Raw genomic sequence first — 69,555 nt, 5'->3', positions numbered from 1 at the left:
GTCTTTATTAAAGAACACATTAAATGGAATTTAGAGCATTAACACAGGTATAAATATGATAAGTGTAAATCTAAATTGTACTCACCGAGACGTAGTTTCTCTCGTCTGATGAATTCCTTGTTGTCTGCAATACATTGTCACTGTGCACACATTCACTCCAGAGTTCATCAAAGCTCATACTGCAGGTTCACGTGAAAGATTACAGGAGTTTTCCTTCTTCCTTACTCCAATGTTGCTTGACTGACCTGAAATACTCAACATTCTTTAATACCAGAGGTTTCTAGCCACAGTTCACAATCCAATACCTTTTTGTGCCTCAAGATTTAAAAAAAAAAAAAAAAAAACATATTTTAAAAAAGAAATAGTAAAACAATGATCATATTTATAATAGCAGCAGCAGCAGCAGCAGCAGCAGCAGCAGCAGCAGCAGCAGCAGCAGCAGCAGCAGCAGCAACACACACACACACACACACACACACACACACACACACACACACACACACACACACACACACACACACACACACACACACACACACACACACACACACACACACACACACACACACACACACACACACACACACACACACACACACACACACACACACACATTTCATTAAAAACAAGTATAAAAAAACAGGACCATTACATTATATCAAGAGATGATTCACATGATCTAAAGTTTTGTCCAGTTTTGACTCTAAGACACCTCATCTTATTAAAAGTCCATATATGTACTGTATGAGTTGGTTGTAGGTGCTTTTATAAATGCTCTTTATAAAATATGTTTAAACTCAACTTAATTGACAACTTCCTGTCAGACTCAAATGTGGGGTTCTTTTTTTTATGAAGAAAACAAGAAAATACTTTGAATATATATATATATATTTGAATATATTATGTGTGGAGCTTTAGAGTTCTAGATTTACATGAGTCATGGTACGAGATATAATGTAAAATCTTACATCTGTGACTTTTCACTTTGACATTTGCACCACTGCGATCCAGGCCCTCGCCACTTCTTTGTGTTCAGTGAACAATTCCCTCATGCAGCATCTGAAGACACCTGGTGTCGAAGTGCTTAGTGTGCACTTTGATATTACTATTGAAAATTTAGCATTTATGACATCTGAGCTGGTGAGTAATTAAGGAGAACATTCCCCTGCCTGTTTTAAGCCACTGACGACCGCAGTTGTTCTGATCGGAAGAGGGATTATACGTCACCTTAAGCAAAACTTTGACCCTGTTGCCTTAACCACGGTCTTGCCATGTTTACTTTATCAAAGAATCTGAGTACTTCTTCCACTGCTGACAAGGAGTCTGTGTTGCTGCTTGTTGACATTTCTAGCAGATGCTGCACGAACCGCTGGTGCACTTGAGACCAACGTTGAAAAATAATTGTGAACTTTACAAGTCACAATAAAACCATGATGAAATGTACCAACGAGGAACGCTGGTTGACCAAGGCGGCGCGGGAATAATTAAGTTGACCCTCACTTACACTGATGGAAAGAAATGTACACATTTGAATTTACGTTCAGCAGTTCACCAAGATTTTCCCCCTTTGGACCCAAAACTGTACGTTTGTGGTGGTCTTCAGCATTTCTAATACGTACCCGAGTCAGTTGATTGGGCCATCGCAATACTTTACCTGTGGAACTGGAGCAGTCGGAGAGAGACTCACTTTGAGACGCCATGCCCCACAGCTCCAGGAAACGTTGAATCCCGGCCGCGGCAGCGTGGGGACACCTGGTGCTGCAGCGACGCTCCTCGGGTCCCGTCAGTTTGCAGATGAAGCAAAGACGGGCGGCAGCAGCGCCGTCTTGTTGAGATACATCCTGCAGTAGATTCTCACTCAGTGACCGCAGGACAGTCTTCACTGTGGTTTCATATGCAGTTTTGGCACAGAAAAAAAAATGTAACCCAGATCAACATGTCAACTAAAGATTAGGATTCCCTGTACGAGAATCGTTTCTCTTCTGTCGTGCTTTTGTCTTTCCTTTTAACGGCCAATAAAGCAGATGCCGTCTCACCGTCTCAACCTCTTCCTCCGACAGAGTCTGGAACTACAGCACGGAGATCTTCTTCAAAAACTCCGATGCCAGAACAATTAGCGACTAAACAAATAAAACTTCCCTCTCGAGCCGGAGCAGACGCTGCAGCGATACTCTTGCCCGAGCCAGATGAGAAAGACGATCAGGGACCTTCAAGCCCTGCGGCGCCTCCGCTGGGATGCGCTCTGCTGGAGACGGCCACGGTGACTCTGGCATAAGTCGAGTGACACGGCAGATGGATGAGCAGCCACACCACAGGACAAACAGGCCAGAGGTGACGGAGGAACATCTGCAGAGACACCGTGACTCTACTGAGGAGAGTATTCTAGCGCGGGCCCGATTTCACACGAAAAGAAGCTCTTCACAATGTGGTCAGTCAACAAATGACCATGAAAACACAGAACTGAGAAGCGGTCTTCACGTGATTCTCGCACTTCCTTCTCCTCTCTGCTGGAAGGCTCCCGCTGTCAAAGTGATAAAGCCTTTAGAGTTTGGATAGACAATTCCAAGAACAGAAACGGTCACAAAAGCTGTCTTCCGAGGCACGAGTGTTTCCCACGAAAGAGTAAATTTATTGAGACAAAATCTATCAAGTGCGTGTTGCACTTTGGGTTTTTTCTCTCTCTCTCTGACAGTTAGGTATATTTCTTAGGCCCATGAGCATTGATGTTCTCCATTTCTCTTTCTTCAGATATCCTGAGTATACAGCACAAATCATTTCTCAAATCAAAGCATGGAAAACAAATCACGAACAGTCCTTTCAGTGATGAAGGCCACCGCGGAGCGGCCTCCTCTCCCTCCCATGTTGCCTCCAGAGGTGTGAGTCCACTCCACTTATTGACCACTGATCAGCTGTTAGAAATGTGCATGGCATATACATAGAACTCTTCATTTATAGGTTACAACATCTTCTTCTTCTTTTTTTAACAGTACATGCTTTGTTGGGGTAGCATTTGTAATTAGTGGATTTTAACATAAGAGAACAAGAATTAAAATCAATCAATAACTGTTCAACCAAATTGAATGTTATGCCAATATACCAATACGATAAAGGGGAGGACACAAGACAAATGAACCCTGTATTAATATAATACCATTAAAAATAAGGAACGTGTAGCGAAGATTGTGATGTGTAATTTTGTTAAGACTAACGCAAGTTTCTTCAAATCATGATAAAAAAAGAGCTGAATAGATAAGTAGATGCATCATCTGAATTAAGGTGGTTTCTTTGTTTGAGGTAAAAACATTTTTTAAGTTGCTCTTTTGTGAATGTGTCGTTTTTCTTCTACTAACGTTAATCACAAAGAGTTTTCACAGGAAAACTAGGACTAAATGAATACATAAGTTTGAAGACAACACACGATTTATAGACCAAACAAATCAATTGTGGAAAATGTGACGCCTTTTGGATATTGAAAATAATCATTGAAGTCCTAAGTAACATGTATATGTTGTACAATATAATGCAGTCCAATATGACAAGTCTAAACCAAACGGAGCAGAAAGCTCTACCCTCTGTCATTAAAAAAAATAATTAAAAAATGAACAAGCTTTAGAAAAACATGATTGTCAGAAAGAGGACTGTACTGAACTGAACTGCATTACAATGTACAGGTTCGTTCTGCTTGTGTCCACACCCTTCCACTCTTTGTGAAAAACTGCATGCATTTCACCTCGTACTGTCACTAACTAGCCAGTGGAGGCCAGATACCAGGACGACTAATATCATAAAGCAGTTTTTGAACTGTTGAACTGAAAGATTTTTCCACAGTGTTGGCAGCTTTAAGCAGGAGTTGCCAATCCTGACAAAGCTCTCATAATAAGAACTTGGAATTAGAAACTATTTAGGATATAAGATTTTTACTCTGTAGATCATTTTCCTTAAATTTAAATTTTCAAAGCTGCACAAACATGGTCGTACTACGAACTTGTTGAGACTGAAAAATGTAATCTGAATACAAAATAAAAGGAAGGCTAAAATGCTGTGTTTTGGATCTTAAATTATTTTTTCTTATGGTCAGGCAATGCATTAAATAATATAAAAGAATGTTGTGTCTTTCTGGATGATATAAGGCAACATATAGAAATGATTCACAGAACTGCAGCTTGCTCTTAAGGCAGAGTGCCCTTCAAGTAATGTAGATTTATATATAATAATAGTAGCAATAGGCGGCATATCACCTGTATCATTTAATCAAATCCACCAATTTAACAAAATCGGTTCAATTCAACGTGACTTTCATTTCTATAAACCTTCAACAGGGTGAGATACAGAAACTTAAAAATCACAACCCTGTCATTTCATCTTATGTTCTTTGATACCATCACTTTTCCCTGTTTTTTTTCATGATGCTGCTCCTCTGAGAAGGATCATCACCATGTACTCATCCTCAGATTTGGCAAAGGCTTTGGCAGAGGCATCCAAGAACTGCTGTGAGAACTTGCATGGGGGGAACGCGTGAAGAACTCCTGCGTGGTCCTTGTCGCGGCCGCCCCCCACAGGGAGGCTGATTATGCCCGCCGCGTCCTTCTGCGTCAGGTAGGAGACCAGGTTCTTTAGTGGCCTCTCTGCAGAGCTGCCGGCGTCCTGGACCTCGCCGTCCTTTCCGGGCACGGCCAGGAGGATGGCGTATCCACTGGAGCCCGTGGCCTTGATGCGACGAGATACTTCATCCAACTTGGGCTGGTCCAGGCGCAGGCGCTGGCTGATCTTCAGCTGGGACACTTGACCTCCCGTGGAACCGTCCACCAGAAGACTGGAGGCCACGGCCATGTCCCCGTCCAGCAGGTGCAGCGATGTGGGGAAGCTGCTGTTCTTCAGCAGGAGGGCACCCTGCCAGGCCTGACTCAGCTTCCCTCCTCCAGCTGCCGCCTTGGACTGCTGGTTAGACTTTGACGAAGGACGTTCGGAGCGATCGTCCTTCTTTGCAGGGCTCTTAACTGAGTCAATGGCTTTGCGTTTGTGGTCCTTATCTGAGAGTGAGCCCGGCACAGTTGGGCTGAGTGTTCTCCTTCTTTTGTCTCCACAGCCCTTGTCCAGACTGTTTTGCTGCTCTCTGACAGGGGAGGGTCTTCCTGTGCGAGCCAGGCGTTCGGGGTCACTGTAGCGTCCCCCATCCCTGCTCTCCCCGGGGCTTCGTTCTAGTGAGCCGCCATGCCGGCGCAGACCATAATCGCAGCCGTCGGGCGAACGATCCGGCCACCAGCCATCGTCCAAGAGTCTCCTTCTGCGGCTCAGATCTCGGCTTTGCAACTCCCGCTCCTGCTCTATGGACCAGGTCTCACGTGGACGTCTCTCCAGACAATCTATGGGATCAAAGCCTGCTCCTCGCATCCTGTCGGGGACACCCAGCCCGGACCATTCCGCCGGCGAGAACAGATCTCTGTCTCTGAAGCGGGCGGGAAGTGGAGGGGACCTCTCTCTCAATCTCACCGGGTCAGTAAGGCGGTGGGAGAAGGGCTCGGGGACGAGGTCATAGTGCGGCAGGGGGAGGGGCAGCTGCAGGAACTGTGGCTGCTGGTAGCGGTGCTCTGTGTCGGCAAAGTCCACCCTGAGTCTCCTGTCGGGGCCGCCGAGAGGGAAGCCTCTCATGTGAGTGCACGCAGCCTGAGCAGCGTCCAGACTTTCGTACTGGATGTAAGCCCAAGCCTCACCCTTCCTGTAGTCTATAGTCCTGATGGTGCCAAAACGGTCAAACTCCTTGGCCAGTGCGGCGAGAGGAACCCAGGGTCCGAGTCCTCCCACCCACAGCCTGGTCGTGGGCGTAGGTTTACCATAGCCGATTTTAATCGGGTGGTGGCCCACCACTTTCCCTGACATCACTACTTTGGCGCGATGGGCCATGTCCAGATTCTCGAACTTGATGAATCCATAGGTGTTGCTCTGGTCTCTCACTGCCCGCTTAATGTCCACCTCTGTTATCACCCCGAACCGGTCGAACGCCCTCCTCAGGTCACTCTCTGTCACACTGATGTCCAGATTGCCCAGAAACAAAGTCCTGTTTGCTCTCTGGTCCTCCTCGGGGGCTATCGGGTCCTCGTCACGGAAGACGGTGCACTCGGGGATGAACGTCGGCCGGTTTCTGGCCTCATACATGGAAAAGTCTCTCTCTCTCTCCAGATCTCTGATGTGAGGTGGCGGAGGAAGAGGAGGCGGAGGAGGAGGAGCGGGGAGACGGCCCAGAGCCAGCTGCTGTAGCCGGTAGTCTCTGTACCCCAGACCGGTAGGAGACAGGGCTCTCTGGGCGTGGAGGTGCCTGTGCCCCGAGGGGAACGTGTCTTTTGAAACCGGGGAGCGGCTTCTCCGTCTGTTCGTGTACACGGTCTCTATCTTCAGGGGCCGGTCGTACAGCACCAGCTTGCCGCGGGCGTGTTTGGCGGCCCGCGCGTCGTCCGGCCTCCTGAAGTTCACGAACGCCACCCTCTCGTCGTTCTCTCGGCTGATTTTAACACTCACGTCCCCGAACTTCTTGAACTCGTGAAACAGCCCGTCCTCTATCTCCTCGTCGTTCAGCTGGCAGCCCAGCTCGCTTATCTTCAGGGTCTTGTACTCACTCTCGGGGTTCGACGGAGGCCGCGGGTCGCTGCGCGAGGCGGCGGCGGCGGCGGCTGCGGACCTCGACGCTTCCGCGGCGATGTCAGCGGCAACGTGCGGCTTGTTCCCCGGAACCACTCGGTGGTCGTAGCTGCCGCCGGTGCGACCGGAGGAGTTGTGTCCGTCTGGATCCCTCGCGTCTCTCTTCTCGCCGTGTAGACTTCTCCTGGAGGAAGCGGCGCTCTGTGCAGAGCCGTTGCCGTTGGCGCTGCCGACCGTCGACAGGGTCTTCCTGCCGCCCGGGTGGCTCGCTCCTCGGTCCCTGCTGTCGTCTGGCGCCCGAGAGCGTTTCTTCACCGGCGACCGCTCTTTCCCCTTCATCTCCAACAGGCCGCTCTCTGTCGTCTACTTCGCGCTAATCTGCTTGAATGTACACTCGGCGACGGAAGTCCACCTGAACTATCTGAACTTCTCCGCGGCTCAAACTCGCACTCTTCAGGGAAGCGACGTGGCCGCCATGTTGGATTACTTTGCTCTACTGTACGGGAAGTCCCGCCTCCGCGCCCGTAGAAGAAGCTGATTGGCCGTGTGGGCTGCCAATCACACATGACGCCACGCCGCTCGCCTATTATAAACAAGGGTGCGGCCCAGCTGCGGAGTCAAAGGTCAAACCACAGACCCCGCAGGCAGAAGTTGACTTAAGAATGTGAATGTGACAAAGCAAAAATAGGAAAAGAGGAAAAATGCCTTTAACACTGGTAGACTTTTCGTCTTGAACTTATTATTATTCATAATAAAAGTTTGTGTAGAATTGAAAGAAAAGATAAGTAGACCTTTATTCATCCCACAATGTTGATATTAGGTCATTACAGCAGCACAGTGGACAGAATAAAGCAGAAATAGCAGAATATAGAAAGAAATTTTAAAAAGGAGCATGTATGTACAAAATATAAGAAAATGTAAAAAAAAAAGTCCGCCTCATAGTTAATGTACTCCATCCTGTTATTAGATATAATGTCTTCCGGACTCATTATGAGATAGAACTTTTTGACCAGATCATGTTTTGCTTAAAATGTTGCAGTGGCATTTTCTTTGCACACCGTCATATATGTTTCATAATCCAACCACAGAGAAACACCAAAGGAAGCATTAGTTATACTCTGAACCACACCCACCACACTGCATCATCCATGCAAGTGACACCGAATAGAAAACATTGTGAGAGTAGAATGGACTGAGGAAAAAATGCTTATAGTGTAAACTATAGGCTTTCACCATTAACTTAATCTTACACTTTTCTTTTACTCCCAACGTACTTCTCCATAAACAATTTGCACTTAATCACTGAAAAAAGAAGGTACAGAAACCATTTCCAGGGGGAACCGTCCTCCAGGCTGCATTCGGCCCGAGAGACAATTCATGAATACAAAAATTCTTTGCGATTAAAGAACATCATCAACATCCTCATCATCCTCGTTATCACTGCCCTCTGACATCAGATGCCTACATATTCGGAAGCAGTTCCAGTCATTTTCTTGTCGCATGTTACAATGTTTTACACCACTTTTTATTTAAGTTTTATTCATTCTTATTATCAACACAAATACTGATCCTCCCTATTAGTCAAATTCCAAATCATGATGGACATGTACATAAAACACACATTCACTACTTTATTGCACAGACTCACAAATCCAGAAAGTCTTTACTTGCCATAATAAATTGTCCTCCTATATTATACGATATTGAAATCAATTCCATTACCTCCTGTGTAATCTATAAAAGAGTCCTGATTTCCTGTTTCATTTCCTTGCAGCCTCAGTTCCAGAACATATATTAATATACTTTCAAAAGCTTCCCTGTTCAGTCACATGATGAGCTGCCCATCAGAATTTATTTTCAATGAAATAAGTTTTACATTATGTTTTAATGTCAATAACCTTTAAACTTTGATTTTCTTAATTATATTACATCAACACCACCTACATTACAACCTGAGCCATCATCCACACAATACCATTATGTGTAATCTGAGGGGTATTTGTTCATGTGTGGGCTTAATTGTTATTATTTATAATACACGTGAAAAAAATAGCTGAAGCCTGAATGTAGGGCACTCCCACGCACAGGATCGCTGCTTGCATGGCAGTAAGGAAGAGAGGCAGACGTCCTCTCGTTGAACATGAAAACATCTGCCGATTCAGAAACTCTAATCACTTTTATATATGCAAACCAATGCGTTACCTAAATGTTTGTTTTTTTCTATCTACCAAACTATATATTTCTTCCTGTCCTATTTTGTCTCTCTGTACCTTCAGAAGATATACATATTCATCTTCAACAAAGTGGTTAAATACCTAATGAGAATCATCTAATCTCCTTTCAGCTTTTGTAAGATTGAATCTAATCTTTTTTTTCTTCTCAATGATTTATGATCAGTTCATGTGTTTTGTTTCACTGTTGGGTTAGTCTGCACCTAGCGTTTGTTGCATCAGCCTTGTTGCATCAACAATACTTTTGCAGTGTGCTTTGCTGTGCAGCAGTATTTTAAAAGGATTATGTTGTCCCAAAAAAAAAATAATGGGGACAGGAGCTTTGCCCTCAACCCTGTGAGCTGCGCTGGCCCCTCTTTGAGAGACCATCTGGTGAAGTTCTTCTATAGACACACGTCACATGTCCCCATGCATGCAGGTCCAGCAAAGCAATCTGCCACCCTGTATTTAAATGGATTTAAGTGTGTCTACAAAATAAAATGAGGGTGGAATTTGTTCCTGCTTTAAATCTCCATGCGACATCCATCTCAATTTTTTTGCGCTTCCCAATTGTAGTGACCAAAGCAGTCATTATCTGTTGGGAGGGTTGCCAAGAGAATTTTAAATGCAACGGTGGCAAACTTATTAAAGGAATCTGCTCTTTATGCCGGTAATAGAAAGTACTTGAATTGTCAGTAACTTTTAAGGCAGAACACTAAAGGGTCAAATTCCAACTAATGGATGGTGATAAATTATTTATTGTTTACACTAATACAGTTATTTTCTTGTATCACAAGTTTTCTGAAATTGCATGTTTTCATATTAAAATGATTAAATATGTGTTGATTTGCATTTCAATAATATACATTTCGTGATTTTCTTGAAACTTTCTCCTGGGAAGCAACAAATGGTTTCACTGTCATTATGGATGAGCTCCTGCTCTGTTTTTGCCTGTGGTGCCTAAAATAACATATTTTAAAAAAGGTTTACACTATTTTCATTAAGGTTGCTGTCATGAATTCACTGAAAATATGAAACCTTGAGCATGTTGCAACAGATCAGGCGTTTCATCTGTTAACAGCAATCAAAAATAAAATGCATGCCAGTGTTTAATGAGCTGTCAAAGGGGAAATCTGCAAAGGATTAGTGGGGGAAAAACAGCTTTTAATGAGTTTCTATTTTTGTGTGTCGCATTAAGGTGAACAGCACAGCCCGAACCACTGCACCCTGGCTTTTATGTGAGACAGACACTCGGTCACAGATCCATCGTTTCATTTCCATCATCATTCAACCAAAAGACCAGTGACCCCTCACCTGTGTAACCTGAACCAGCAACGCAATTATTATGGATTTCATGTGAGCAAAAGACGGATCTTCAAACTAAAAGCCAACAAAATGTTTTTTTTTTAATTGCATTCATTATATTTATTAGATTTTCGATAGTACTTCGATGCAGATTTCAAGACAGAATACAGATAAACGCCCCATACAACATGACTTAATAAAACCTGTGAAAAGGCTCACAGCATCTTGGGGTGTTAGCATGTGGTGCAGCACTGCAGTGGGCCTGCCAGTGCCCAGCGTGACCCACTTTCTCCAGTCTCGACACCTGCTCAACACCAGCGCATCTATGTGCACGGATGCTCTCTGGGAAAGCAGGAGTTCACTAATGAGGATGTGTCGACAAATAACGTCGGAGCTACTCATTCATTTTTTAGTCTTGGAGAAAGGTGGGTTTTTTTGTTCTTTTAAAACAATCTGTCTTCTGTGTGTATTATTTCATGGACGTTTTCTCTTCTTTGATCATGCTTAAACAATATTGTGAGGGAACGAGCTTCTGAGCAAAACAGAGCATCCAGCATCAATGTACTTTTAACCCCCTTGGATAAAAGGGTCACCAAATTATCAAAGGTTCGATCTCAGAGATCAATGATGTAGACATCGATTACGCTACCTTATCGCTTTTCATCTGTCTTAAGTGTCTTGATTTGCTTGTCATTCCCAATAACAGTGTTTGTACTAAGAATAATGGACAAGATAAGTGATACCAAGTCCAGTGCAGACAGAAGCTTATTTTAGGAGCTGACAGTGACCCAGACAGCACAAAACATGAGGGGAGAAACAGAGGGGAGGGAGAGCGGAGGATTGGGAGGGGTGGGAGAAATATAAATGAGACTGGAGTGAAGGAAAAGTACTGGGTGGATGTGGTGGTGCAGATGCAGAATGCACTAGTGCACGTGAGTGGAAGTGGGCGTGTTGGAGCACAAAAAAGAAAGGTGGTGGGGGGGGGGGGCAGCAGGGAGACAATGTGAAGTTGGAGGCGACTGAAGGTGAACAGCAGCGAGGAGCAGAAATGTGCTGTGCTGACGTCAGAGATACAACAAGAGCCAGAGAGGATACGTGAAGCACAGATGCCAAGGAGAAAGTCTTCACCATGAACTGTGCAGAAGGACTGTGACAGCGACGTGATACTGCTGGTGATACAAATGAAGAGCAATCAAGACAAACATATGGCAAAATATTTCACAGAGAAAAAGGGATTTTTTAATTCAAACCCGGCAGAAAACACTGTCCTTGAGCCTTCCTGGTGTTTACTGTAGCTTAGATCTCCGCTGCATAAATAACGCAGGCTAGCATCATGGCTCCATGGATGGCGATGTTGGTTGTTCAATCCGCCGCTTTTCCACCGAAAATAAAATATCACAACAATTTAGAATGACTTGGATTTCGGTGAAAATTTGTACAGACATTCATGGTCTCCAGAGGATGAACTGAGGGAAAAGGATAACTTTTCCTCCAAAGCCACCATGTGGTTGGCTTGTGTAGTTTTAAGTGAAATGTCTCAACTATTAGAATAGAAAGCTTGAAATTGAACTCATTTATTTATGTCCCCCTTCGGAATACATATAAACTTCGGCGATCCCTTAAATTCAACATGCCCAATACTTTATACGAGTTAATCATCAGCATGTTGTCATTGTCAGCACACGAGCATGCTGGAATCACAATTTGCATTAGCTCAAAGCACCATTGTGTCCACCAACAGCCTAACATGCAGCCTCCTGTGTGGGTGAAGGTGAAAAATAGGTTTAAAAATCTCAAATGAATCCTGGCATGAGTGAGAGAGCAGAGGGTAAATGAAGGCTGGACAGAGCTGCAGCTCTCCAAACTCAGATGGGACAGTTTGGTCATTTGCTAACCAGAGAGGGCAGCAGCCCTGCCGTCCCCACGGTCCCACAGGCCTGCAGGGCTGCAGGGGCTGCTGATGCAGGCTTAATAACCCCCCCCCCCCCAAAAATGGTGTGTGTGTTACTGAGTGACACCCTGCTGTCCACTTAGCAGATGCCCCGCAGCAGTCGAGGCTGTACTTTCCTTGCACAAGGGCACTTCAGTACCCGATTTGGAGGAAAGAGATGGTGTTTCTTCACATTGACTTCCCTCACAACATTGTACAGTAAGTCATAATTAAGGTTCTTTATTTGGGGAGAAACAGGTATCAGTATAGCACAACTACTGAAATGATTTATGATTTAGATTAGAGAAAGAATCATTTGTCTCCTACAGGATGCCATCGAAATTTGATTACACGGATACACTAATGAGGCAACATAACAGGAGAACTATTTATTGATCCCCCGTAGGGAACAGCAGCACAGAACAGTAGCAGCACGAGAGGGAAATGTTATGAGAAATAAAATGGGAATAGAAAACAGAATCTAAGGTCAATAAGATAATATAGAAATACTATATACAACAGGCTGAAAGACATCCTGCTGCATGTCACCTCAAACACAGGGTCATGCTTTGCAATTCAGAGTCAGTTCAAACTGTATTAATGCTTCGTTCCTAAACAGGATTTTGTCCCCACAGAGAGTTTAAAGCCACTCAATTCCACATGTTCATTCTCCTGTGCCATGCACTGCATCATCACTGAGACCAAACTCGAAGACGAAGAGGCAAGAAGAGGAAAAAAACCACATCTGATTAAAGCAGCAGCTCTGCAGGCAGACGTGGGAACAGGGGACGAAATAAATCCATGAGGTCAGGATGAAAAATTACCTGGTGATAATATCTTCCTCCACAATCTCGGTGGCATTAAAGAATATTCTGGCGAAGAGGTGCCTGATTCAGGGTGCCTTGTGTGTCTGTGTGTCTGCTGCAGTCGTGTCGCGTGTCCAATGTCTTCAATGGAGAAATGAGCACCCAGAGCAAGTCCAGTGATTTACAGCTTGATATGGAATGTAAAACTGTTAGTCACAGATTATAAGAGTAATCATTCTACAGCTTAAAAGGTCATGACTGGGTAAAAATAACACAGCACCTCTATTTGAAAAAATCTGAAATGTTCCTTCTCCCTTTCGCTGTATTCATCATTTATTATGAATGATTGTTCATTTATGCATAATGCGTATTATTCATTTATAATGTTGTGCTGCTGATGGGGCTGTCAAATCAGAGGACAACCTTCACATTGTCTCTGAGCCGATGAACACTAGTTCAAATATAATACACGTATACACGATGCATGAGTGACTGGAACTTTGGAAGAAACATTCAAACTCGGTCGGACTGTGGATTTTGTTACTCATCACTGGAGTCATGTTAGGAAGAGATGCCTTCAAACCCAATGAGGACAGAAGGGAAAATGAGCATCTGAAAACTGTCTCTAGAACAAAAGCCATCTTGAATGTTTGCCTGTCCTGCTCCAAAGGAGCTTGTTATATCTTCCCTCTCACTGACTCTTATCTGCCATCGGAACATGTCATCGGTCCCACCCCGGTGGACCGGCCGTGGAATGTCGTAAATGTTTCATCAATTGAAAAGCGCACGACGACAGCTGCGTCAGGCGGCCACTTCCTCGGGTAGGAGTGGATAACCTTGACAACTCCGCGCAGTTCTGCGCCTTTTATCTCTTTCTCTCCGTCCCTCCGTCTCCCTGTCCGCCCGCCGCCCCGCTGCTCACAAGGAGACGGTCGTCGACAGTAACGAGAAGCCCTTCGTGCGTCACGGTGCGCCCCGGACCCTCCACCCCGCGCGTCGACTGGAGGCAGGGCAGCATGTGATGCTCCGTCCTCCAGTGTCCTGCCAGCGAGGAGCAAGTGCAGCCCAGCGGATGTTTCCAGGACTCTCTCCTCATTTCCTCTGATTGAACCTTGGGTAGTGTCGATCGCCACTAAAGACTCAAGGTGAGATTTATTTCTTCTTCGTTCTTTTTCTAATTATCATCCCTCTGTGCACCTCTCTCTCTCTCTCTCTCTCTCTCTCTCTCTCTCTCTGTGTCATCAGGAGGATTCAAAAATATGTCTGTTGAGTTCACAGCTTTACAAAAAAAAAAAAAGTTTGAATAGCTCAGTGTCACATCAGCGATGGTTTCTTAGTCACGTGAAGTTGTGAACAGTAGTCGTATGAAATCGGTCGAAATGTGCCCTTGTTTACGCAGAGGTCAGGGAGTAGTTGTACTTGACCTTGATTGTGTGTAGTTAAAAAAAAAAAGGAAAAGGAAAAAGCTCAGCATCACTCGTGATGAGCAGTCGACTGGGAGATGGCAAGATCAGCATCAGCACCAGAGTCTCCTGATGTTCACGACGACTGAGAGCATCCCACAACCCGCAGCCGCTCTGCTGTGTTGTATGTTTTACACTTTATAGATTTATTTTTTTTAATGACAAAAATCGACCTTTCAAGTTCACATCTTGATGTTTGATCCATTCTGGGGGGGGAAACATGGGTTGTTTGCCAGTTGAATTAGTTCCAGCTGGCTTTTAAAAGGTGTCAGACTTACAAAACGTGATTTATTTAGTAAAACGAAGAAAAAAAAACCCCAGCTGATTAAGCACAGACTGTGGCTTGGACTTACAAAGCAGACTGGTAATCACTTGGACCAGCAATCGATTAATGAACAAGTGTGGAGATTTAAACAAGACGGATCACTGTGGCTGACACCTGCAGTTTTCATGTTGTGACATTGTATTACCGGAAGGTGTTTTGGAGCAAATACAACCCATAATACTGGACGTACTGTATAGACTTTATATAACAGGCTTCTTCCTGATATGTGATGTCTGTTGACCTCTTGCATGAGAGTTTAACTTGTACCTGTATGTTCGTGATTGTCAGAGGTGTGTGACACTGAAAACAGACGGTGAGAGCATGTGTTCATGGTGAGAAGTTGTGAAGGCTGAACTCGTGACCTTGTTGGTGCTGTGAGTTACCAATGTGAAATATCTCTTTCTGGAATAAAAGTACGCTTAGGTGGTTATAATATCGATCATTTAGAAATGTTGCCCATCATTTAATGTGTTGATTACACATTTTTGGCCACACAATCTTAAATATCAACATGAATAACCAAAGGGAATTGTAATTTAAGTGATAAGTGATGCAGCAGACATCACACAGTCTCTTACTGAATACAGTAAACAACTCCATGCTGCTCCTTCTACTGTGACCTTTGTTCAGAATGAGCATGAGGCCGCCATTTGTGGTGGTTTTACGGAGTTGATGTTCAGTGTGTGGTCGTGAAGACAACACTGTATATGTCAGTATTATCCCTTGTTCTGATGGAGGCAGGATCCCCGAATGGTTCCGATTATAAACAAAGGTCAGATAAGTTAGATGTAGACCTCGTTCCAAAAACAAACCCAAGCTAACATCTGCACATGGAGGCTTTTCCCCTGTCACGGGAAAACCGGCCTTTTCTGTGGTGTAAAAAATATGTGCATCTGAACTGTGTTGATTTTTTCTTTATTTCCAGCAGGATTATTATATAAATTAGTGGTTGGGTGAGCTGATGTTTTTTTTCATGTCTCCGAGTTGGCTGAATGATGCAGCCGCATGATTGATATTACATGTCTTGTGTAATGTAGCGTGGGACTGAATGACAAGACAGAAAGGCAGAGATGAGGGCTTTACAGTTAATGCACACAGGATTATGTAGACTTGTGAATGGCCGCGCATGGATTATCGCATCACCGGCTCATCTTGACATGCACAGAGCGGGGAAATCTGTTGTGCGGTGCAAAAAATAAAGGAACAATGGAGGCAGACGCACATCCTGGGAACAAATTTTGGTGTTTGTAGTTTTTCTTGTCACTGGCGGGAGCGCAGAGAGGGTTTGTGTGGAGTTTGTGGAGAATGTGCTGATAGTCACAGAGTTTGGTTGAGGCTGACGTAAGCAGCGGGTGCTGTGACGACGAAGGCTCGTGTGCATCACTGCCGTTGCATCACTCTCAAGGTGCAGCATCTTCATTCAGCTCCTGTCGTCTACAGTTTCCTCCTGTTTTCACGGGGCTTCGGTGATCAGTCACTACCAGCAGGGGAATCAACTCTTGTGAGAGTTGATAGACTTTGTGTTTTGCTTTTAAATAACACGGTTCAAATAACCTTCAAGCTTTGTAGTTATGCATTCAGTGCGTGGCAGATTCTCATAATGGAGAAACCATGCACTCAATAAGTAATGAGTCTACACAGGGGCTGGTGATGTGGATCAGCAGAACGCACATCCAAAGCATCATGTTCACTTCCTCCATTACGTTTGGGTTGAACCAACCACTCCCTGGGAGAGGGGGTGAGGGTGGATGTGGCTGCATGGCTTCAGAGGATTAGAGGATTTAAGGGGCAAAAGCTTCACTGAAGTTAAGCTGTGCAGAACAGGGAAATTAAATAGAACAATTTGCAGGATTGGGAATTTTTTTTAGAACCGCAAACATCATATGAGAGAGACATAAAAAAAAAACATGTTGGTGGCAGTCCCTGCTGAGTTGGTACTGAAAGAACCAGGTTAACTTAACTGACAGGTGTAAATGGTCTCCTGTCTTTATGTTGACACCACTCACGGTGTCTCATTAGGAGCCTAACCAAGCTCTAAATGGAGGAATAATTATGTCAACGAGAAACGAAATGAGCCTTGTCAAGGAGACTCACCTCAGATTTTTTTTTCATTTGAAAAGAAGTGTATTCATGGAATTTCTGTCTAGTAACAGAACATTATTACGATTTTTATCTTGATTATGTCCTGCAAATAATTTGGACCTTTCTGTTTTCTGATGCAGGACTGAGGCCTGGACGTGAAATCCAGCCGTCACCCCGACGTCTCTTCCTTGTAGCTCCATCCATCCATCCCATCTCTACTCTTTGAATCACTTCTTTCTGTCTCCCCAACAGTTTCTTTCCCGCTCTCTCTCTCTCTCTCTCTCTCTCCACCCCCACCCCCTTCCCCACCCTCGGCCTCCCTCATGCCTAAGAACAGCAAGGTGACGCAGCGCGAGCAGAGCCATGAGCACGTCACAGAGTCGGTGGCCGACCTGCTCGCACACGAGGAGACGCTTGACGACAAGGGCAGCTCCCTGAACGTGGGAGGGGCCGCCGAGAAGAAGGTCCCGCCGATAGAGCTGTCCGAGAACGACGGACGCCCCGCCTGGAACAGCAAGCTCCAGTACATCCTGGCCCAGGTGGGCTTCTCTGTGGGACTGGGCAACGTATGGCGCTTCCCGTACCTATGCCAAAAGAATGGAGGAGGTGGGTTGGAGGCGAATCTCACCATAAGCTGAGCTGCAGCGATGTTGCATATCATCATATAAATAGTACATAGCAGAATACACATTTAAACCTAAAACAGTATTTTTTTCTTATTTCAGTGTTAGACTTGCTATGGACCGTTAAAAAAAGCAATCTATCAAAATTGATGTTGCCGAACCAGAGATACAGTCCCACATTACCAACCAGAGAGAGATCAGAGTTATGCAGGATCCAGTCTCAAGCAGCGATGAGCAGCTGGCAGCAGACGTCTGCTAACCTCTCCTATTTTCAAACATGCATTCTTCCTACATTGACTCAAGTGGAATCAATTGAGGACATTGATCAGATTTGCTCTGGAGCCACGAAAGGCTTTATACTTCTTCCACATAGTCCTTCCCAACATCTTTGAATAGTCTTTACAGTGCAGACTTATGAAACAGATTTTTCTACGCCGTGAAAATAGACTTTTAAATTCGATGCATATGCAGAGATTCAAAGATGGGCACAGTTAGGTTAAAAAGGGCTTATAGAAACAGACACATACATGGATATAGTGCATGAATGTACTTTACTCACTGACCTACATCGAGGAACCTCAGGGTGTGTCAGTACAACATGACATGATTGCTGGGTGTGGTTTGAGAAAACAGATACTTATGTAGCCTGGGAGTTAAAAACACTGAACAGAAATTATAAGAATCCAGTTTCAGTCTCTAAAAGTAATTTTTTCTTATATTATACTTTGATTATTTCTACTTTTACTTAAAACAGTTTCACCCAAACGTAACCATATGTCCACTTGGATAATATTTACTAACAGTCTTGCCGCCATTTGCTGAAACTGTCAGTGGAATAATATTGGGATGGTATGATGAACCTCATGTCATTATTTCTCTAATGCACATTAATTATTCAAAACAAATCGTAATAAGAAAAAACATAAAAATTAGCAACTGAAGTTCCTATTTCACAAGATACAGTGTTCTACCATGATGTGACATTGACTTTAAACGTACCGTCCAGCCCGATTTAACATGAGGTCAGACTGATTTGCACGTATGTGAAGTCAACATCTGTTCGGTTGAACTTTAGTGGCTGTTTGATCCGAAACCCTGACCAACGCTGCTTCTGAGCTCAGTACAGAACAAACAAGAGAGCGGCTGCGCTGTGTAGAAAAGACACCAGACTAAATATAGCTGCACCATTGATTATTCCTGGCGGCAGGGCAGGCCGAGCCGAGCCGATACTATAGTGAGCAGAAAAGAGCTCGATAAAAAACTGAATGTAACCGTAAGCCGTGGAGTTTTTATTTTGGTTTGAGACGCGAGTAACCTGAGGCGAGCGCAGTGAAAACTCGTGTTGACCTTTGGTGGAGAACAGCTTGTCATCCTGGAGCGAAAGACGTGACACTGCCTCCGCTGGGCTAAGTGTTTTTAGCTTTACTGCCCATGTCTAATTAATATGCAGTATTTATTGCCTATAGGGAGGCGTTAGTGACAGAGGACTTACATCCACACCAGTCAGGTTATGTGGCCTGCATGGCGAGCAGCCATTTTTCACTGTGTAATTTGCCGTCTGGCAGCCAATTACAGACACATTAAAGGTCTGTGTGTTTGGGAGTTATCGCTGTGTGGGCTCCTCTCTCTATCACCCTCCCTCATCATGCCTCTCTCTTTTCTGTTCTATCAGCCTCCGTCACGTCTCCTCCTGTTTTCACATCTTTATGCCGGTGACTCTGTTGTATTTCAAATCGATCGCAGGCTCCAATTCAAAAAAAAAAAAAACTGTGATCGAGTAGATTTGCTCGGCCGAGGCCTAAAACAACTCATCACGTTTAACCTCACAATGTCGAGCCGTCGTGATTTATCCTTTCGACTCTTCTCCTCGCTCTGCCTCACCACTCCACCCACGATGGGATGTGTGTGCCCCTGAATGTAATTCCTACTTTTGATGTATTAATAGTTGTGCATGTTTGCCTGCTATAAGTCCTTATATCCCGGATGATGACTCACCCTCTGAGTTTATAAAAAAAAAGATAAACGAAAAGAAAAATAAACAGTTGCATCCTGATTATACCTCCCTGGATTAAGCTGCAAAAAGACACATTTGGACTTGTATGAAAATTAAAAATGTAATTCAAAGAATATTTGTCAGTGGAGCAGGGATCTTTACATTACTGAGGAGCTGTGTGGTGGTTGGGGCTGTTTGTGTAAATACTTACTAAATCGCGTCATCACATCTTGCCGGTTAGATTTATCTAAGACTGTTGCATCACCGCACAAGTATTTTAGGTATTAATACACAAAGCCGATGTTTTTCAGGTGCCTACCTTGTTCCCTACTTCATCCTCCTCCTCCTCATCGGAATCCCGCTCTTCTTCTTGGAGCTGGCGGTGGGTCAGAAAATCCGACGCGGGAGCATCGGCGTGTGGAACTACGTCTGTCCCCATCTGGGCGGAATAGGGATGTCAAGTCTGATGGTAAAGGAGGCAACAAGGCATTGGTTTTTTATTTAATTGTTTATCATCTGTCATCTCTGCCGCTGTAAGCCAAAGACATATTCTTGATAAAACAGCGCTGTAGCCGTTGAAGGCTTTGAAGGCAACTCAGAAAAGCAGTTTGACAACAGCATGTCTGTCTGTCTGCCATTGAGTGATATGTCTGTGGGTCACTTATGTATGTAGTGTTGTATGTACAGTAGAGTCTGAACAACCATGAAACTAATATGGCAAAAGACAGGATGAAGTTACATCCTGAGCGACCATGACAACCCTCACACCGTTGGAGAGTGAAACGTAGCCTTTTCTTTGGAGTTGCACAGCTCGGGCAGAAGCGGCTATAAATATCTCGTGGATGATCGGTGTTGAAAAGAGAGCACTTTAATTATTCATGCGTTCCTCGACCTTATTTAGCTCCCGAATGTCCTGGCTGGCAAGGCTGCTTAAGAAGGAGACTGACAGCAACATGACATGCGAAAAGCGTGCTGCCTTATTTGCATATTTCTTTCACTTGTTCAGATCTTACACTGCAACGAAGTGTTGGCAGGAAACCTGATGTTATATATCCGTAATTTATGATAGTATATGCTCTTCATGGCACAAAGCAGAGAGCGTAGGCTCCTGTAAAATCTCAGTTAAAAGAAATTACAAATTGCTAACCATATCTACTGTATATCTATCTATCTATCCATCCAGGTGTGTGGCTTTGTGGGGCTCTACTATAATGTGATCATTGGCTGGAGCATCTTCTACTTCTTCCAGTCGTTTCAGTATCCTCTGCCATGGAGCGACTGTCCAATCAGAAGGAACGGGACACTTGCCAGTGAGTGATATTAAATACTAACAACTAGGCACTATGTATTTTGGCTTTTTTCATTTTGACTCAATCTGTCAAGGTCCATTACAGGACATGAATGGATTTTATACAATATGAACAGTGCGTACACATTCAGAATTATGTTTTTTTTTTAAACATTTTCTCTTTGGTCATAGCAGTGTGCATATGGCTTAAATTTGAGAAAAAAAACTAAATTGATTTGTGTTGCAAATTAAAGTATTTTTAAAGTTGGTAAGACATTTTCTTTTTCAGCTGGCGTTTGTGTGTGTGTGTGTGTGTGTGTGTGTGTGTGTGTGTGTGTGTGTGTGCATAGATAAATCTGTGTTGTGGAGAATCTTACTCAACCACACACAGTATATATCATTTCTCCAAGCTAACCAGATAATATATTGCGTGTGCACTGAAGGAGATCTCAGGTGTTATGAATTGGAGGTTCATGCTTTGCATAGCAAGTACACAGATGACCTTGTTCGGCTCACTTACGTCTGAGAGGTGTAAACCAGCCGAGAATTGAGATATTGACCCTGAGCAAACAATCTCAATCTCATTACATTCTCCTTCTGCCCTCGTCGTCTTCTTCACATCCAAACAAACTCTGCTGCATCTCCACACCCACTCCTTCTTCTTCCTTCATATGCTCATCATCACCCAAAAACAAACCGCCATCTCTGCGTCTGTCTGCAAAACTCACAGTTGTGGAGCCGGAGTGCGAGAAAAGCTCCGCCACAACCTATTTCTGGTACCGTCAAACTCTGAACACGACCAGCACGATCGCAGAGAGCGGCGGCCTCAACATCAAAATGACCCTGTCTCTGCTGGTGGCCTGGATCATCGTCTGCCTCGCCGTCATCAGAGGAATCGCCTCTTCTGGGAAGGTAGTGGAAGGATGATATGATTTTTTTTTTAAAAGAGAGAATATGAAGGAGAGCACCGGTCTATCTTTTCTTAATCTGTTTTTTCTTCCATGATTTGCAGGTGATGTACTTCAGCTCTCTTTTCCCCTATGTGGTGCTCTTTTGTTTCCTGGTCAGGGGCTTAATGCTGAAGGGATCGGTGGATGGTATTGCTCACATGTTCACTCCCAAGGTGCGACCACTTTGATTTCCCATGCTTTCTCACGCTTAATATTTAGTCATATGTGGATAAAGTGTATGTGTATACGATATACCCAATACTAACACCTTGTATCTCACAGCTGGAGAAGATGTTGGAGCCCCAGGTGTGGAGGGAAGCAGCCACCCAGGTCTTCTTTGCCCTGGGTCTGGGCTTCGGAGGAGTCATAGCTTTCTCCAGTTACAATAAGATCGACAACAACTGTCATTTTGACGCCGTGCTCGTCTCTGTCATCAACTTCCTAACCTCCATTCTGGCCACGCTGGTGGTGTTCGCCGTGCTGGGCTTCAAGGCTAACATCATGAACGAGAAGTGTGTCGTAGAGTGAGTTCAACACCTGCAAAAGCTGTTTGTCATATTGCTGCTTATGTTCAAGCACAGTGAAAAAAGATGTCACCAAAGTTATGAGAAGAGAATATAAGAAACATGGCTGCGTGCACCAAATTTCGCAAGTCATACAACAGTCATCGAGACTTTCTGGACCACAGTGGTGGATTGACCAACCGAACAAATGACTGAAATTTTCCAGAATTAAAATAGGCTGTTTCATGTCATGTAGATGGTCTAAAACCTTGTCATATGATTGTCATAAGTACAGGAATAAAAACAGAGTCAGTTAAAGTATGAAAGTATTATTCGCACCATGTGTTGGATGTTAGTTTGACTCTACCCCTGAGTGAACCTGGGTCCTTAGATCTGAGGCCCTGGATGTACCAGTCATTTCTTTAATGGGTAAGCCCGAGTTAAAACAAAGCTGAGAGCAAATATCAGAAGAGAAAATGACGAGAAGAATGTAAAAGTCAATGATCTGATAGAAAGCAGTGCCCTACATTACACTGAATGTGTTGTGTAAACGACTACTACAAGCAATGAAATAAGTAAATAAGGTTCCTAGCTCCAACACAGGTCAAGCCTTTCATATCACAATATCCGTGGCTTCTCACATTTTCACTTTTGTCTTGTTTCAAGCAATGCAGAGAAGATCCTGGGATACTTCAAGTCAGAGGTCCTGAGTCACGATCTCAAACCTCCACATGTGAACTTCTCCCATCTCACCACTTCAGACTACGCTGAGATGTACGGGGTCATCAAGACGGTCAAAGAGGACAGCTTCGCCCAGCTGGGTCTGGCGCCATGTCTCCTTGAGGACGAGCTCAACAAGGTCTTAGGCAGCGTTTTTCTGCAGAATTATCCACAGAGCATTTTTCTGCATCTGACCTTTGTCTCTTGCGACCGTCTCTCTTCAGGCTGTCCAGGGCACCGGCTTGGCTTTCATCGCCTTCACAGAAGCCATGACCCATTTCCCAGCATCGCCGTTCTGGTCGGTCATGTTCTTCTTCATGCTCATTAACCTCGGACTGGGAAGCATGATCGGCACCATGACCGGCATCACCACACCCGTCCTCGATGCCTACAAAGTCCAGAAAGAGCTTTTCACAGGTGAATGGCAGGAACGGGAACCAAAACAACCCATTTTGAATATAAAATATTTTCCTATCGAATACCAAAAATGTTTCTTCCTCTGTCTTTGTTCCAGTGTGTTGCTGCGTTGTGGCCTTCCTGTGTGGCCTGTTGTTCGTTCAGCGCTCAGGGAATTACTTTGTGACCATGTTCGATGATTATTCTGCTGGTCTGCCGCTCACTGTCGTGGTCATCCTGGAAAATGTGTCTGTCGCTTGGATCTATGGCACTAAAAGGTACATTGACCTGTAGGTCAGCTGCCTGTGTGTGCATGTCTTTGGACCTGTGAAGTTAAAACATTCATCTGAAAAGAGCGTCACATCGGTATTGAATGTATAAGGGACAAGGTCTTTACTGCAGTTTTTTTCCCTCTCGTGTCTCAGGTTCATGCAGGATCTGGAAGACATGTTGGGTTTCCGACCGTGCATAATCTATTTCTACTTGTGGAAGTACGTCTCCCCTTTCTGTCTGATCATTCTCATCTCAACCACGGTCATAGAGATGGCCATCAGCCCACCAGGATACAACGCCTGGGTCCAAGAGCTGGTCAGTCAAACACAGTGTGTTTGTGTGTCTTGTCAGCAGTACCTTTACTGAAGTAAAAGTAGCGGGACCACAATGTCAAAATATAAGTCCCGCATTCAAAACATTACTCAAATAAAAGTACAGAAGTATTATCCAGTTGTATTACAGTGTCAAGGTCGAAGAAAATTTTTAATGCTGTAGCTGGTTGAAAACCAGCAACCTTCACATACTTTATGTCCTGTTTGGTGGTCAATTTGATCAACTGGTTGTATGTTTGCATGTAAAATCTTAATCCACAAAGTAAATATAGCTGATAAATATAGTGATAAGGTGCATATGGTGGGGAAAAAGAAGAAGAACTAGAGCAAAGTACAATAAAGTATTCAAAATGTTAATTAAGTAGAGATGATTGAAGATCATTTTGTGATCTGGGGATATTTATACATATATTAATATCCCCATTCAACAAAATTATGTCACAAGGATTTTTAGAAAAGGCTCATAAGACAAACACTTCTCCAAATTCTCCTAAATGATTCTGATTTATGTTTGTGTTTGAATCCTTTTATGTTGGTTAGAATAAAAAAAAAAACAGGGTAGAATTTCTGCACAACCCCACAGTGGTAAAGATTTCAGCTTCTGTGCTCTTTTCCAGCTAGAGAGGATTTTTCAACGTTTCTTCCTATTTCTTTACAAGTTCCTCATTCTCGGTGGAAACTCTTTTGTATGTTTGCAGGCTCAGGAACGCTTCCAGAGCTACCCTCCCTGGGCACTTGCCATGTGTTTTTCTCTCATCGCGGTGGCCATGCTCCCTCTCCCTGTCGTCTTCATCGCCCGGCGGTTCAACCTGATGTCGGACGGCTCCAACAAGTTGTCCGTCTCTTACCGTAAAACCATGATGAAGGACATTTCCAACCTGGAGGAGGATGAGGGCAGATTCATCCTCGGCACCAAGCCCGGCGAGGTGCCGTCATCAGTTTCCGCACGTAAAGCGTACCTCACTCCTGGAGGGAACAAACCCCTGGACCAGAACTCCCTGTCTCCAAACAGCTGCTATGGTACAAGCTACCAAAACGCTGCCATCAGTCCCACCACGCCAACAACACCAACCACACCTGTCACACCGGAGTCTGACTCTTGACTGCTGTCCGAACAACCCTCTGACATCCAGTCCCGTAGCACAGTTTACCTTTCACACGTAAAGTCTCCACCGGGCATCACTGCAGCACCGACAGTCCCCTCCGCTGCCCTGCTAACGCCAAACAACTGTATGTAGCCGCCTAATTTATCTCAGCACGCACGTCCCAGTATTAGAACCAAATGCCTCTATGTTTCCCAGCATCGGAACAAGACGTCAGTGTGGACATAGATGTCAAAAGCAGGAGACAACGAGAAAAACATAGTGTTTATGTGCTTAAGGTGAGGGTCTGTGATCTGCTTTTCTTTGCCCCCCCCCCCCAACCCCCTACACACCCCCCCCCCCCCACACACACACACCAACAGTATAAAGCACATCCCTCTCTGAACAGTGCAGGGGATCTGAGAGATCGAATGTAGTGGAGGGGTCATGAGTGAACAGGTTTTCACTCGGAGCCCGAAATGAATGTGACTTTGATTTATTTCACGGAGTGAGGCCTGCCACTGATGCCCTTTGTAGAGCTACTATGCATCAAAGCCATACAGATTAACAAACTTATCTTCTATTAGAAAATATGCAGTGATTTTAAGTATGTGCATATAGTATGTCTACATTTAGCACCGCTGTTCTTCTGGAATACGAAACACTTCTCGTCATGTTGATTTGTCTTCACAGGACACAGTGTGTCACCATTCAGACCCGGAATCCATCTCCTGCTCTGGTTAATGTTGTTAGCCAGTATTGTTCTTGTTCATTCTGTAAACTGCAGTGTACAGTATAGAAATATAATATAGGATAATATAGTCTTTATTATCTGGAGGAGATTTAAAAAGCACTGTCTGTCTCCTCATGAGTTACACACACACACACATACACACACACACACACATACACATACACACACACACACACACACACACACACACACACACACACACACACACACACTATATATATATATATATATATAACTGTGTTGTAAAAAAAATGTTCTCCTTTCAGTTTTCTCCACCAAAGAGTAAAAAGTAGAATTATTGAAGGTGAATTAAACTCGTAAGATTGAAATGCAAAGCATATCCACTGACAGGAAGCACAGCTTGTTCATTGTTTGAAACAAACGTCCAGATTGCTTTTTTGTTGCAATTCTGACTTTCTTCCTACAAATATGACAATGCCACAAAAGCACAAAAGAGATTTTACACAATTACTGTACACAAGCTCATTACTAAACCTCATTGTTGAAAAGCTATTTTAAAAAATGTGCACATATAAATAATTGCTGTCTTTAAATACGTCCCACACAATGAGCAATGTAGCACAAACCAGAATGCACAAGCTATGTCTACTATCGACCAAAAACATAATGAACCATAAGAGGGAAACATTTGTGATGGATTAAAATATATGTTAAGGGGCAAAAATCCAAATTAGGAACTGTTGAACGGTTAATATGATCTATTGTCAGCCTTAGACTCCTCATATGCTCATGCACGTACACGGGCAAACAAATAAAATACAGAAATACAAATGTGCACACTCTCTGTATTTTTGTGAAATAGTATATCTCTCGGACGTGCAGCGCTGGGGTTTCTTTGTGACTCCTGGTTTCAGCAGCAGACAGTCTGAGCCAGTGAAATTAATATCTTTCCACCAACATATATCATTAATGTTTGCACTGACAGCTCTCAAATCTGTCTGCAGGTTCAAACTAAGCACATTCAAGTCCACGATACACAGACGAGGACACTAATTTATTCTTTTTGTCACAATCAAAGCCATGGCGTTTAGGTCAAAATGGACAATGTTTATATTCCTGTATATTTCCGGTGTATGTAGGTGTACTGAATAACAGAGATTTATCTTTTTAAAGTGACCAGTATATTTACATATACTGTATATTTTCATCTTGTGTAGCCAGATGCTTAATTTATATTTGGAGAGTTTATCTATTTTGTAGTTTGTGTATGTGGGCAGGTGGAAGTGGTGTGTGACGGGCGGCGGCTGGTTGTGTTCACGGGAGCTGTGTGTTCTGGGTCCGCCTCATGTTCCGTGACGTCCGCTCACCCGTCTCCACTCCAGCTTTTACTGGTCTACTTGTTTCTAGCCACACTAGCAGTTTACCCCCCGTATGCAGGAAACGACAAGCAGTCTTTTGAAGTTGGAGTTTTGTCCCAGTTGTTTTCAGTTGTACGTGCATTTTTCATGTCATTACCTCATTCTGTGGGACTAAATGTAAGCACACGTGTTCGGAGAAGAATCCCCACAGGAGTCCTAGTCACAGATGAACACATCAGTCCTCTGAGTTCAATGTGATGAAGATTTTACCGTGACTCAAAAAGTACAAAAAATCTAAAACAATCTGGTCGGAGGGAGCAGACGGAATTGTCTCAACTTGCACGTTTTCTATCGCACTTCACTCGTCCTTCAGTACATGAAAGTACCCTCCCCCTGCTACAAATGAAGGAAATGATTGATCAACATTACATTCTAGTCAATAAGACTTTGTCGAAGTGTGAAGACCCTGCCTCCTTTAAGTCATGAAGATCGCTCTTTTTAGTGCAGCACCTGCAAAAAGGTTTTCTGGATGTGCGTACTTTTTTCTTCCACTTCCTGCAACACAGGGAACTTTTACGTCATCATCTTTCCTCCCATGACGTGAAGGGAAGCTGGGGTGAAGTGGTGAAGTAGAGACTAGGTAGAAGCGAATCTGAAGATGTTCGTAGCGGATGTATGTCTTCGCTCAAGCAAATTTAAGTGCTAGTGGGTTTGCAGATGCAGAGCTGAGCCTGACAAGCCGTGCAGGAGCTCAACTGACAACACGACCTTTCTCTTGTGGGGTCCCCTTTGGGCCACATCTTATATTTCCCTCCCTAGTGGGATCGAAGAATAGTAAAAGCGTCTCAATCATTCATCCGTTTCACAAATGTAGTTTTCCACTGTCTAATGAGTGTTTCAGTCTCGTTGGATTCTCTAGTGTGGCTACAAACTCTTGTTTTGTTTCTTTTGTTGTCTCAGTTTCTGTGTCCCAGGTTCTTCCTGCGGAGGGTGTTTCATGTTGATCTCCTCTGTTCCACGTCTGTAAATAACCTTGTGTAAGCAAATCATTCCAAAGATGGATTTTATTCGTGTGAATTATATCAATGTCTTAAAAAGTAGGCAAACAGTTATAGCACTAAATGTTTCATAAAGTACTAAGGAATGTGATTGATTTTTTAGTTTTTTTCAGTAGGACTGCAAAAAAAATGTATTGCATTTGTTTGGTTGTCTTCATGGCAGTAGCGTCAAGGTCGGTATAGAAGCAATATGAAGTAATTTAGATAATAACTAAATTAGTGGGTGAAGGAAAGTTAACATTTGAGTGTCAGTTAAAAGTAATGATTATGAATCATCCCTGTGTATGTGTGTGTGTGTGTGTGTGCGTGCATACGTGCGTGCGTGCGTTTCAAGCACTGTCTGTACAGGAGACATGTTTTAGAAATGTCCCTTTACTGCTTCTCTTTCTCCTTCCTGAGTCATTTTATGATTGTATGATAATTGAAAATAAAAAACTGTGGACATCCTCCAAGATATTAACAATAAAGAGTGGAAATATTGTTTGGATTTATGGATTTTTTTCTTCTGCTTCAAAACTGAGTCATTATTCTGTCATGGTATACAAAGTATGTGTATATAATAAAATATTATTACAGCATTAAAACAGCTTGTTACTGAGCCTAAAAAAACAAAGATTACAAATGAAGAGTATAAAATAAACACACAAAACACTAACAAGTTTCAAACATATCAAACAAACCTTAGACAAAGTCTCCATGAATATATCGGAAAATATAATGAAAATAAAATTTCACTTCAGCTATACAACCTCCCAAAAGACAGAACTAGAACACACAGGGTTTGTGATTTGCCCAAACACAACTAGATATATCAAACTGTCAAGCCAGCTGTTCGTTGAGCTGGTTTCACTCGACATGACAACTTCACACTCTCCAGCTACATGAGTCCCAACAGGCAATATCATCAAAGTGACCAAGGGCACATAGGCGTAAACAAAGTGAATACATTATAAAGTAACATATTTCAGTCATGAGTCATTGGAATATTATTTTCTTACACGGGAGGAAACTGAGCCACGACCCTTTCAGAATAAAGCACTTTCAGACTCCGATGTCGGAGTCTAGGAACCTCTGAAGTGGTCATTGTCTGTCCTGCCTCAAATCACAGATCCTAATGCAACATTTCTCCCCGAGCCAGAAGCCCGGATACAGTGGCTCCGTGAATTTGGCTTCAGCCTTGTAAAGAAAGATCATACTGTCGGACACCTCGTAGAATGACACAGTCCCTTCTTTGAACTTCACATAAACCCCGATCGTCTGATGACGGGGGCACGCTGAGAGCTGCACACTGTCACAATTGTGGCTCACGGAGTAGCCCTTGGATCGGTCGAGACTCCAGGAATTTGCGTTGCCCCCAAAAGCTGACAGTCTAGTGCGGGACCTTCTGTCCATTCCTTTGTAGGCAAGGGCGATCTCAGCCTTGTTTCCTTCCACCTCTATCTCGTAGTAGCAGCGCTCGGCCTGCAGTCCTTCCCGGCACAGCAGCTGCCGCCGGTGGATGAACCTCTCTGGGTGACAATTATGTGAAAATGGGCTCCTGAGTATCTGAGAGCTCAGCTTCACCTCTCTGTCTCCCACAGACACAACCAGGTCCTCGTGAGCGGTGGTGTGGTCCAGGGTAAGTTCACATGCATCTGGGGACGCGAAGAGAAAGATGTGAGGATGGAAAACGGCACTTTGAGAATTCAGTTGTGGTTGACTACGGTGGATCAATGTGCTGGTGAACTCACAACGCAGGAACTCTGCTCTGGTCGTAGGCTCCTCGTTGTGTTCCGTCAGACTGACGTCGCTTGCAGAGGAAACTGTGAGAGAAAGAGTCACTGCTGAAACCTGACGGGTCGCAGCAGCAAAAGCAGGACGACAACAACCACAACCCAAGCTTGAACGATATCAACGATAATGCAGCGCATCACTTAATACACACAAGACCTTGACAACAAACTGTGCAACAATTCACTGTTTACAACAGCACTAATTATCATACAAAACTAAATATCAGAAATTACAACACATATGCCAGAGGTTATAAGTATCTGACTAATCAGAACGTGCAGTATAGAGCTGCAACAATTAATCAATTCATCAATTAGTAATTGATAATAACCAATGTTTTGATAATTGATTAAATGGTTTGAATATATTCTGGTTTTGCTCCTCAACAACAGTAAACTAAAAATAAACGACCAACATTATACCATTTAATGGAGAAAATAAAATACGACAGATTAATCGATAACAAAAACATTTTTGTCAGTTGCAGCCAGAGTACAGTATATTCTTAAAGTCATGGGGTAACCAATAAAATATAGATATACTGAAACTGAAGTTGACATGATTTTCCTTCCCATAGTCTATTAGACATATAATATTACAACTGGTGGAATAAGCATGATAATACATGGTACGAGAGCTTGTGTGATTAATTGTGCCGTTTCATTATAATGAGCTATGATTGTCTGGTTAGTTTTCGACGTAAATGTTACTGCGATCACTTTCAGGGAGCCTCGTAAAGACAACATTGAAATGTGTAACACTTCACATAAAAATTGTTGCACACTGTGAATTTGTCTTGTACGACAAAGTCCTTGTCTTAAAAGGGATTGATCATATCTAAGAATTTTTACGAATTGGGCTTTTAATGTCATTGTAAAGACACCTCATAAGGTGGTGGAAATGAAATTATGCACTAAAACATCATTCTTAATTTCAAACATAGAAATCAAAAAGTGATCTGGTAGAAGTTTAAAACAAACCCTGGGATTGTGAGATACTGGCTTCACCTTCTTGCTGCGTGTCAACCTCCTCCGTCTCTCCAACTGACTCCTGTTGCTCCACACTGTCACCTTTAATAAATAAAAGATTCCTAAAAAAGAACAAAAAAACTACAATTGGAGACAATATTTCCATATGTCAACAAAGACACGTACCCGTGTCAGAAATGGAGGCAAATTCTTTGTTGCAAAAGTCCTCCAGCTGCCTCCCGAGCTGTTCGACAGCTCTCTTTGTGAACTCGAAGGGGAGTAGTGGATCCTCTGAAACCTCAAGCAGAGAGTGGATGTGGTCTTCGTCACAGAGACGCTGCAGTGACGGCCACTTCTGTCAGGGAAGAGAACCGGGAGAGAGACTCAGGAGACGGAGACACCGGCCATCGTTTGGACACGGGCGTGATGATCACCGTACCTGCAGGAAATGGACATTGCTGTCCACCTGCGCTAGTTGATCCAGCTCAGCATCCCGCTTCCTCATCTCCTGCATCTTTGTCTCCAGGGTCTGGATGAAGACGTGGACCTGAGCCACTGCTGCCTTCTCCTGGGCTCCGATCAGCTTCTTCACAGACAGGTAATGTCTCTGGATGGAGTCCATGACACTGACCAGCACCATTTCACAGTGGTCCACTGTTTGTCTGGCCTCCTCCTGTTTCACACACACACACACACACACACACACACACACACACACACACACACACACACACACACACACACACACACACACACACACACACACACACACACACACACACACACACACACACAAACACACAAACACACACACACACACACACACAGGTGAGTGGAATCCCATGAAACCATCTGTGTCCATTCATATGAACAACATGAAGATACTTTGTTGGCACACACGTCCTCCTCACCTGAATCTGCTCGAGGACGTTCTGCAGGTTACTCCGTTTCTTTTTCTGTTTTAGGAGAATCTGTTTAGATTTTGTCCTTACGTTCGTCAGCTCCTCCTTCAGTGGGTGGTGGATGGACACATTAGATGTTTAGTTTCATGAAACTGGTTTTAATCTTGTGAGTTCAGCAATGCAACTTTAAAAAGACGAACAGTTACATCTTATGTAACATCCTGTTTGAGGCTTTTAAAGTGAAACCGTGTCATAGTTCACTGGGCTCTGAGTATTGTTTGTGTTTGCTTTGTTGTGTTTTCCTTTTTGCTTAATGGATTTTTTATTGATTTTTATGTTTCTTCCATCAACACTTTTGTCCAAAAATTTGGATTTTAAGAAACTGATGTCATTTTCCTCTGAAGTGGAGCCCGACTGAAATGGATTTTTGAGGGCCGATACTGATATTAGGAAGTCAAAAATTCTGTTACCAACATCTTAGATATATCACAGATATACATTTGTGCCAATTTTGCTGTTAACGATATGGTGTTTATCGGCCAAACGGTTCCAGTTCGAAATTTGACCTGGAACTTTTTGGGTGTAGCCATATTGATAATAAGTATCTATTTCACAGAAATCTATAGGTGCAACTTGTCCCCCCCCCCCAATTCAATGGTAGGGGAGCTCCATGGATCACATGACATCATATGGGTCACATTTGGAAAAAGAAAGAAAACGTGTGGTCTGTCAACATCTTATGACAACCTGTTGTCCTCAACCGGATGTTCCCAGTTGGTAAAGTCTTCTCCCTGCGTTGCTCACTTGACAAAACAGAAAGAGGGTTGTTCGTTTTATGTACCTGCTTCCTCCTCCGTTCCTCCCCAACGCACCCAATCCGGTGTCCTCCGTGCTCCTGCGAGGCGCAGAGCGCACACATGACCTCCTCGTCGGTGCAGCAGTAGACCACCAGGGGCAGTTCGTGTCTCCGGCACAGTCCTCCCCCTGGCGACCCGGGGTGGGCGCCGCTCCGCCGGCCTCTCTTCGGGACGGGCGGGGCCTCCGACTCGGCCTCCGACTCGGACTCCGCCGGACGCCGCAGCCTCCTCCGCTCCTCGCCGTCGTGATCCGTGTCCCTCACCAGCTCCGCCAGAGTTCTGTTCAAGACCAGCGGAGGCGCGGAGGGGAAGATGTGACCGCACTCGGGGCAGCTGCAGGGGCAGTTGTTCCTGCCGTCGCGGTCCCAGCGCGTCCGGATGCACCGCGAGCAGAAGCTGTGTCCGCAGGGGAGAGTCGCGGGGTCCCGCAGCAGCCTGGCGCACACCGGGCAGCAGAGGTGGAGGAAGCTGACAGGGACACGGGGCTCCGCCATGTTTGTGCGGAGAACTTCGCTCCGTTAAGTTTCACTTCCTCACTCTGCACCCAGGCGGGCGAGTGGGCGTGGCTTCACCCATTTGAACTGAGCAAAGAGAAGTGGCAGCAGCGTGGTAAGTGATGTGATGTGTTACAGTCGTTCTCAAAGTGTTTGCATGTTGTTCTGTGGTGAGATTAAATGTTGTCCTTGCAACTTTTCTTATTTTCACGCACATCATCCTCACCATTTGATATCTTCCAAAAAAGTCACGTAAGCATCATTAATACATCTCTCTTCAACATGAGCCTTTGTCATTTTCAAAATTGGGGAATTTTTGGAACTTTGAATCCTAACAAATATGTATTGTACAACCAACATGTCAATGGTACATACAAGGCAAATCATGTGATGTACAGCAAAATTATAATCATAATACTGTTAAAGATAACAAATCAAAATAAGCTGTTATTGTTGGAGCCATGGTGCGGCTGTCCTGGTTATATGGGATTTTTTTTCTTCCTTAGCACGCAAAAGTAGAAAGCCAATTCATGACACAGGTTTCTATTCAAACAAACTTAATGATGATAATGTATAGCCAACATAAGACATGAGTGATGATGACCAGAGCAGTGAGTGCGTCGGAGCTGCACATACATGACTGTCCCCGAGCATGTGGCTCATACAGGATGGTGATGAGAGCGGTGAGTGCTCATTCAAAATGATGAATGGAGCGGCCCCATGCTCGTATGGAGCTGATAGCAACTGAAATGCACACATTTAGGAATTTGAACATCTAATATCCTAATATAATACTGACAAAACACATTCAAACGTATGTATTCTTTCACATTCATTGTATCTGCAATGAAAAAGCAAGATTAATAGAAATGAAATCCTCAGACAAACTCTTATGTGTAGCCGTGAGGACTGTTTCAATCATGACAAAATGCAAATTCCAAAAGAAAGCTAAATAATAACTGCCTGTCAATCAGACACACTGACCTCTGCTGGTAGCTAACATGTTTGTTAATACTGAAAGAAGGAAAAGGTTGTATAGTGCTCAGACTCTCACAAGGAAAAATAGATGCAACATGAACGGCAGTAATTTATTTTATTACAGTATTTAATTCAACGTAAACCAGACAAAACCATGATAAATACGTTTCCCAATTTACATGTATTCTCCTTTCCTTATTGTTTACAATAAAAACAAAACCGACCGATAATGTCAAAAAGTAAAAAAAGAAAAAAAAGTAGAGGAAAATGGTTCTGTAACTAGAAACGTTTTTTTTCCACTTGAGTTATTTATTCTAGTAACACTCCTCTCAAACCAGAGATTCCTTTTCTTTCACACAATCATTTTATGGCAACACGCAACCAGGTTTCAACAAAGGAAATAAAAATATTTTTAAAACATACAAAAATTCTAACCTGTATGTTCATGTCTTAACGGGGCAGCCCTCAGGTGAGACGCAGAAGAATGCAACATAACAAAAAAAGGCGAAGACGGTGAAACAGAAGTCTGCCACCTTCAGGAACTGACTATTAGAAAATAATGTTTTCATTAGTATGTACAGAAATTATGACTAAAAAAGCCTCTGCCCCTGTTCCCTCCATCTCGCTGAAGAAGATTAACCTAAAGAGATTGACTAAAAGGAATGTTATATTTATTTCTTGAGGGTGTTGAGCCCTGCCACGTCTTTACAGTTAAATTTACAGAGTGAACTTAGTGTCATATCGCGCTTCAAGGTCAGTGACCACAGAGCACACACACCTGTGAATGGAAGGTAGGAGTTGAGTTGACCTCCACAAATTGAGAAGGATTTAGCAGGGAGTTATTTTTCAGTCGTTTAATTTTTTTATAAAAATGGATAGCATTAGTGTGGGAGAAGTCTTTGTGATTGAAATTACAACAATGCATATGTTCTGAAAGGCAAAAACTCTTTAGAAAAAGTACTTGGTCAAACCCACACTGATCCAACGTGGAGAATGAGTCAACTTTTGAGAGAGAAAATCCATCTGTCGTCTTCAGTATGTACAGAACATGTAACAAAATGCTTTTTATCAATGAGAGCACGTTGGTGGATTCTCTAAACTCCTGACTGAAACCGTTTACTTTGATTAATTTTTAAAAACCTCATGATGTGGTCGACCCTCACTGTAGCAGTTCCTCCCAGGAAATAGGTTTGGAGAAGACTTCCCGCTCCAGCCAGAGGTCATAGTTCATTTGGAAGTCCTCGGGCAGGTCCACCCGCTGTCCCAGAACACTCTGAAGACAGTTGTCCACAGGCAGGAAGTCTGGATTGCTGTGGCTCTTGTCGTAGCGGCGGCTGTTGAAGCGTTCGATGTTGGCACGCAGGGCACACTCCTCGGCCTGGAAGTCCCAGGGACGAGCGTCCAGATCTGCTCAAATAGAGAGACAGAAAATCATAAGAGTACAAATCAGTGTCCAACAATTATGTCCCTGATTGATTAAATCTGATGTTCATTCTCTCAACTGATCTTTAAATAGTTTGGTCTAAAAAAAACAAGATAGACATCAGCAACCGTGATAACTTTAATAGACTTAGACTATAGAAAAGGACTTCCTCTTTACAACCAGAGGAGTCGCCCCCTGCTGGTCGTTTGAGAGAATACAGGTTTAAGGGACTTCCACATTGGCCTGGTGACTACATTAATTTTTATATACAGTCTACAACTAAAAAACACTCGAGGTGTGTTCATGTCCCCTCTCACCGTTTCCGTAAGCCCAGTCATCGTTGAGGCGATGTCGGACCTTCTGATAGATGGCCGACATGGTCTTCATGTTGCTCTTCCTCCACTGCCTTCCCAGGTATTTCGTCTGCACCTTGAGCAACTTGAGGACGTAGAGCTGCATCATGGCCTGCTTGACCTTCAGCGCTCTCTTCAGGATGGGAGCCGACTTGAACACCACCAACATCTGGGAGAGAAATGATTTGTGCTATTCATGTTCATACGCGATTCATCTGTCATGGTGAACTTGTTGTTGTTGAGGTGGTGTTACCATTGTTCTGGAATGTTTCCACTTGGTCAGTTTGTTGAGAATCCTCAGCAGGTTAATACAGGAAAACAAATTCCTCCAGCAAAACTGATTGTTGTCTCCCGCTTCCTGAGAAATGATCAACACGAAAAATATACAAGTCTGACACGAGAACATCTGATCAGATGGTGTTAACGGCAAAACAACAGAAAAACAAAAAACATACCAAACTCTCTGCAGTTAACTCCGGGAGCTCATGCACAACACAGTGTGGAAAGTCGAGTACGGAAATGCTGTTGGGTAGAGAAAATTGAGAGCAGTTAAAAAAAGCCCATTTGACTGACATTTAAAATCAATATGGTTGATGATTTTTGTTATGTAAAGAGGCCCTGAGAGTACCCATTCTTAGCAGTGATATAAGACATGATGTTCTGGTTGAAGAACTTCAGAATGAGTGGGATGCAATTGGCGAACACCAGGTGTTGAGCCATGTACTCAAACTATGAAAACAGCAAAGATGAAATAAACAAAGAATGAAGGGAAGAATTACTTTAATATATATATCGCATTTTTGGCAACATTTTCAACACAGATACATGAAACTCTGAACTGTGAGTTAGGCGCGTGTGTGTGATGTCCGCACCTGGTAGATGTGGTTGAGTTTGAAGTGTTTGAGAAGCAGCAGCAGGATTGCAGAGATGGCCTTCACAATGATCTCTTTGTGTCGATTGACGTCAACGCCAAGTTTCATGCTTTGCAACACCGTGGTACTGCAGAGTCAGACAGAGGAGACGAGTCACTCAGGTCACGTGAGACAACCTCCAATTTTATGTTTATAACACTCTGATTCCTGCTGGAACCTCGGCTACGCAGTCTTTGCTTTTTCTTTGACATGGTCAATCAATTGTTACTAACTGATGTTTATCTGATTTAATTTTATCAAAAAATAAAGTATATAAGTTTTCCTCGTTACGTTGATAAACGTCGCGCTGCAGAACAGTGTCAAAGCTGTCGAAACCTCTTTAAAAGGCACATCGTCACTTACGGCATCTCCTCCGGCAGCACGTCTGCCAAGATGTTGATTGAGTCCGTTTTGGCTTTGGAGGTTGGAGCTGCTGCGAGCAGGATCTTCAGTAGAGCAATCTGATATTCAGGGAGACACGATGTTTAGCGGTTAAATGAATACTTTGTTTTTAGAAAACCCCTGCTCTGTCACCTTCATCTTAAAAATGATAGAAGAATTACAGAGTATTAGGCTTCATCTACACTACTACGGTTTCTGTTATAGACGCATTACTGCTGTTACATCTACTGCATTACAGAGTTTTTGAACGCCTAGAACTGAGACGTTTGGAAACGCTGCTCGCCCCATTTTAGTTTGAAAACTTCAGGGCTGTGTGGATGTTGATGTTTGGAAATGATGACCATTAAACATTAACTGTCCATGAAAGTGCCCAGACCCGGACACACACTGACCATGTATTGAGGCAGACTGGGCAGAATTCCCTGATATAGCAGCTCGGTGGCGACCATCTCCACCTCCTCTTCACCCTGAAGATGATGAAGTAGAAAACAAGAAATGTAAAAGACAAAAAAATAATTTCACGACATGAAAAGTCTGGAGTTTCATCTGTCATATGTGACTCATTCACAAAAAGTAATAAAGTGACTTATTAAAGTGAATGGCCTTGTCCCCACTTACACCAGACAGAGGGGTTTTCTGAAACTCCTCCTCCTTTGTAATCTGTATCTCGGCTATGGAGACGTACTTGTGCTGGAAAAAAAAAACTTTGTGTAAATTTAAGTGCAGTTGTATTACAGCTATGTAAAATTCTTCAGATAATTAATGAAATACTGTGAAAAATGTAATACCTGCTTTAATGTCTTGATGCTCTCATGAATTGGCCGGGGCAATCCAACAACCGTATCTGTATCACTGCAGGACACGCACAATCATAACTGAGATTTAATATAGTATCCAGCATAAATATACGAAAGTGACACGTTGTTTTTTGTTGTTTTGAGTACAAAGTAGTGCACACAGCCACAGCAAACTTACCTCCCCAGTGTGTAACCAATGAATTTACTTCTACTAGATTCCAGGAAATTTTCAATGTCCTTTTCCCTGTGGGAGAAAACCACAACAAAGGACTTCAGATGGTAATATTTAAATGTTAGTACTAGATTTGTGTGCATGTGTGCACATTTTCATCAAGTTAAACAACACACCGGCACATATTGTAATCACTCCCCTGCCTCAAAAGTCATGACAAATGCAGCATTATTATCCGGTCGGACTGAACAGTACCTGACTTTCGGAGCCCATGGCAGACCTTTGGGGAAGGACACCCTCTCCGACGATGGGTGAGGAATTGGTGGAGGCATCACCTCGTCCCTCTCGAGGGGGAAAGACTCCGCCTCTATTGAGTTGTCGTTGTCATCGCTGTCATCCTCGTCCTCGCGAGAGTCGTCGGCCTTGTAAGGGTCCTTTTCGTTGAATGCGTCCAGGTTGTCCTGTTTGATCAAGGCCTGTGCAACAAACAATCAGGCAGGTCAAACGCCACTGGGTATGGAACTGTTCAATTCACATGACATTTTCTACAGTGTGTAGAATGGTGTGTGTTTCTTGGTGTCATGTTGCTATCAAACCATTTCAATGTGAGTAATGTTATGGAAATTTTTTGTCAAGCTGTGCAACTACCGTACGTGTACCAGCCATTGAGTGCTGTTTTATTAAAGCGGGTATATGTGACAAAATAAAATTCAATGTTTTTTATGATGATGATTTGGATTGGAAGATGCTGTTTACATGCCTTTCGCTGGCAATATCTTAATAAGTTTTGAAAAATGAAATATTGCAGCCTCTGTCATCACTGTGTATCACTGGCAGATGGGGGCTGAGCCGTAGCCATGCCAAGAAAACATGTTCCACTTGTAGCTGGCTTTAATCTGCATGTTTGGTCTGAGAGCATGGACCAGCAGCAGCGACAACTACCTTGTGTTCACGACGTGCCCGTTTTTGTTGCTGCTCTATTAGATCAGACGCAGATGCAGGTGGAGAAGCAGCTCTCATACTGCGTATGACTCGAATGCAGTCCTCCGGAAGAGGGGGCAGACCAAGATCCTCGCGCTTACGAACCTTTATGCTCTGCAGCTGCTCAAACCCTCCAAGTGTGAACTGAAACGAAAACAGAGGAGGATTTGAATGACTTCAACTGCAAATGTAACTTTTTGTTGTAGGATAAAGTGAGAGAATTTAACGCTTACCAGTATGCTCTTCCACAACAGTAATAACACTTTCTTCATTGGGAAGTGGGGAGCATGCCCACTGCAGAACTTGGTCACCATACCAAAGAGCATGACAGAAATGGGCTCGTTGTTGAACAGAGGAGATCCTAGATTAGAAAAACAGTGGAATTCATTTATATAGCAGATGTTTATGTCCATAACACAACTACAGCATTTCATAGTCAAATGATCAAATGTACCCAGTTCTGCTCTGAACGTTTCCCTGATGATTTTCCATTCCGGTCTGTCGGCCGGGTCTTCCTGTTGGATGGTTTCCACCATCAGGTACATTATGTTGAGCAGCACTCTGAGATCTGTGCTGTCTGCAAGGGAAATGGCTGGTTTTCTCACAGCACTACTACAGGCAGCGCTGTTACTGAAAGACAGAAAACGGATGATATGGTATATTATATTCACCACATAATTTAATGACAAAGATTAATTAACCTGTAACCAAAGTCAATCGTCATTTCTTTCTCATTGTGGTTCTTGAAAATCAACAGGTTTTTTGTTGGTTGACTCAAACAAAGGGTAAAACCAGACAATTCTCTTGGTTAAACTCCACATTAATGGCTGGTTGTCATATACAGTTTCCATTAATATCATGAAATTCAGGTTTACTCCTTCAAGACTAGCAAACTGAAGGAGAACATACTCAATCTCCATGTTGAGCAGCTCCAGCAGAGCAGTGAAGGTCCCCACATCCAAGAGCAGAAAAATGTTGTATCTCATCCAGTGCTGCACCTCAGCCTCCGAGCTGCACTCTGCAAAGGTTCCTGAAGGGAGACAAAATGTGAATAACCTCCCTGCTCTATGCCACTTATAGCAATAAATCATTCTCTTTAAGATCATAAAAATGCTAAACAGGTGATGTGGACTGACCCTGAGCCATGTAAAGAATGGCTCTCGCCACCTTCAGCCTCTTCTCCCGGGCAATCACCTCCAGACCGTCCAACAGGCGCATAGTGTGAGCTCTGTGCTGAGCTTCATCAAGCTCAGTCCACTTCTTATCAGACACTGAGGGACATTAAAGGTGGAGATAATAATTTGACTTCATGGAGAGGATTGATAGCATTGCTATTTTTTAAGTTTTAGTTAAATGAGTGAAACTTCAAAATATAGATGTAATCAATGTTTTTTCTAACCCTAACCCTATTTATTCAGTGTGTGTGTGTGTGTGTGTTTATGTGTGTGTGTTTAGATACTGTACATACCCTGGGTTTGGAATTCCTCCTCAAAGCATTTCCGATTAAGAGCAAACTCTGGTCCTTCAGTGTAACTGTACAGCTCTAAAACAAGCACAGATGAACGTAAATAATCTGAACCCAGTGTAGAAGGCAAACTCTAAAAGAATGTGATGAGTTCAGGGGAACAAAAATTAGTCAGGATATCTATTTCTGTGATGAGTGACAACAAACCACACACCTGACAGCTCTGCAGCCCACTTGTCTGTATCAGCATATTCAAACTCCAGGTCTGGAGACTCCGACAGCCCCTGTAACACATCATATGGCATTAGGATTAAAGAAGGTATCGTTATATCGACTGTTACAAGAGTTGTTACTGTCAAAAAAATAGACCCAATCAAAACTGCTCACAGCAAAACCTGAGTGTTATTCAGAGGAACCAAGAGATGTTTTTGGATAGATGTGTTTTGTCAAGTTTTTAAAATATAAATTCTAAATGTTTTGAACAGCACAAACAAATACTGTATGATTAGATACCACTGGGGCTTGTGCAGGAAGCATGAATCACGATGAAGTAAAGTGCCACAAAGTGTAAAACAAAGACAGTGGAAAGCACACAGGGCACAACTAGACGGGAGGAACTGTTAGTACTCAGAACTGTTAGCACATTATCAGCTTTGAAATAATTACAAATACGACAAATAGAAAAATAGGGCTAGTTCAGAATTATGATATAAAGTACTACTTGATCTTTTGTAAGCAGTAGTGCAAAGTACTACTCTGCAGTCAGATTCTGCATACAAAACATATGATCAGTTAAATTTACATATGCCGTCCCCTTAAATAGAATCAATCTGCACCAAATGGTACACACTCCTCTTGGACTGCTCCAACATATTGACCCTTGCTTACATCTCAAGGCATCAGTAATAATACACACGCAAAAAACATAGTATTAATGATAATAAATAACACGGGCAATTGTGCTGCTGCGTTAACGTGACTTTCACTTAATTATGTATATAACACGTGTATACTTCCACACAAGTCGGATTGCAAAGGAGGAATTGGGGAATGTTTCTTTATGATGGTACTTATTTTTCACTGCAGAGTTTCTACCGTAACTTTAGTGAAGGAAGTGCTTTTGACCGTCACTAATAAGAAATGACACACCAGCTGGTGGCATAAAGAGAAACCACATTTATTGGTGCCTGACTTGTGTGTTCGTCTGATCAATTCTAAAACCATGACAACGAGACACGAGCAGCAATCTGTCACAGCCCCTCGCTTTAGCTTCCGTGTAGGCAGGAGAGAGCTCCGTGTTGCACATGTCTATGGTGCAATTACATAATCACACAGGGCCAGCACATTAGAAAGGAAAGCGGATGTAAAACACGAGCTGAGAGTTTCAGCTTTCTTCAGCTCGTCAGGTCTAGTGACGGACAGAAGCAGGCTGGCCTCGCCTGTCAGAAGCTAACTTCAGCTAGCTTGTCGCTCTGCTGTGCTACACGGCTGTTCATCGTCATATACATAAATATATATATATATATATATGAACAAGAAGAAGACGAAACAATGCACAATTGGAGGAAGAGTAATACAAACATTTCAAGAAAATCGGTCGCTGTTGCTGATAGTTTACGTAACCAAGTCGTTTGAGACGTATTAGCCTTCCAGGGCTAAGTCGGCTAACGGTATGTGTCACTGCAGCAGCAGCACAACAGACCTCGTCTGTTTGTGTCTCTCTGAAGGTAAATAACACTTCCGTCCACATACCTCGGAATCTTTTCTGGGGTTGCGGGTGAATTCGCCCCTGCTCTTGCTCGGTAGCATGGCTCTCTGTTTGTTGTTTACAGGCAGCCCACCACCGCTCCCACCGACTTCCATTACTGTTGGGGCGCAGCGTCCTCTCGCGAGAGTTGGTCCAGAGACGTCTTCTACTTCTTCTGACGCGTTTCCGGTTTGGTGCCAAAGAGTGATCGTCTGCCAGAAACTGATTTTATTTGTTGATCAAACACTCATTACACAACTTTATAAAGATATTTCTTTCAGAAACTTGATGCTTCTTGTAACAGAAGTGTTTATAGCGTTATCAGGCATGGTGTGCTCACAGGAAATACGATTCTATTGTTTTTAAGGTTTGTATGCGTTTGTATGTCTAATATTACAAAACTGTCATTAACATAATGATATATGGTAATGGGTTGTGTTATAAAATAAAGAAATTATTGCAATTATCCTTATAACTGCATTATTTCACCTGCTCTGTCTTAGTTTATAAAGTTTATAACCCAGGCAGATTTTCACCTGGTGAATTACCTTTAAATGGGTCATAAAACACATAAAACACAATATATTACCTATATATTTAAACAAAGGAAATCAGTTTCTGGGAGACTATCACTTTTTGGCAGCACAGCGGCTGTAGACTAGAACGTAATGGTTTAAGAATGTCTATTTAAGTTTTTTTGTTTTAAATACAGGCCAGTTAAGGCTGTTTTTCTATCTGAAACTCATTTTCAACTTGCTGGCAGAGCAGTTCTAAGGCTTCCACACTTAAAAGAGAAAGACGAAAAGCCCAGATCTGACAACTGCATGAATAACTGTTGTCTTTCACTACTGTGTTTATTATATACAAAAACCACATGCCGGACTGATTCCAAATCCATCTCTCCCAGAGACTGGACCCTTTGATCAATCGGTCAAAATCTGCATTTACTAATTCTGGAATTTGGGTTTACGTGTCTGTAGACATAACTACCCTGAGGATTTTTACCTGCATGTCTGACTGAGCAGGGATAAATCTACTTCAGGTTCAGGGAGAAACCAGAAAGGATTAGGACAGGATAGGACAGACCTGCTCAAGTCTAATATTTGTTGCAATGTGTTTTATATTCACAAGAGATTTACAAAAAATTCCCAATAGTCTTCCCCGAGACATTAGGCTGCAGAGCTGTGTTAATGCCTACTTAGTTTAAACCAATAAGCCAGTTTGTTTCTTCTGATGCCAAAGGCGATTACCGATCTAACAGATCTGATGATCTGATGATCTAGGGGACTCTCGTACATTGAAAGATTTAAAGCGGGGATTTTTCTCTTAAAGCCAAAGATCATGAATTTACTTTTAGCATTGGAGATCCTAAATCCCCACTTATCCGCCCACTGAACAAACCTGGTCCAAGGCCTCCTGAGTTTGGGAGATCAAATGACCAATGTTCCCCACTCTCCTCCAGATGGCGACATCATCTGCAAATAGAGACTTCCCAAAACCCTGATGAAGATTTTGGAAGATGTCTTGTGAAGGTGAAGGGGTCTCCCTATTCTCGTTATGCACCAAATGGTGTCAGTGAAATTATGTATCCAAGTCATTTTCAAATCTAAACAGCAGTTTATTAGAGGGAATTGTGCACAGAAATTTAACAGCGTGTATACTACTGAAAGTATGTCCTTCAAACTCAACTAGAACTACAATTTTGAAAGTATATAGGCCTATGGCTAGTATATCAAATTGAACTTGGTTTCCACATCAAAACCTTCAAACCAGCAACAGTGACCACCTGTCAAATCACACTTTTACTTCAACCTGACAAGATTCTAGCCGTCTGCTACAGAAACAACTATAAATGGAGAAATCCCTGAATTTCAACTGTCGCTGCAACTGCTCAACCGATTGACTTGGCAGTTGTGTTGCTGAGGACCCAATGGAATTGCAGTGTCGAATGTAATGGTCTTTTGTTTTGGACGAGTGCCTCTTGAGAAATCACCAGACAGGAATCACTTCATGTATTTAAAACTAAAATCTGCACTTGATGTTACCATGGCAACCATGTAACATCAACACCATGTTTCTTATGAACTGGTAAAACCCTGATGGGTTCACTTAACAAACTGACATAACAGCATTCTGTGATATTACTGCACAGGGTTGTGGTCTTGACAAATGTTCATCCAAAACACAGTCAACACTGCACTTCCCAGGGTCCTCAGAAATATACCTGCCATATTTTATAATCAATAGTATGAGAGAAAATCAAAAGATGGACAGACAGAATGAACGACAGACATTTTCCAAGTATTAGTTGAACGTTAGAGACACAATCTTTTGATCACTTCACTGATGACGGCATCAAACATCACACTCCAGCTTGACGGGCACTGCACGAATACATAAAATAAAAGGTTGTTTTTTTTAAAATACATAAAAACACCATTATGTAAAATGCTGCCTAATAAAATTGTATAAACTGATCTTACAGTTGTGCATACTTGAGTCAATGTAAAACTCTGATTTAAATAAGCAGAAGTGAAACACTGACTGAGTGTGTTTTGCTGCATAGCTATTACTGTACATCGCAGAAAAACAACCACGTTGGGCATTACTATACAGACTTGAACATGTGAGTATAAAGTACTAAGTGAGTCACAAGGCACTGTCAAGTGACCAGTAACCATGGTTACAGCGCTCATCTAGCTGACAATGATGTTCTCACTGAAAGTCTTTGGGTCTAATGCCCTTAAAGCTGCTATTGCACAGATGAGAGCATTTCATAGTTGTATATTGCCGGCTAATAATTCATAAATGACAGAAAATAACCAATTAACAAAGGAAAAAATGAAATTACAGTTCATTTGAAAACAGGACTTAGCTGTAACACAGTTTTTTGAGGGGTGATTTGAACAGATTTTACCTTAAAGAGGTAACATGGTGCTGAACCCTCGGCAGGGACTGTAATACTCTCAACTGTTTTGAGTAAGATTAGCCGACAGACCACCATCATAAAATACAGCATGTTTACAATGGAAAAACATTTCTTACATGTTAATATAGATAAGTAAATGTGGCATATTGAATTTGTGCTTAAACTAAACCCACTTAACAGTGCTAAAGCCTTTTAAACAATGCATATTTTCAGGAAATAAAACAAAATTAGGTAGCATTAGGATTAGAATAGCTATAATACTAGTGCTACAGAGCAAAAAAACAGAGGTAAAGTTAAAACATGTTCTATTCAAATGTGTTGACAACAAAGATTATCCATGTCTAAGCCAAGAGCATGTGAGAAAGAAAAAAGACATCTTCTAGTCAACACAAGATCAGAGTCTTGTGGCAAATCTAATAACAGTGTTGCACTTCAGCAAATACTGTTACTATACTGGATCATCAGACGCTGCTGCACATGCAGTACATAAACATACTGTATGCAACACTGCTCGACGTGCATTACACAGAATACACAAAACTGCAAGAGTCAACTTACTCTAGAAAGGTTGACATAATAGATGGCATAAGTCATAGAGTATCAAAATATCTAGTTATGTTAAATCTCGACTGTAAATAGTAATTTTATGAGAATGGCAGTGAGATTAGAGAGTCAGTGACACAGTGCAGATGTGATAGAAATATATTCACAGATAATTTGAGATATTTAAATACCTTGAGGTGCAGATACTCTTCTTACCAGATACCAAAACCTCAGAAAAGAAATAGACACATCTTCACTTCTAATGTTTGCTATAGTCAAAAAGTGCTGCAGTGATGGTACTAGAGAGGTCAGGACATTTCTTCGTCTCGTGGATGGAATGTATGAAGTGAGTGAGTGACGCCGTATGAAACAGACAGAAAGGTTTAAAGCTGCAATGAGAGATTTTACAAAACGAGACTCACACATGCACAGCATTGATTTACAATAAGCTTTTCAAGTTGCTATGGCTAATTTTAAGCAAACAATGGCCTTCGACAGCCAGGAGAGATGCAGTGGAATCTAATTAGTCACCTGATACATTTATGTCCAATATTCACCAACTCCGAGTTGGTCCACCAACTCAGAGTTAACACTGGATCTATGTTGTTTTGGTCTAGAGGATGCTTGTCTGAGCTTCTATTGTGTAAAAATGGAGGTTGAGCCGAAACAAAGCGCTAAAAGTGGCTAAAAAGCTTTAAGGGTTTTAATTTCAAATGACCCTTTGGTATTTACATGGGGCAATTTGAGACAATGTTTATATCAAAAATGTTGATTAATGATTGTTAAACTACAAACAGACAAACTACAAACAACTGTAACCCTTCTGTGTCACAGTCATTTGTCACGATATGTTGATACATTATTCAATATGCATCTGATTTATAAATAACCTGGGAGTCATCAATGTAAATGCATCAGAAAATACACAGCCGATACAAGTGCTGTCATAACATTTACATTTCATAGTCTGCCAGGTGCCATGTATATTGTCTGCAGGTAGCAGAAAGTGGAGAAAATTTTCCTGTGGTCAGTGAAATTAGCCTAAATATAAGCTTTGCATCCTGTGAAGAGGATAAAATACAATAAACATGAATCTTTTGTTTGTCTCAGGGAAAGGTTATGCCAGGTACCGTCCACATTCAGGTGTGCTGGTGGTCCCTTTGCAGACTAATACCTGTGAACACCAATAGCAGGTTTAGTTGAGAAAAATTTTGAAAATGTTTGAATAAACAAGTACAAAATGTGTTAATTAAAAATGAGGATTTAGTTACATTTTCTGAATGAAATTAATTCACATTTTGTGATTAATGTTCTGGTAAAATAAGCAGTGTTAGGATTAGGACTCTAAAAATGAATGCTGGTTCATTATTTTGTAAAACAAAACGAATGAACTATATTTAACCATCACAAGAGCCACAGTTTAAATGATAGCAGAGGGTTTATGTTTAAGGTGTGTAGACCTGTACCTGTAGTAGTTGGGTTTAAAAGGTCCATTCTTGTTGAGGCCAAGGTATTTTGCCTGCTCATCACTTAGCTCTGTCAGGTGGGCATCAAAAGTGGTCAGATGGAGACTGGCAACATATTCATCTGAAATTACATAGATGTGGTTTGGTAAGAGAGAGACAGAGACACACACACACAAGACTCAACCCTCAATCAACCTTTGACTGTTATACAGTCACAGCCTGACGGTTACAGTCCCACCGTCACAACAGTTTATGAGAAAGCATGTAAGGAGATTTTTCAATTTCCATCTTATTCCGTCTTGAACTTGAAATCTCAAAACTAACATGCAAGAAAGACGGAGGTAGAGGAGATGACTCATCCTGCAGTCAGGGGCGTTTACTAATTTTGTGTCCAATGATATTCCCTTCTAAAAAAATTGCGCACATTGATCTACGCTGTCCCGATTCATTGATTTTAATCAGCAGGCATTAACGAAGGTCGTGACGACAATAGAGAGCAGACTGTCGTCATGATTTCCAATATTGAGCTGCAAGTGACTATCAACTTTGCCGCAGGGGTGTGATGCACAGACTGTAAACAACTGTTAGCTACTGTAAACGACAATCAATATCCACAAGAATCACACAGAATCAAATAGCACTCTGACATCCGTTTGACAGGGTCTTAAAATATTTCAGGTCATGGTCAGTTATCTCGGCCTCACCCATCTTCTTTGGAAGCAAGTAAACATCCTGCTTGTATCGTCCCTCAGGAGCATTGTACAACTCAATAAGGGCCAGGGCCTGAAAACAAACAGACATTATTAACATATTGGAAGTAAAGGCACAATTTAAGGAAGAGAAATTCGGCAACTATGAACTTCTGTTTATAGAGCAATGACAGCACATTGAAGAACATAAGTGTACCATACACAATATCATGCCATTATGTCCTCTATAGACAGGAGTCTATTTCGTTATTGAACAAACTCAACTCAGATACTTTCTGTTCCACTCGTGTTTCTGATGACATGAGCTTGTCTGCCGGGATGGCAAAATTATAGCAGCAAACGGAAAAGTCCATAGTGAACCCTCTATACTCTGTCATTAGCTGCTATCATCATCAACATGTTACCTGAGTCGTGGCTGTGATGGACAAGACGAAGGTGGGGACAGTGGAGCAGCTGAGGTTAAGGAGACGTCCCTACGGAAAAAATCAAGTAAAATAACCCAATGTGATTGAACGTCTACGTATCTCTGTTTCAACATTCATAAATGAGAACGGGCATATTAACTTTTAATAATACTGCGTTTCCTCTGGGTTAGTTATTTCGTTTTTAAAAACTTTTTATTTCAGTTTTTTGTTTTATGGGTGGGTTGTTTATTTTTTGTTTTTACTAAGCATGTAACTGATTACAGTAACTGATAAAATGAAGTTAAAGTGGTATTATTTTAAGAATATTACTAAACAATAAATGTGACCAATGATCTATTTCATAATTTCCATAATCCACTGCCTTGAGCTCAAATGATTTCATAAAGGGAAAATGGATTGCTGGGTTGCTGTTCACAAAAAACGGTTTTGAAAATAGGTTATATGCTATATTTGTTGGTGTTGACACTAATATGAGTTTGTTTTCACCAAATGAGACGAACACAGATTATTATTGAAGAAAATAAAGACCTGAGATTGAATTCATCACATGCACAACATCCTTAGTATGATTTCATATAATCATGTACGTAGACCTGGTCACCTCAGCTAGAAGAATAACTCTCTTCCCATCAGGCCAGATGACGTGGTCCACCTGAGAGCGCACTCTCTCCCAAGTCAGCTCAGGGGTCCGGAGACTTGCCTGGAATAGACAAGGGACTCGTCACCTTTCACGTTTTCAGACGTGAACTCCGGAAAATGTCCGAAAAATTGCAGCATGAGGCACGACATGAGGATAATTCTGCTGTGGAAAGCAGTGTCATCAACATGCCCACTCGGTCGCAGTCAATTTTCAAGAGATTTCCCTGCTGTATTTTCACATGGGTACACTCTGACATTTTCTGGAAATTTTACTAAAGGGCTGGCAGGAAAAGTTCAGAAAAATGTCTCGGGCAACATTTGCGTTCTCACATTTGCGTTCTCTCGAAAACTTCAGGAAAATGTCCGCCGGACTTCAGTGCATGTATGAAAGCAACTTATGATAGCTCAGCACAATGAGACTGACCTTCCTGCAGCACCTTTTTAACTTGGAAGTTTTCCCATTCTAAACACAAAACTTACCACATCGATTTCAGTATTTGAGTGCCCCATGTTGCAGACAATGGATCCATTTTTCATCCGGTCCAGTTGGTCTCTGGTCACCACATTCTTGTTCCCTACAATCAGACACAATCATCCAGCTCCAATCAGTGAGGACATCATTAGCACAGAACCCTCAGAAAATAGTGCAAAGGGCGTTGAACTACAGTATACTGTGTACAAGTATGTGCATCCTGATGAGTCAGTTTACCAGTGCATGTGATGATGACATCAACCTGGCGAATGACCTCATTCAGCTTGACCACCCTGAATCCATCCATGCTGTTCACACACAAGTGAAAGATGTTCAGCATTTGAGTCTCAGTGACAAACAGGACAATATCTATTATTGAAAATAATTGTTTTATTGTTTTATCATGTTTCATTGTAATGCAATTTGAACTTTGGTTTTATCATGTTTTATTGTAAAGCAACATGTAACCTTTTTTTTTTTTTTTAAAGGCGTTATACAAATAAAGTTCTTTTCACAATATTTTGTGAGATAACTTATAAAAAATTGTTATATTGTACTATGCTATTTTCCCTGCTGATGTCTCTCCTATTCATACAACAATACATTCAGCACAGAGATGATCCCAGTTCTTTTTTCCCTCACCAGGCCTGCAGGGCACAGATGGGATCGATCTCTGTAACATAGACAATGGCTCCCAGAGCTTTCAAAGCAGCACAACAACCTTTTCCAACCTGTGGAGAGAAAACAATACACTGTGTGAGCTACGAATTAACATATTCAGACAACCTTCAGACTAATAATAGAGAAATTACTCACGTCAGTATTCAAACATGAACGAATTTAATGCAAAAAGGCTCTAGTTATAAAACTTGACCAGCAAAGACTCAACGGTCAGACAAAGATGCACTTAACTGGCTTTGTACATTTTTCCAATGAAATGTGATGACAGCGATCTGTGCTATAAGTCCATGGCTTGTTTTTTATGCAACGTATCAACATGGCAGCAGTTTGTGTCTCACCTCGCCAAACCCACATATGACCACCTGTTTGCCTCCGAACATAACGTCCGTGGTTCTCTTCAACCTGCAGACGTTTGAGACATAGAAACATCAAATTTTACGAAAGTGAAAAACTGACACTTGGTATGTGCCAACCTCCAAAATCTTGCATCCCTATATGATATATGAGCAGCAAAATTGTTTTTTTCGTTGGACCATGTGAAGTGATTCTGAACTTCCTACAGTCCTGCATAATGTGACAAGTCAGTGGAATAAAAGATTTCACTCTGTACAAAACTGATTATTAACAGATATTTGACTATCTTAGAACAACAAATCTAAAGCTCTGTTGAAGCTGACTTTTAGTGCCACTACTCATAATGGATCACTTGCTACAAGACATCAGTGTACCTTGCAGATAATTAATCAAACAGGAACAGCAATAAATTATGAGTGGGGGCCGTAGGAAATCGCTGACCCGATGCAGAGCTGTGGAGACACTGTTAAAGAGTACAAGACTGTTCATGTGCTGCCTAGCTGATAATTAACAGCAGGACAATAAATAGAACAAGCTTGTTCTCAGGCCGCTTCAGCGAGAGTCCAGGGTTTGCAGTGTGCACCACAGAAGAGTATTACAAATGCAGCAGCTTTCAAAAAGCTATTGAGGTGATACGTGCACCTGACCTCTGTGGATCTGGGTTTTTCTGGATTGTCCACCCTCTTCTGTTAAACAGTGTCCTTGGTGTCAATAGATTGAAGAGTTTATTTAACTCCAAATTGTTTTCACAATGGGAGGAAGGGCCTTTGTTGAATATTAACATTTCTGTCAAACCTTTCATGTCTCTGTAAAGCCGTGCAATTAACAAACCGTTCTTCTGTTCAAACATAAGTTGTGCTGTGTTGTTGTCGAGCTTTCCAACAATCCAATACCTCCACGACAGATTTACTCACCCATCCAGGATTGACTCTCTGCAGCAGTACAGGTTGTCAAACTTCTGCTTTGTCACGGAGTCGTTCACATTCATCGCTGGCACACACAGTTTTCCAGCCTTTGACAGCTGATACAACCTAGAATGCCAAAACATTTCACTTCATGTTTTTGCATGGTTAAATATTTGTAGGAAGTGTATGTTAGTTACGCAATAAATTACCTGTGAACCCCAGTGACACTCTCCTCGACGATGCCCCGGATTTTCTTGAATACATTAGGGTATTTCTTGTACATCCAGTGTGTCAAGTCTCCTCCATCATCAAGGATCTGACAGGTGAGAGGAACAAATATATTAATTCCATTTGTAAATGGAGAGTATAAATCTTAGTCCAGGGGAATACTCATCATTTCAATATCCAAAATAAATGACATTCATTTTTTGCATTTACATCTGCCTTGTATGGTCTGACATATTCAAGTGAATAAAATGTTTCTTCATATTCAGTGTATCATTCACAAAAGAATACACACACATACTGTAAGAAAAAAAAATTCCATATACCATGTTAGGCTGCCAACCCTCAGTGTTGACACAGCGGTCAATGCACCACCAAAAGTCGTCCTCAGACTCCCCCTTCCAGGCAAACACAGCCACACCTGAGGCATAGCAGATGGGTAATATCTTCACAAATCTTACATCAACAACATCATCATCATCATCATCATCGTCAGTCTGGACTGATGAACATGACAAAATCCCTGTGACCTTCAAAAAAAAAAAAAAACAGAAACTGGAGAGATTACATTCATGTATGACAATGAAGGACGGCAAAGTTACCGACACTGTGACAGTGAATTAACAAAAAAATTAAGTATAACACACACTGGCCAATCTGGTTTACAATCTTTGTAATATATTAATTCTACAATAGATATTTGTGAAAGTGTCATTTAGTGCAGCTCCCAGGACATTTTATGAATATCATTTTTGGGTTTGAAAAACAAATTGTTCTACAGTTGTGGACATTTGCACTTTCAAATTTCCACATAGTTTAATGAGAATGTATACGTTATCCTCATAGAACAGCTCAACATGCAGTCGACTATGCACAGCAATAATTTACTGGACAGTAGACACGTACCCTTCCCTTTGAAAAATGCTTGATTCAATGAGTCACTGTTGAATCTGTAGTAACCCCCTCAGCTTGTCAGCTCATTAAAGATCTACTGTGGACATTGAGTACATACTTAAACCATCACATAGCAACCGCAGATAAAAGACTCAAGTAGCGCTGTTCTTTCACTAAATGGCAAATCTTATGTTTCCATTATCTCTGCGGGGCTGATTATTCAAGAGTTTACAAAAAAAATTCAAACAGTGTTCCTGGTTTTCAAAGAGATTCACATGGATTGTAAGAAAGGACCACATGTACCTATGACCGTGGTCTTTCACGAACATTTTCTAAATTGTTGTGTTTATCTTAATGTGGGTGATTGACATTGAATCTCAAAAATGTCTCTGTTGTTTATCATGTGCACATGTGAGATCTGCAGGTAAAATGAGTGATGGTCTTTGAGCTCCGAGACTAAATGTTCTCATCTCTGCGGCTAACCTGTCTCTGACAAGGCAGCAGCCACTTCATTCTGTGTGGAGTAAATGTTGCAGGCAGTCCAGCGGCACTGAGCCCCAAGAGCCACCAGAGTCTCAATCAGCACCTGAAAAACACAAAGGTAAAAAACAACAAGAGGAGACAGGTCATAAAAGACCAGTTCACTCATCAAAAATACTGCTCAACAATCATTTGTGTGTTGTAATATCATGTAATGTTAAAAGGAACCTGGAGTTCTTTTAGGTTTTAGGACTCATAACATTTGAGTTGGTGTAAAATGACAAACAACGAATGTAAAATCCTGTTCTGATTAACATGCACAATCACACTTGTACTATCACACTGCAGCCAGTGAAGAGAGAAATCTTACCGCAGTCTGGGCAGTGATGTGAGTGCAGCCCACAATTTTGGCACCTGCCAATGGTTTCTCACTCTGTGCTCTCTTCCTGAGAGAGAGCAGCGCAGACATATCTGACCAGAGAACATACGAAGGGATGAGTGGGGAAAACAGCAACACTTGGCTGCATTATATGTTGAAATCAACTACAACATTTTTTCAGCCCGATTTTCCTTTTCTCTATCACAACTATATTTCACATTAGTGTTGTGTTTATTACATGCCTGGCTGGTTTAAAACCTTCAAGTTAAATGGCGAGGTTACTGCATCTTCTCTGCCTCACCTTGTTCTGCGATCTCAATCTCACGCCGACCGAATTCAGCCTGTTTGATGTTCTTGACACAGAAGTCACTGCTGCCCTTGGAGTTGACCTGTGTTTTGTCCCGTGGTGTGGTCTCGTCGTCAGAGCTATCCGTGTAGGACGCAGCTGAAAAAATGGAAACAGGCTTTTCAAAGAACTCACATGATTAAAGAAACCAATAGATTCAGCATTTGAACAAGTGGACAACACATTTTTTTGTTCAAGACTTGCTTCTTTCTTTAAGGAACTAAATGTGATCAGTTTACTGATACTTCACATAAAATAACATAATATAGTGGGGGGTAGATTCAACTGTCCTTCCTACCGGAGCTGTAGCTGTCTGTGGAGGACTGAGAGATGGAGCGGGACAAGGAGCGACGGCCTGCCTTAGTGGGGAACTTGCTGAACTCCTGCTTGTCTTCCACAAACTGGATTTGCTAAAAAAAAAAAAGAGAAAAAGGTTTTGTCAAACGGCCTTTAAATTCAATTCTTTCACACAAGAGTTAAAACTGATGTCATCCTAAATGGATGCACACTAGTAAAATTTTAGGCTATACGCAATTCAAAAGCTCATGGTTCAGCTGGAGGTTGGGTACAAAAGAAAGAACACTTCAATTCATTGTTTTAGCACCGCCTTTGGTTTTGTTTTGCTTAAGATATTATTTACAATTAGATTTGAATGAAAGGAAGTGAAGAAAAAAATATTTTGGCAACAAAAAAATCCAACTCAAACAATTAGGACTATTTTGTTGTGTTGCCAAAAATGGATGTCGGGCTGCAGCCCAACAATCAGCCCGCCATTGAGACTGATGTTCCAAAATTATGCTGCCCGGGCCAAATTTTGATTTGGATAAGCCCCATCTTACTTGTGATTGTTGGGCTGCAGTCCAAAAGGCATCCGGTCAGATACAAATCACAAAAGTTGCACATAGCTCTCCGCTTGAAATCAGCTTGTTAACTGAACTACTTTAGAAGATCAGTCAGCACATTTCATGCCATTGGTCAAGAGGAAGGAATTGTGTTATAGGTTTGTGTACATGGCTTTACGCCTGGTCAGCTATCTTTTTTTTTATCAAAGCAGTTAAACCAGAAAAATACACGTTGACATGGATTTTGCAGACACTGAAGAAACATGAGACAGTGAGAAATATGGTCTTGGTGCTGTAACATTATCCTCTCACATGCACAGAACTGAGTCCAGGTGTGGAGAGGAGGACACGGGCAGATCTGAAAAACTCAGCAGTTTCTGAAATGTTTCATTTTTCATTTTCTTTACAATGCCAGGTGAGATTTTAAACTATTTGTTGTCGAAGCAAAAAAAAAAAAGAAGGAATCTGAGGATGTGGAGACTGGATTAGATCTTAATAAGTCAGACTCCAGGTTGAGTGAGAGTAATTTGTGTCATTACTGCCACGCTAATTCTCTTCATCTTTGCAAAAAATGTCAGGTCCGTCTCTGGTTTCTTGGTTGAGGACCGGTGCTGAAAAAACCCTCCACATACCAGTGAAAATAACATGGCAACCAAGAACAAATGTCAAGCTGTTTCCTTGAGCTTAACGTGACAAGACACCACATATTTTCTCCTGGACAGGATAGTGTGGGCCCAGGGTCCCAAAGCCTGACTGATACACACGATTTGTTTTTCAGGTAGCTGTGTTAAAGATTGAGTTCGTTCACTGCGAGTGCTACCGCCAGACTTCTTCTAGTCATGTTGATGTAGCCACTGCTGACTGGGATGAATGTGATGACTCAAAGTAATCATGTCAGCCAATAGATTTAAGACTGTGCACCTCTATAACAATGTTTGAATACAACTTAGAGATGTTTTTCTTGAGAGCTTTTCCCCAGAATATTGTATGCTCCTTGCCTACACCACTGTTGTTGTTGTTATTTTTTTAATGCAGATTACTGCAACAAATATGATTAAAGGGACATGAGTGATAAAAAGAAGCAAAAAAATTAACATAACCATCTTCTTAGAACAAAATCCTACTTGATCATACCATGATCTCCAACCTAATTCCCATGTATAATCATTTTCTTGCAACTTAACCATCAATACCTAAATATTAACTACAGGACATATCCATTAATCTGTAACATATGTATAACATATAAACCACACTGACACAGCAAACATTCCACTTTCTATACTCACAATAACGACTGGGGCTACCTTTGACCTCACATGATGGATGAAAATAGACATAAATTCATCAATTTTAAATACCTAAATTCATCATAATTTTTTCTCAAACATAACCAAGAATTAACTCATATCTACATGCCTCCATCATGTCCGGGATTAAACCATTGATTTGGGGGATTTGTGAAAAAGTTCCGGAACATATTCTGCTCTTACCGAGATTAAACTACATAAACTGTGATTTTACGTCAACTCTTTACCAAGACATGATTTCTGTTTTGTTTATTTGCAACTGGAACACATCTGTTGATACTGGCCCCTTGTGTGAGCGTTTCACAAAAGTCCAGTGAACTCCACTGGATGCATATGATGCAAGATAACAGTTGCAGTGACACTAGGTCCCTGCCTGAAAGAGAAAGAAGATGTTAAACAGTTGGTCTATGATGAGGCTGCAGCCTGACTAATAAATCTTGTGCTGAGACAGTGTTGACAGATTCCTGATCACAGCTGAGCGACATGTTTACACAATGTAAAATTAGTTTAGAGATTGTGTCAGAAACAGGTATCGAATGAGGCGTGCAAATACTTCTCCCACTCCGAAAGAATTTTCACGAATGTGCTTCCTGGTTCCTTGAGCAATGAATTGTTATATTCTAAGCGTTACATAGACAAAGGCCCTGTTTCCTTGGGGTGGACGAGGTCATGAAAACGAGAGGTTTGGGTTCATAAACCTGGTCAACAGGTACCGGCTTCATTCATTTGGCAGCACAGACTGCGAGAGAGTCCATGTTAGTTCCCCTGTGTTACGTGAATCATTGATAGTGCTCAGTATGTTTATGTTGACGCGGCAGTCGGAATACAAATGCTGCAAGAAGGAAAAAAATCAAGTGTTGAAAGTACAGAAACCGACCAAGTGGAAGTGACAAACTGAAGTGGAAGTTGTAGTGAAGGTCCCAAGTGTTGAGTGTATTCCAGAGACAACTCAGTGAGGGAGCAGCTGCATGTGTGTTAAACACCGTGTAGCTTCAAATGTGTTGAAAATGAATGTAACATTTCTGGGGCTTGAAAGTGTAGAGTTAAAAACAGGACGTTCCCCTTCGTTTACCAGTTTACCAGGGGAGCAGCTATTTCACACTAAGGGATTTTAAACCTGTTGAAACGATCATTTCCTGGGGTACATGCACAGGTCGCACCCCCTTTAATGTGGGACAACGTTGGCAAAAAATAACACGTCGAGCAAACGGATGAGGAACATGTACATGTGCACTGCTGTGCCGTTGAGGGGGCACTTGGCCCGACTCTCACCTTCTTGACGGGTTTGTGAGTGGGCACCGCGCTGAAGGCGGACGACAGGTCTCCCATGTTCATCTCGCTGTTCTTGCTCACGGTCATGGCTGAGTACTTCTCCGCGACGTTCTCGCTCTCCTTCACCTCTTTGCTCGCCTGCTTCGCCTCAGACTTCGCCTCCCCGGCCGACTCCGACATGCTCGCGGCGGCTGACTCGACGTTACCTGGACAGAAAATACAACCGTCCACCGTTGAGTCTCCTTCGGTAAGTAACGTCTGAAGCTAACCGCTGCTAGCTGGCTCCTCGCTCCGCAACAACGAGAGGAAGAGTGGCTTTCAAATCACGAACACGAGAAGGGGGGGGGGGGGGGGGGGGGGACAACCACAGTCTTTCAGTATCTGTCAGTGAGTGGTCTTTGATTTGGCGCTGACTGATGTCGTTGCGTGGTCTGTGATGTTGCGTGCAGCGGAGTCGTGGTACTTCCCTGCTGGCTCAGCTGTCAGCTGGCTTAGTAAGTTTGTGGGCGGCAACTAACACACTGAAAGGGGGCGTTTCTTTTGCTAAGACGCGTTCGTGTACGTGGGACGAAACTGTAAAACAAAACATGACGACATTGACATCAGCGTACCACAGGGGTTCATGTTTATTACTTTGTTTATGCTTAAATTTACATTTTTACTAAAGCACCGTAGCTTCATTGATGACATGTATGTTCAGAAAGCAGCCAAAGAAATCGATTATTCTGTAAATGACCAATTTTGTCAATTTTGACATCAAAGCAGAAAACATCTCACTATACCGCACTATTAACTAGTACTTTGAAGTACACAGTCTGTACTAATTTGCATAATATTCCGTTTTGGCATCAAGTGACGAACATACAGTTACAAGTTACAACATATGAGTGTGTGATTTAAGATCGTATAGGAAAGAAAAAGCAAAAATATTTTAACAACGAATATATGTTGAATTATTTTATGTTTATTTTTTCCAGCAAACTGACTCAAAACAGTCTGTTCTGTTCCCCAGTTGTTATAATACGACAATAAGCTCACAGGAATCCTCATTCAATCATGCATGCCCCCTTCTACTGGTCTGAGATTGCAAAATGAATAATATTATCACTCTCTTAAAATGCTTGTGTTAAAACTTACTGTGTATATGGAAGTTAATGGGGTTTTTTCTGCATTTGCACCCATATTAAAATAATATGTAAGCAGAACCATAGGGAACTCTGCCAGTTCACACTATATTCACTCTGGGCCAGTCAACTCAAACCAGCAATTTGATTACATTATGGTATCACAGCTATTTGTTCCTGTTTATAAGTGTGAAGGTCCTTGTTTCAGAGATATTCATCCACACATGGCTGCTGCCTTGTGCAATTCAAGTCCTCTACTCTTGTATACGGAGAGTCGAACTTACTTGTTACTTGGGTTTGTAAGTAATAGGATAACAACGTAAACGCCATAAGTGTCTTACTTATTTCTACGGATAAAGTGTCCCATTTTATTCAGTTAATTGCATATGATAAACGCTTACTGGGGAAAAAATAGTCGGTATAACTATAGCTCCCAAAACAGAAACGTTTAAACAGCGCCACAGTCAATTCACTCCCAATTAGTGGATAGAAATGGTATTGCAGCTTAATTAATTACTCAAATTCTCTCTTTTTTTTCTTTTTTTTTTACATTTCTCACAGAGTTAATTAACATTAGGTCTCAGTAAATTAATATTAATAATGTGTTTGCGGATTGTTCATTTAATAGGACTAGTGACAAGGGAGGTTTTATGGAAATTGCATACAACTGACCCCCAGGCTGGAACAATGATTAACTGCGTATTGGAGTTCTTCTTCAGATGGAAAAAAAAACAAAAACAAAGATTGACATCGAAAAAACACGTCATAATGTAGGGCTGCAACCAACGATTATTTTTATAATCGATTAATCTGTTGATTATTTTTCCTGATTAATCGATTAGTTGTTTGGGCCATAAAATGTCGTAAAATGGTGAAAAATGTCGCTCGTGTTTCCAAAACCTCAAGATGATGTTTTGTTTTGTCAAGATATTCAGTTTACTGTCACAGAGGAGCATAAATATTCACATTTAAGAAGCTGAAATCAGGTAATTTGTACTTTTTTTTCATAAAAACTACTTGAACCAATTAATCGATTATTTAAATAGTGAGCCATTAATTTAGTAATCGATTACTAATCGATTAACTGTTGCAGCTCTATCATAATGCAAAATATATCAAAACAAGATAAGTTAATGAGATAGTATTTTTTTCAAGGCCTGTGTTTAATTTGTCAGAGATGCTTTTTTTCAGTGCCAATACTTACTAACAATGCAAGTACAACTTTTATCACTACCAGTATTTCATTGAAGTAGTGCCACAGTACTTGTACTTGTAGCCCCACTGACTCCGCCCTTCCGGGGGCAGCCGCTGCTCACAAATGTGTTTTCCGTTACGCCATTTTCCAATCGACGTCTGAAGAACAACCGAGCCGGAGAAGCGCGGAAAACCTGAGCCGCCGATTTCGACAATCCTCGGTAAAGTATTAACGCAGATTTTTCTCCACACCGCGTCCTCCCGACACGTGAATATTGTATCACCACATCATTTTTGAACCGATCATTTGATTTTGTGTCATTGTTAAACGAGCGGCGCTGTGCAGGCCTCGGATAGGCGACAGCCATTTTAGCCATCCTGCACGAGCTAACGTGACTAGCTATCACTAGCTCTGAAGCGTCGAAGTGCAGTTTAATGTCGAATGTGAAATATACTTTCAAGGCGACTCGTATGAAAGTGACACTCGGTGAAATGAAAATGTTACTTTAGCAAATGTAAGAGACAAACGAGTTGTCGTAGTTAACGGGTTTTGTTAAGCTAGCGTTAGCTTAGCCTGGGGGTCCGACAGGAAAGTAGGCCAAGCGGCCGGGGTGGGGGGGGGGGGGTTACACATTGCTAAGAATTGATTGAAATGTGCTTCATGATAAATGTTTTTCATGCGATAGTCAGTCAGTAACTAGGTCATCGATACTAACATGGTCATGGTGCTTTAGCACGTAACTTATCGGACGTTGTTCAGGATGTTTAGGATGAATACGCTGTACCGCATGTAACGGAGATATGAACACTAACGCTCACATTCGCACAACGCGCTCGGTGAACCTGTATTAAATTACTTGCTCATGCTTTTCTTAGAAGAACACAGAAAATCGAGGCCTCATCCCTTTGATTTGCAAGCAGCAGAATCCTGTATAATGCAGAAGAATAACGGTACACGGTCTTTGTGACTTAATGTTCTTTGAAGATGTACACAGACTGTATTTTGAGCTCGGCTGTGGTCAAGGGATTGCCTCACTAACTAAACCCCCTCTTTGTTTTATTTTTCAGATTCAGTCATGCATCGTGACTGCCCTCTGGACTGCAAGGTCTATGTGGGCAATCTGGGCAACAATGGGAACAAGACGGAGCTAGAGAGGTCATTTGGCTACTATGGTCCCCTGCGCAGTGTCTGGGTGGCCAGGAACCCCCCAGGGTTTGCCTTTGTAGAATTTGAGGATCCAAGAGACGCAACTGATGCAGTGCGTGAGCTTGATGGAAGGTATGAGGCAATCAAGTTGTGGAACTTGATTGATAAATCGGAGGGGGAAAAGATCTCCACAATAGTTAACGCTGACCCTTTTGTTTTATAGGACATTGTGTGGTTGCCGTGTGCGAGTAGAGCTGTCAAACGGTGAGAAACGCAGCCGTACCCGTGGCGCCCCTCCTTCGTGGAGCAGACGTCCTCGAGACAGAGATGACTACAGGCGTCGCAGCAGCCCACCGGCCAGGCGAAGGTGACCTACACATTTTTGTTTGACAGTGGCCGGTAGAGACAACACCTGGTATATGTTTTGATAATGCCGCTCAGTGAATCCACTTACACGCAGAACATTTTCCTGGTAATTGTTCACACTTTTCCAGTCAAGACATTTCTAGTGTTTGTAGTCATTTTCAGCTGATTTTTACATTTGTGCTTGTTGCAATGTCTAAGGCTTGCAGTTTCATCGTCATTGACATAATGGGTCATTTAATGTATGGGACTTAATAATTCACTGTTATAGGTTAGTTGGTAAAGCCTTTCCATCAGGCTTTACTGATCAGGTACGTTTTCTGTGCACTTTCAGGGAGTTTCTGCATTTTACTACTCGCTACTTTAAAATAGCGAATTGGGTAATTGAAATAGGATTAGGCAATTCCTATGTTGGACAAGTATAATCTGTATTAGGTTATGGGATGGGTGAAAGTGCCAAATGTGATGCTTTTTTTCCTTTTTGTTTGAGGATGCTTTTTATTTTTCATCTTTATTAATAAGAATGAAACCCGTTGCAGAACCACCACCATACCTCTTCTCACCACCCTCTGCGTCAATCAACTAGTCCTCTTTCAGCATCATGTGACTGCTGACCATCGTGCCCCAATCAGCTTGGCTGGTGCTGTCACATGACCCGGGCCTGGCCAGTCGTCAGGTTGCACCAGCCCATTGGTTCCTCAGCATGCCGTTCTCAACCTCCTCCTCCTTCAACCTTAACCCAAACGGCAGCGGCCCACCTCACATTCCCGACCAATCAGCGTATTACGTTTCCAAATGTCTACAACCTACCAGCAGCAGCCTTCGGCTAACCAATTAAAGCAGGAAAAAAAGCCACAGCCAGCCCCCATCTGCCTGCCACCTAATCACCTTGCAGCAGCTGGCCAGTCCTATTCAGCCAATTCTACCTACCCAGCCGACAGTCTGCCTCCCTTTCGTCATATCTAGCTTGTTGAAAACCAAAAATACTAGTAAGTTTTCCTGCTTCATTCAGTACACTGCTGATTACAGTTTTGAAAGTGAAGAGACAGCTGGTTTGAAAAAGGTTGTTCTTATTTTATTTTTTATTCAAATTTAAATCATAATTTTGTTAGTTTGACCTCCACCATTACTGTAATGCCTTGTTTCCAAAGGGAATGGTCCAACACCAAAAGACTGGAACTACACAATTTCCAGAGATTTCGGTTGTAGATAATCATCTGGTATGTTTTGGGGCTCTGAACAGACTTGTGAAGTCACACAAATCCAAACTCTTGCTGTATGGCTGGTTTTAGCAGATCACATTGGACTTTTATTACTAGCCTCCATTTTCTTATGATGTCTCTTGAGGTTCAGTGGACCAGTTTCATACAGATGGTGGCCTCTGTATTTTTATTTCCTCTCCAGGTTCAGTCGACAGTGCAGTGTTAAATCTTATGATGGGGCAAACATTGCCGGTTAACTCACTTTAATCTTTCAATAGGCTTTGAAGCTCAAGCACCATGACAAATCTCTTCAGATATAAATTGAAGTACACGTCCATATCAGCCACTTAAATATTAAAACTGGAGAATAGGTCACTTTGGTGACTTTATTTAAAGATGCACATGATGCTATGGGATAGGTGATTCCTAAGTACCTGCCATCTTTATGTACTAGGTCCATTGCCAGAGACTCTTTCCCGGGTGAGATACTTAAATGCCCAAATCTAATTTTCATTTTGAGTAACCGAGATAGACAAACAGCTGTGTTGATGGAGACCCATATAAGAAAAGGATTAAAATACCATGGAGCTATACGGGGTATTCGGTGCATATGTCCTTGTTTTTGACACTTTTGTTTTTCCTGCGCAGATCCCCACGCAGGAGGAGCTTCAGTCGCAGTCGTAGCAGGTATGTAATTCTTCACGTCGTCCTGTCCAAACAGTGGGCGCATGTATTCAACCCTAAAGCATGAATGTACTATAAAATGGGCTCAGGATATCCAGTTATTGATACCAAAGGGGGCTGGCCGGAACAATTCTGGAAAATGTTCCGATCAACATTTCCAGATGTTTGCGTTCTGAAAAAAATTGACATACTGTAACCTAAGAAACCTTGAAAGATTAGAAATCCTTTCAACTGAGACAAACTGGAATGATAATTTTTACCTGATGGCATTGGTTTGTTTTTTGCAGGTCTTTCTCCAGAGACAGGAGGAGGGAGAGGTCCCTCTCCCGGGACAGGAACCACAAACCTTCAAGATCCTTCTCTCGATCAAGGAGGTACTTAAATGCTCTTGATCTTTGTAAATGTGTTGTCATAGTTAGATATTTGATAGCATGATGTGACTAATGTATTTACAAAACATAATGGATGCGTGGTAGTTCTGAGGACATTGATACACGGCCTCTTTTTGCTGGCTGTAGTTAAAGCTTGTTTGAGCGTACAGTCGAGAATGTTGCTGTTACCTTGGGCAGCGTTTTTTGCTAGCTTTAATATATATTTTTTGTTTTTCCTTCCCCACAGCCGCTCCAGGTCCAACGACCGAAAATAAAGGAACGTGTGAAGGTCGAAAGGGAGCTAAAGATGAACAGTTGTTCAGGCTTTGCCGTTTCATGATGGACTTCAACTTTGGTCATTGTTGTGTTGGGTTTTTAAACAATCAAGCATTTTAGTGTCCCTGCCCTTTTTGCTGTTATTGTGATCCTTTTTTTTTTTTGTGGGTGTGTACAGGAGTGATCAGATATTGTCTGTCGCCTCAGTCCCAAGACATTTGTACCACCTAGCATTCCAGTTCAGCAGAAAAACTCTTGATATCTTTTGTTTTTTGTTAATTAATGTACTGTGTAGTTCAACATAGTGTGAGTAGTTCTTCATTTTGTAAACACCAGCAAATTTTTTTTTAGGAAGGACTGGGATAATGTGATATTGCGTCCCTCTTTATGTTTTCCTGCAAATCATTTTCAACATGCTACTTTCTTCATAATGAAGGTTCACATCTGTTAATGAAGTTGCAAAACTTTTTTTTTAAGGCGTTATCAATACGTCTATTTTTTGTCAATTATGTTCTCCATAATTTGCTTTGGTTTCATTCTCTGTGAAACTGTCTCAATAAAAGTACTGGTTGTTAAACAGTTTTTCCTCTTACCTCTTAATGTACATATCTACATAATTCTGACATCCATCCATTTTTTTCCCACAAGAGGGCACCCCTCGAGCATCAATCAAGTATCCGCTAAGATGCATTGGTCTGCATCAGCACCTCTTAATATTTATAATTTCACCTTATTTTATACTGTTTTGCCTGATTGTGTTGGCCAGTGGTTGTTTGGTGTAGCACCACTCTCCCTATATATTTGCTTATTCTGAAAATGGTCAAATTGTGTGTGCTTTCGGTCCTTGTTAATGTTACCTGGTAGTGCCTGGTTAACTGGATTCATTTCAAGTGGTGTTTGAATATTTGAAATTGTCCACTAAGGTGATCGATCTGTTATCATATAGTCATTTGTTGTTTTCTTAAAAACTGAAGCTGGAAAATACATCACATAGTCTGAGAATGCATTGAAGACAAGTCGGTTCAGATTACAATATTTAAAATTTATCTGTAGTCTTTATCAAAGTACATTCCTGTGACTCATTTGACGTGAACACATATCTGAAGTTTGCTTACAGTAAAGCAAATGGAGATGCTGTTTACAATGTGAAAATTATGAATTTGACATTTCAGATTGTAGTTTTCTTCAGTTAGAGGCTCCTTAAAACTTAATATAAAAAGATCAGTCTTAGTGTAAAGTGATGCTTTGTACTCTAATAATACAGCTTTCAGTTGGAGTGAGGTGGATGATATTTGGAAGTTGTCCCGATGTCAAATGCTGAAAGAAAGTCGTGGAGTCAAAAGACGGAGAAAATCCCCTGATGAGTTCATTCCCTCGTCTGTCGCCTGCTGATTTCCCTCTTCTGTGGTACATAGTGTCTGGTATAACGACCTCATACCAGAATCTCAGTCACTCGGTTGACTGAGATTTAAACCATTTCACCCCAGGATAGATAAGACGTGATAAGACATTCAAATAATGGTGTCCTTGTTCTGCTGAAGAAGTCACTAAGAGTATTGCGAGGGGCTTATTAAAAGTTCCTGAGGATCAAGATCAGTTTTTCACGATAGCTATAATTCATCTTACAGATAGTAACATGGTCTTGAGGCTGTCTGGTCATGTTTAATACAACTTTTGAATTGTGAATTATGGTCTAAAAGTGCTATTTCTGAATCTACACCTGCGGATCATCTGAGGTTCTCAGATACATCACTGCTCCCTCGGTCCTCTCCTCTCCCGCCGTCCCACCGGGGACAAGCCCACGAGCTGCCGGTGAACCGACAACACAAGAAGAGTACCGGCGTTCTGAAATCTGCGCGCGCTTTTTCCACGTGTCCCTCAAAGCCCGTGTGACGTCACAGAAGCGATGACTCATGGTATGCGGTATCCATGGAGATTGGCCGCCCTCGTCCGGGAACCCGCGGGAAATCCACTCGGAAACGTTGACATTACACTTTACATGCGGTGCGTGGCGCCCACGGAGCACATGAGTAATGCCAATCCAAATCTCGATCTAGATCCCTTTCCCAATTTTAATCACCTGTTACATTACCCAAGAAATATCTTTGGTTAAAAAATAATATATTTTTTAATAAACCTGCTAACAAACCAACAAAACAGACAAACCAAACCAACCACATAACCTCCTTGGGTATCTGCCCTGTGTCGAAACAGTAGAAAGGGGCTGTGTGTGTGGGGGCTGGTGTGTCATGATCTTCAATCCAGCAAATCCAGTTTGATATATATCCAATAGTCCGGCATAAGGTTACTGTTATGGATTACTGATATTCTAAACCTTCAAATGCCCACATCTGATACCAAAAACACAGAAGCAACTAGAATGGCACTCAGTAGAGCACATACCTACGACAAGGCCCAACAGCCTTAAGTTCTGCAAACACTTAAACATCATAAATAAGTGCCATAAATATGAACGATTTTTGCCATAAAGACTCATGCTCTAATCCCTGGGAAATCAGTGATAATGTCAAAAAAAGAGAAAGTCACACAATATTAAAGAGCGTGATCAAAAATTCCTGAATTATTAATATTCAAATTTCTTTCTGTACCGGCTTTAGTCGTTAACACAGACGGTCATACCATCAACCTAAACACAAGGACACACCAGGATCCGTGTTAACCCCAGCTGACCCGACCCATGACAGTAAAAGGTCAACGGTTAATGTTACAAACAAGTTATGAAACAATGGTTGTACTGTATTTGCAAAGAGCAGAACTCTGCTTGATGTCCCACTCAATAAATAGTTAACCGAGTGGTTGGTGTCGACGTGCCTCATTTGGCACCACCTCTGACATCAATGAATGAGAAGAAGCACATAATGAATGAGAATATGTAAGGCGTGCTCGCAGACCCTCTGTTTTGGGCAGCTGCTTTAGAGCTGAGAGATAATAAAGTGTCTGCTCAGCTGAACAAATGCAGGGCCTTTCCCTGTAGTCGCACAGCTGCCGCTCACTCATTGTGTTTTTCCATTTTTGTGTAAACTTCCGTACACATCACCACTGAATATATCGCTGCACTCTAGATGCGCTTATTGTAAACAGCTTCCAAATGTGAGCGTGTTCCTCTTGTGTCCCATCAGTGTCCCTCTCCTCAACAAAGGACTCACTGTGGCAGAGTCAGATCCGTTGGGCCTTTACAAGCTGCGTCCTACAGTTGGGACTGTGGTTGTTGACGTGCTGTGAACTGGACTGACGGGCAGCGTGACGTGGTCGGGGATCATGAGGAGTTGTCTCTCTCTCTCTGCTGACTTGTTGCTGGGATAAAACAAACCCGGCTCCAACAGGTGGAACAGACTCATGAGAAAAATATTTCCCCACTGTGAAAGCTCCGGGGTTTTTAAGTGGCTTGTTGTTACAGAAAATTGTAACATTCATGTTTAGATGGGAGAGTTGTTTGGAGGCCAGAGAGCTGCTGGTACAGGTAGAAGATTATGAGATGAATTATGCAATTGCTCTTTAATCCTAATTATCCATCATCCATCATCCATTATGTCTTCAATCTAAAAATCAAATGGCCCAAATCTGACATATTGTCATCATTACATGTACAGTAACAATTTATTTTCCCTCTTCCAAATTAATGAGCCGAACTGCTCATTACCAATTGTTACCACTATTAATTGGCCTTGGGTGTTGTGTGTGTATTTGTATCGTTGTGTCTGTATGTGTTACTTGTACTCTGTCAATTTTATGCTTTTATTTCCTACCCTGCCTCCGGACGACAGATGTAAATTATCTGATCTTGCAAACTCTGGCATATTTACATTTGGTATTTTATACTTATGTTCCTGAATGTGCTCTGCTCATATTGAACAAAGAAAAAAAACATATATAAAAAAATACCTCAGCTTGTATGAAAAGTTTTCAAACTTTATCAATGTGCTTTTGAGTCTAGGTTTTATTTTAAAAATAATTTCAATTATGGGGTTAGAAAATGGTTAAAACTATCTCCTCCTCCGACAGCTGCAACATGAAACTGGTGAATAAACATTGATCCATTGGTGATAATACAGTAAGAATGTATATCATAACATGACACATTGAAATGGGTCACTTTGTGTAAGGATATTCCTTTTGGTATTGTACACAAATTGTTTTCTCACACACGTGTACTATTACTTCAGTAAAATTCTGACTTTTATTTGCAGTGGTGATACAAAAATAAGATATTCTTGCTTTCGTGAAAGTAGTGATTTCACGGTGAAGGTCATATATTAAATATTCACCAGTAAAGCAGCTGCAAGACGCGTGATCGAAGTACAACAGCTCCCTTGAAACGTCGTAAATACCAAAGTTTCTGAGTAAATAAAATACAATGAGCTGGAGACCTGGAATCTTTTTAGGACATGCGCACTGGGAGGCGCAGGGCGGCGTCGTGCTGGAATCTCCTCCCGAATACTACGACTCCAGCTCTGCACGTGTGCTCGTGAGTTTACCGGGCGAACTCCACGTGCACGGGACCGCAGGCCACGCCCCTGCAAGGGACCGCAGGCCCCGCCCACCGCATTTCATGAAACTTCAGTCCGGGTGCGCGATAGTAAAAGATCACTTGGAGGAATTATCGAGGAGCAGCGTTGGAGTTCGGTCGCTGGGTCAAGTAGCATCCGCCCTCAGGCTGGTTTTGTCTTGTTTTAATCATAACTCTTGTTGTTGTTGTGAAACTTGAAGTCAGAAACTACACCGAGGCAGTGGCTTCTTTCAACAAGTTGGACATAGGGAGAAGTTTACCCGGACCGCACTGGAGTCAGCTGATCACGTAAGTGAATCATATTCTGAAGTTATGTTGATATTGATTTTTGAGTTTCATTTGTGTGGTTGTTAGTTCACAAAAAAAACATTTTTTAAAGAGCTGTTATGAGATAAGATATTCCTCTATTCGTCCCACAACGGGGGAATTCGGATGTCACAGCAGCATAGTGGATGGCAGAATATTTTTTTTTAAAAGGAGCAAGCAACAGATATGTACAAAATATACAAAATATAAATAGTAAATAATAATAATAAAAAAAAATATACAGAGAAGTCAAAATAATTGCACTTAGAGAAGTAAGTATTGCACATGTAGTAATTGCAAAGCTTGAGTCATGGTGTGTGTGTGTGTGTGAGTGTGTGTGGTGACGGGGAGGCTGCAGACAGTGACAGCCCTCAGTGATTGGTCGACACGAGCTCCAGCCTCACATGGAGCGGTAGAGTAAACTGGGCGGGGTCTCCACGGAGCCATGCTCGACTCGTTCTCCCGCCACAGGCTTGAATCACTCCTCCCCGCCCCGCCCCGCCCCGCCCCGCCCCGCCCGGTCCTCCCCCCTCTCCCTCTCTGACGTCCTGTCCCATGAAGTGACAGGGGAGAGGGGGGATGGAGGGGTTACACGTACAACATACCAATGCTCCCCAACATTTCCACACACTTTCTTCTTAGAGAAGTGAGGATCTGACAGATGTTTTGGAACCACATTTCTTCCCATGAAGACGCTGCCCCTGACCTTGGGTCTTAGGGGGTCACACATGTTGTGTAACAGTGGGCGTGGAGGGAACAGTCAAACCCATGTTGAGGACAGATTGCTCATCAGTCTGTCTTTGTTGCAAATTATATCCGGTGGAATTGCCTTAAAAAAGTTGAATTTAAGTTGAGTGTTTATCAGAGATCTCCAGACACCAGACGTTGTCGTCCAGAGGTACTTGGTGGGGACTGTTACTTTGATATGTGAAGTTGCTTCAGATCTTGAATCATTTTACAGTGATGAACAAAGATATATATATATTGAGGTATATATACATTTTTTCAATCTGACAAATCTTAACTCACAGTCATATCATTAAAAAAGTCCATAAATATTGGTTCTCAAAGATGAAAACAGCTGAATCAAATCTTTCAGGATAATACGTTCACAATGTAGGCGTGTGTTTGGTTTAATCAGGAACATGTCGACTGAGATTTTGTCGGTCTAGACTTTAAATTAGCCTTCGAGTCCACGGCCCGACTGTTAATGTGGTTGG

The 69,555-nt window shown here is 42.2% G+C and overlaps 7 protein-coding genes across 10 annotated transcripts in view; 3 read left to right on the top strand and 4 right to left on the bottom strand.

Moving 5' to 3' along the window:
• Positions 1 to 2,606: 2,606 nt before the first annotated feature.
• Positions 2,607 to 7,121, bottom strand: LOC118309482 (RNA-binding protein 15-like). Its single transcript, XM_035631657.2, has one exon. The coding sequence runs from the start codon at positions 6,970 to 6,972 to the stop codon at positions 4,402 to 4,404; it is 2,571 nt and encodes an 856-aa protein (XP_035487550.1). The 5' UTR covers positions 6,973 to 7,121; the 3' UTR covers positions 2,607 to 4,401.
• A 6,541-nt stretch (positions 7,122 to 13,662) lies between these two features.
• LOC118309484 (sodium-dependent neutral amino acid transporter SLC6A17-like) lies at positions 13,663 to 25,235 on the top strand. Its single transcript, XM_035631658.2, has 12 exons — positions 13,663 to 14,029; positions 16,895 to 17,360; positions 19,682 to 19,839; positions 20,554 to 20,680; positions 21,389 to 21,570; positions 21,671 to 21,781; positions 21,891 to 22,132; positions 22,778 to 22,970; positions 23,056 to 23,248; positions 23,346 to 23,505; positions 23,653 to 23,815; positions 24,531 to 25,235. Exons 2-12 carry the CDS (start codon positions 17,078 to 17,080, stop codon positions 24,933 to 24,935), a joined length of 2,217 nt encoding a protein of 738 aa, XP_035487551.2. The 5' UTR covers positions 13,663 to 14,029; positions 16,895 to 17,077; the 3' UTR covers positions 24,936 to 25,235.
• Positions 25,236 to 28,521: 3,286 nt separating this feature from the next.
• On the bottom strand, positions 28,522 to 33,149 carry LOC118309047 (tripartite motif-containing protein 16-like protein). 3 transcript variants are annotated; one of them, XM_035630636.2, is made up of 7 exons: positions 32,530 to 33,149; positions 31,698 to 31,793; positions 31,226 to 31,459; positions 30,973 to 31,141; positions 30,799 to 30,888; positions 29,776 to 29,847; positions 28,522 to 29,679 (listed from the first exon to the last, which is right to left on the bottom strand). In XM_035630636.2, exons 1-7 carry the CDS (start codon positions 33,037 to 33,039, stop codon positions 29,126 to 29,128), a joined length of 1,725 nt encoding a protein of 574 aa, XP_035486529.1. In that variant the 5' UTR covers positions 33,040 to 33,149; the 3' UTR covers positions 28,522 to 29,125. The 3 variants fall into 3 exon arrangements, with proteins under 3 accessions (XP_035486529.1, XP_035486530.1, XP_035486531.1); XM_035630637.2 differs by having other exon boundaries at positions 30,826 to 30,888; XM_035630638.2 differs by lacking the exon at positions 30,799 to 30,888.
• Positions 33,150 to 34,113: 964 nt separating this feature from the next.
• On the bottom strand, positions 34,114 to 42,428 carry strip1 (striatin interacting protein 1). Its single transcript, XM_035630635.1, has 20 exons — positions 42,274 to 42,428; positions 40,736 to 40,805; positions 40,525 to 40,599; positions 40,193 to 40,327; positions 39,966 to 40,086; positions 39,511 to 39,686; positions 39,290 to 39,417; positions 39,018 to 39,200; positions 38,331 to 38,551; positions 38,082 to 38,147; positions 37,895 to 37,958; positions 37,725 to 37,796; positions 37,499 to 37,573; positions 37,068 to 37,165; positions 36,666 to 36,792; positions 36,422 to 36,522; positions 36,249 to 36,315; positions 36,047 to 36,151; positions 35,758 to 35,962; positions 34,114 to 35,424 (listed from the first exon to the last, which is right to left on the bottom strand). Exons 1-20 carry the CDS (start codon positions 42,382 to 42,384, stop codon positions 35,177 to 35,179), a joined length of 2,448 nt encoding a protein of 815 aa, XP_035486528.1. The 5' UTR covers positions 42,385 to 42,428; the 3' UTR covers positions 34,114 to 35,176.
• A 1,437-nt stretch (positions 42,429 to 43,865) lies between these two features.
• Positions 43,866 to 57,620, bottom strand: LOC118309424 (S-adenosylhomocysteine hydrolase-like protein 1). The gene is made up of 17 exons (XM_035631539.2): positions 57,141 to 57,620; positions 54,015 to 54,126; positions 53,672 to 53,815; positions 53,362 to 53,462; positions 52,995 to 53,097; positions 51,944 to 52,038; positions 51,602 to 51,708; positions 51,402 to 51,518; positions 50,472 to 50,535; positions 50,095 to 50,183; positions 49,690 to 49,760; positions 49,461 to 49,555; positions 48,943 to 49,041; positions 48,321 to 48,389; positions 47,911 to 47,989; positions 47,207 to 47,327; positions 43,866 to 46,914 (listed from the first exon to the last, which is right to left on the bottom strand). The coding sequence occupies exons 1-17, from the start codon at positions 57,318 to 57,320 to the stop codon at positions 46,908 to 46,910; spliced, it is 1,653 nt and encodes a 550-aa protein (XP_035487432.1). The 5' UTR covers positions 57,321 to 57,620; the 3' UTR covers positions 43,866 to 46,907.
• Positions 57,621 to 59,527: 1,907 nt separating this feature from the next.
• srsf3b (serine and arginine rich splicing factor 3b) lies at positions 59,528 to 64,083 on the top strand. Of its 2 annotated transcripts, XM_035631800.2 has the most exons (7): positions 59,528 to 59,679; positions 60,335 to 60,409; positions 60,527 to 60,737; positions 60,829 to 60,972; positions 62,819 to 62,857; positions 63,142 to 63,228; positions 63,473 to 64,083. In XM_035631800.2, the coding sequence occupies exons 2-7, from the start codon at positions 60,394 to 60,396 to the stop codon at positions 63,498 to 63,500; spliced, it is 525 nt and encodes a 174-aa protein (XP_035487693.1). In that variant the 5' UTR covers positions 59,528 to 59,679; positions 60,335 to 60,393; the 3' UTR covers positions 63,501 to 64,083. The 2 variants fall into 2 exon arrangements, with proteins under 2 accessions (XP_035487693.1, XP_035487694.1); XM_035631801.2 differs by lacking the exon at positions 60,335 to 60,409 and having other exon boundaries at positions 59,544 to 59,679.
• A 4,000-nt stretch (positions 64,084 to 68,083) lies between these two features.
• The window catches only part of cdkn1a (cyclin-dependent kinase inhibitor 1A), a 4,907-nt gene continuing 3,435 nt past the window's right edge, over positions 68,084 to 69,555 (top strand). Inside the window, exon 1 of the mRNA XM_035631223.2 lies at positions 68,084 to 68,317. The gene's annotated coding sequence lies outside the window, so the exon portion shown is untranslated. The remainder of the gene's footprint in view (positions 68,318 to 69,555) is intronic.

Source organism: Scophthalmus maximus, chromosome 6 (assembly GCF_022379125.1).
Source record: "Scophthalmus maximus strain ysfricsl-2021 chromosome 6, ASM2237912v1, whole genome shotgun sequence".
Lineage (NCBI taxonomy): Eukaryota > Metazoa > Chordata > Actinopteri > Pleuronectiformes > Scophthalmidae > Scophthalmus > Scophthalmus maximus.
The sequence above is the reverse complement of the archived record's forward strand: the minus strand, read 5'-3'. Positions and strand labels throughout refer to the sequence as shown.

What these genes read in the sequence shown, in the direction of transcription:
- LOC118309484 (XM_035631658.2), top strand. Translation starts at nt 17,078, where the DNA reads ATGCCTAAGAACAGCAAGGTGACGCAGCGCGAGCAGAGCCATGAGCAC. An exon ending in ATGCCAAAAGAATGGAGGAG is followed by an intron (nt 17,361 to 19,681) that starts GTGGGTTGGAGG and finishes GATGTTTTTCAG; the next exon opens with GTGCCTACCTTGTTCCCTAC. An exon ending in AACGAGAAGTGTGTCGTAGA is followed by an intron (nt 22,133 to 22,777) that starts GTGAGTTCAACA and finishes TCTTGTTTCAAG; the next exon opens with CAATGCAGAGAAGATCCTGG.
- strip1 (XM_035630635.1), bottom strand. Translation starts at nt 42,384, where the DNA reads ATGGAAGTCGGTGGGAGCGGTGGTGGGCTGCCTGTAAACAACAAACAG. An exon ending in TGTTGTGGAAGAGCATACTG is followed by an intron (nt 39,201 to 39,289) that starts GTAAGCGTTAAA and finishes TTTTCGTTTCAG; the next exon opens with TTCACACTTGGAGGGTTTGA. An exon ending in GCATCAAGACATTAAAGCAG is followed by an intron (nt 37,797 to 37,894) that starts GTATTACATTTT and finishes TTTTTTTTCCAG; the next exon opens with CACAAGTACGTCTCCATAGC.
- srsf3b (XM_035631800.2), top strand. An exon ending in GTGCGTGAGCTTGATGGAAG is followed by an intron (nt 60,738 to 60,828) that starts GTATGAGGCAAT and finishes TTTGTTTTATAG; the next exon opens with GACATTGTGTGGTTGCCGTG. An exon ending in TCCTTCTCTCGATCAAGGAG is followed by an intron (nt 63,229 to 63,472) that starts GTACTTAAATGC and finishes CCTTCCCCACAG; the next exon opens with CCGCTCCAGGTCCAACGACC.
- LOC118309482 (XM_035631657.2), bottom strand. Translation starts at nt 6,972, where the DNA reads ATGAAGGGGAAAGAGCGGTCGCCGGTGAAGAAACGCTCTCGGGCGCCA.
- LOC118309047 (XM_035630636.2), bottom strand. Translation starts at nt 33,039, where the DNA reads ATGGCGGAGCCCCGTGTCCCTGTCAGCTTCCTCCACCTCTGCTGCCCG. An exon ending in ACGTCCTCGAGCAGATTCAG is followed by an intron (nt 31,460 to 31,697) that starts GTGAGGAGGACG and finishes TGTGTGAAACAG; the next exon opens with GAGGAGGCCAGACAAACAGT. An exon ending in GCAATGTCCATTTCCTGCAG is followed by an intron (nt 31,142 to 31,225) that starts GTACGGTGATCA and finishes CTTCCCTGACAG; the next exon opens with AAGTGGCCGTCACTGCAGCG.
- LOC118309424 (XM_035631539.2), bottom strand. Translation starts at nt 57,320, where the DNA reads ATGTCGGAGTCGGCCGGGGAGGCGAAGTCTGAGGCGAAGCAGGCGAGC. An exon ending in TGCTGCCTTGTCAGAGACAG is followed by an intron (nt 52,039 to 52,994) that starts GTTAGCCGCAGA and finishes GCTATGCCTCAG; the next exon opens with GTGTGGCTGTGTTTGCCTGG. An exon ending in ATCTGTGCCCTGCAGGCCTG is followed by an intron (nt 49,761 to 50,094) that starts GTGAGGGAAAAA and finishes GTGTGTGAACAG; the next exon opens with CATGGATGGATTCAGGGTGG.